The 54,451-nt window shown below is 35.7% G+C and overlaps 3 protein-coding genes across 7 annotated transcripts; 1 reads left to right on the top strand and 2 right to left on the bottom strand.

Moving 5' to 3' along the window:
- Positions 1–17,858: 17,858 nt before the first annotated feature.
- On the bottom strand, positions 17,859–21,562 carry LOC127861418 (uncharacterized). The gene is made up of 2 exons (XM_052399886.1): positions 20,125–21,562; positions 17,859–19,497 (listed from the first exon to the last, which is right to left on the bottom strand). Exons 1-2 carry the CDS (start codon positions 21,411–21,413, stop codon positions 18,432–18,434), a joined length of 2,355 nt encoding a protein of 784 aa, XP_052255846.1. The 5' UTR covers positions 21,414–21,562; the 3' UTR covers positions 17,859–18,431.
- Positions 21,563–21,896: 334 nt separating this feature from the next.
- On the top strand, positions 21,897–26,551 carry LOC127861420 (uncharacterized). 2 transcript variants are annotated; one of them, XM_052399888.1, is made up of 3 exons: positions 22,517–22,682; positions 22,925–23,153; positions 23,869–26,551. In XM_052399888.1, exons 2-3 carry the CDS (start codon positions 23,102–23,104, stop codon positions 25,818–25,820), a joined length of 2,004 nt encoding a protein of 667 aa, XP_052255848.1. In that variant the 5' UTR covers positions 22,517–22,682; positions 22,925–23,101; the 3' UTR covers positions 25,821–26,551. The 2 variants fall into 2 exon arrangements, with proteins under 2 accessions (XP_052255849.1, XP_052255848.1); XM_052399889.1 differs by lacking the exons at positions 22,517–22,682; positions 22,925–23,153 and adding an exon at positions 21,897–22,237.
- A 14,427-nt stretch (positions 26,552–40,978) lies between these two features.
- LOC127861424 (proteasome assembly chaperone 3-like) lies at positions 40,979–54,081 on the bottom strand. 4 transcript variants are annotated; one of them, XM_052399900.1, is made up of 4 exons: positions 53,952–54,081; positions 46,148–46,249; positions 42,756–42,842; positions 41,641–41,923 (listed from the first exon to the last, which is right to left on the bottom strand). In XM_052399900.1, the coding sequence occupies exons 1-4, from the start codon at positions 54,015–54,017 to the stop codon at positions 41,786–41,788; spliced, it is 393 nt and encodes a 130-aa protein (XP_052255860.1). In that variant the 5' UTR covers positions 54,018–54,081; the 3' UTR covers positions 41,641–41,785. The 4 variants fall into 4 exon arrangements, with proteins under 4 accessions (XP_052255858.1, XP_052255860.1, XP_052255859.1 ...); XM_052399899.1 differs by having other exon boundaries at positions 53,937–54,039; XM_052399898.1 differs by lacking the exon at positions 42,756–42,842 and having other exon boundaries at positions 40,979–41,923; positions 53,952–53,998.
- Between the last annotated feature and the right edge of the window lie 370 nt (positions 54,082–54,451).

Genomic DNA, 54,451 nt, shown 5'->3' with positions numbered 1-54,451 from the left:
CTGGAACGGGAAGTCCACTGCATTCCGGACTACCCTCTTTGACACAACTAACATGTTTCTCGATGCACTTGTTATGTTATATAACTGTTCTTTGTTTTCAACTTAATTTTAACTTCTATTATCCGACTAACTAAACTTTCAATATTTCAGAAATTTAAATGACATGTATTAATTGTTATATTTTTATATGTATTAATTGTTATATATACATATATATATATACATTTTATAAGTATTAATTGTTATATTTTATATGTATCAATTGTTATATATACATATATATATATACATTTTCCCAGGGTGTTACGATACAAACATAATGAACCGGTTAATACGCGTTTAACGAATCGTTTAACATCTGAAAGCGTCATGATCGCGATCTAAATAAAAGAAACATCTAAAACATAATTACTATCGTTTTTCTAAAGCTGTAATCATCATATTCGTGTTCGGTGTAATGCATCTATGTCATTAGCCTCGTTATGATCGTAATTATAAGTATCGCCGTCTTAATCATCATCTCAATTTGTGATTTATGTTGTTATGTGTATCTTCCCATTATTTTTTTTAAACCTAAGCAACCCAACCACAAATGTTCAACACATAGATAAACTCGATGCGGAAACCTAAACACACAAAACTTGAGCGGAAAGATAAAACGGATAGAAAAGAAAAAACAATGAGAAGGAAACTCCGTGGCTTTAGTCACGTGAGAGTGTTGTTTTTTTTCTTTTAATTAAAAAACAGATCGACAAAGACCAATTATATTTGAATTTTAATACATATGCTTAATTGTATATGTATAATATCAATTAAAAAACTGTCTTGTAGCGTTTATCTCAGTTTTTAGCCTATTTAAAACGCAAATAGGCTTTTGTTATACCACATTTCGAAATAACATGGGGAAATAATTGTCTTTTTTGAAGCCTACACCGTTTTTAGTGATTTTTTCTTAGACCGTTTTACGCAAAAAAACGTTCTTAGAAACTAAAACAAATTCCGTTCGTAAAACAATTATGTTCTTGTTGATAGTGACCTCACAATTTCCGTTGTTTACTTCTGGGAGAGGTCAAATCTGAACATAACTGAATTCATTAGGCCCTGGTTTATGGATATGTAAAATTTCATTGGTTAATTATAAATAGAAATTTACATATGCTAAACAGGAAGTGGGGCATAAAGCACTTTCATTCTTTGAAAATGTGTAAGAAAAATTGCGGAGTACGATGAATGTTTTCTGATTATTCTGACATGGATTCTAACCTACCATTATATGGAGTTGATGAAGTAGAGTTTGAAAGTAATAGAGATGTGTTAATTGAAATTAAATTGATTTACTTTGAGCCAGAAATTGACCGATTTAAATCAATTTGATGTAGAGAATGGGTGGACATAGTCCTAAGTCCCCCATTAACAGGTCGTACAAAGTTGAACGTTGAAATGGAGAGGCAGGAGCCATTCAACATCTTGAAATAGTTAATTGATGATGCCTTGATTATTACCTTGTGTTATTTTACTATGCTTCGGCAAAGTTAAATGGCCCATTAACACAACACTGAAGAATGAGAAAATGGGAAGAGGTAACATTTGCTGGAAATTGGAAAACTGACAATGGCAATACATATACCGGTATAAAGGGCTGTTATACAGGTCAGATTTTGGAATCTCTGCTTATAGTTAGATTTTAAATGATTACTTTTTGTTTGAAACTAAAATTTGTAACAAAATATAAATTTATTCAATATTAAATTGACTTAAAATGTACTGAAACTAAAGGTTACTGAACATTACTTGTTCTCTTACAAGCTTTATTACTTAATACACATTTTCAGGTTATAAACCAACACAAAATCAAAATTTTTAAACTACCATCATAATTTACAAATACAATCAATGACAAATAAGAAAAATATAGGTTCTATAAACTTATGTCTTATAATAAATGAAATGCATCCTTTTGAAATAGACCACCCATATCAGCCTCAGACTTTCAACGCCATCGGCGCTCTCGTTCATTCAGTCAATTGTCCGATCCCTTAACATTTACTTCAGCAGCAACTTCCCTGTATCTTGCAAATAGGCTTTCAACGCCATCGTCGCTCTCGTTCTTCTGTGATATTGCATGATGGAAAATTTCGTCCAGCACATTAATCTCATATTACTTGTGCATTCTTCTACATGGCTATATTTAATGTGTTGCCATATCTCGGATAAAACATTAAAATTATTAGCAGTCTGTTTATTTAAGTGATAAATTATAATGTGTCTTTTCAAATATATATTTCTCCGTCATTCTCAATTGCAATGTCGTTGCAGCTTTTTTTCATGTTAAGTGGCAAGCAATCAAAATACATAGTACAAAATGCATAGTTATAGGAGTGCGTTGTATTAAAAGAACTGATTTTAATTCGAACAGCTAATTTCAGGCCTGCGAGGGATTAAATTTGAATATTTTGCTTTGACTTGAAACTCGTTATGTATGGCACACAGACAGATAACCCTCAAGGTCATTTTAGATACTTCACTTTTCTGATAATAAACATAATAAAAATCATGAACGTACAGTGTTTTTTAATTTGTTATAATGTATAACTAATTTACTATAAAGCGAAACTGAAACCAAACAAATACAATTATTAAAAGATACAATTTATCACGATTTAATGTATGTACTAATAAAAGAACATCTAGCATGTTGTATATAGTTCTGAAGTTTCAAGTCCACTCATTGCTATATTTTAAATATACATGTACATTACAACTAAAATACAGCCTAAAAGTCGGTGGATCAATTTGAATGGTAGAAATACAAAATGCAGTTTTAATGACAGATATGGATATAATCATTACCATTTCTTTATTACAAACGATTCTCTTTTCTGTTTCTAATTTCACATATGAACAATCAGGTATTTTTCAACATTATGTTTATATTATCCAATCAAATGCATTTCATTTCATTGAACATTTTTAAATGTCCAAACAAGCCTAAATTAATTACATCAAATTCAACGACTCCGTATATTAAAGTTGTACAATGCATTTTTTGTGCGAAGATGAAGTCTCTTTAACAAAAAAATCCATTTAAGGCGAAAAGTCTTTGCTGACTGTAAAGGCTAATCTGTGACATACTTTACGCACATGCATTAAGCCCTTTTTTACTAAAGCGCGTCTCATATTGATACACCGGCATATTGTTTAAGCACTAGTGTGCATGTGGTAACATTTTGTTCCAAACTAAGTTTATAAATAAATACAATTGAATAGTAAATTGGTCAAAAATACATTTAGTGTTATGAGCATACGTCTGTCCTAGTTTCAAATATCATAACAGTCATTTTTAGTTTCATATTTTCTTCGATCAATTTATATCTCAATAAGTAATATTTATATATATATATATATGTTCGCAAAACAATTTATTTAATAACTTTGTGTCTCTTTCTGTAATGTTAAATAAGTTGCTCGTTCGTTAACGACTTAGTAAACTGGATTACGTTTTTTATTAAGCCTTACGTTCGTAACGATCTAATAATCTTAACATCTTCACTAATATTAAAAGAATAATTATATCATTTTTATAATTTATATGTTTGTTTTTGAAATTGCTTTACTAGTCCATTCACATTTGTAACACAAAGAAACGAACATTAAAAAAGGTTAATATTTTAGTAATACAGAACTCGTTGCTTGTTGCAAGGCAACCTAATATTTTGACTAAATAATTAACATATAACATTTTCAGGTCCATGCAGTGTTAACCAAGGTTGACTCAGTGCCGGAAAATGTCATTCCTGGTCCAAGTACTACAATGGCGGGAACGATTGTTCAGAGAAAGCAGCCGATTATGTCTACAAAACTTGACATTTGAGTCATTGACAACGAATTGGACATAGCGATTTTTATTCATATTCAGCGTCCATAAGGTTAATATTGTAACGTAGCGAGTGTTTCTGGTCCTTCTAAATCATTTTGTGAGAAAATGGCTCCTGATATTCGTTATCAATGAATAACTTTGTTTAAAGACAATTCAATGTATGCACGTCTTTGCTAAGAATTCAAAGCGTGTTTGTGTTGCTGAACATCGAATGTTTGTTTTGCTGAACATTGTATATTTGTTTTGATGTGAATTGTATATTTGTTTTAATGTACCTCGTTTGTGTTGATGTACATTGTATGCTTTTCTCTTCTTTTTTATGTTTGATTTGATGTTCATGTATGTTTGTTTTGATGCACTTTGTATGTTTTATATACATTGTATGTTTGTTTCGATGTGAATGGTATGTTTGTTTTGATGCATATGGTATTTTGTTTTGATGTACCTTGTATGTTATTATGGAACTGTTGTATGTTTGTATGTACATGTGTTTGTTTTGAGTCACATGGAGTTTTGTTTCGATGCTAATATTGTATGATTGTGCTGGTGAACATTTAAGTTTGTTGATGTGCATGTACTAGATGAGCAGTTGCACGTCGGGGTACATATCATCAATATTTCCTAAGGAACGTTAGTAAGTTATTAAATTTTACAGATGAGTCAAAAGTATGTGTTTGTTTATAAATAATATAGCAGAAATAACATATGAGAATCTGACACGTTTTACTGCATTTTCAACTTACAACGACTTCGCACAGCAAATCATCATCAGAAAGAGACATAGATAAATAGATTTATTTCAACATAAAATGCATAGATTTACATGGCAGCATGTAATATACACACAATAAGTAATAAAAAACAACCTTCATGTATAAACAAAGCCATGTCAATCAACATTATATGTTAAGGATTGCACAATAAAGGGTTTGCAATTAAACCCTTATTTCCATTGTGGTCCTTTAGTTATCATATTGTAGGACATAGGAGAAAACGTTTTATATCACAGTATATAGTAATATCACAGTAAATAATAATGAAAGACATATGACATATTTAAGTTACACTAACCTAAATGCATAGAATATATTCTGATAAGTTCTAGACTAGACATTATTAAGAAGTGATCACAATTTAAGTGTTCCATGCTAAAGAATAATCATACAGCAACAAGATAAGACACAATAAATCTATCTATATTAACATTCAAATTAAATCAACAGTAAGAAATCTTAAAGAGATGCATATTAAAAAACTATCTGGCTTAAAAAATGCTCCCTAACACTGTGTTTAAAAGATGAAATACTTTTGGCATCTCTGATATGCTGAGGAAGAGAGTTCCAGAGAGTACACCCATTGAAAGCAAATGACTTTTTGCCAGAACCCTTGACCCTCGGAATAGCATACCTATTGCAATCATGCATGTTGATATCGGTATTAGGTGAGTCTGACTGTGTTCTAACTCTGAACATAGTATTTTATTGTGAATATTACTGACTGGAGTAAAATTATCTCCCATATATAGCGGAGCCAACTAAGAGCTAATTTTAAAAACATGACAAAGTGTGATCTGGTTTACTCGACTTTCAATAGGCAACCAGTTAAGTCTAGTAAAGTCTTCTTTACCTATGTGAGATCTAGGATGTAAATTTAATATGAACCTGATAAGTTTATTTTGGGTGACCTGTAACTTGTTTTTTAACATTTGAGTTAAACCATTGTACCACACAGAGCAACTGAAGTCAAAGTGGCACTGACTTAAAGACATGACTAGAAGCCTTCTAGTATCTGTGGATGAAAATTCCTTTTTTCGATATAAAAACTTTAACCTTGCATGGCCTTCTTGATGACTGACTCTGCCATAGAAGTAAAAGACAAATTTTGATCAATTGTAACCCCTAAATACTTGACTGGTGATGTAGATGAAATGGGTATTCCATCACATGAAATATTTAAAAAGGATTGTGACATGAGTTTCTGCCGTGAACCAAACAGAATTGATTCGGTCTTACCTAGGTGCAATGACAGTTTGTTGTCAATTAACCATTCACTGACTTGCTTTAGAACATCACTAAGCATCTTCTCAACCGTAGATATACTTTTATCCGAAACTAAAATGGCAGAATCATCACCATACAAGAGTAATTTATGTTTAACAACAGCTGACATATCATTTACGTAGATTAAAAATAACAAGGGACCAAGAATGGAGCACTGGGAGACACCACAGGAAATGTTTTCTGACGACAAAAAGGTGCCAGACACATCAACAAGCTGTTTCCTGTCAGACAAATATGACTGTAACCACATCGTTATATCATCTCCCAGACCAGAAGCACGGAGTTTCATTAAAAGTATCGAGTGATCCACGGTATCAAAAGCCTTCTGTAAGTCTAAAAGAACCATGCCTACAACATTACCTTTATCATTTTCACCTCTAATGAAGTCAGATAAGTGAATAAGAGATGTGTCGGTGGAATAACCTCTCCTTAACCCAGACTGTTATTTATACAATAAGTCTTGATCTTGAAAATACTTTTCAACTTGGTCATAAACAACACGTTCAAGTATCTTTGAAATGATATTTAAAATAGAGACAGGTCTGTAATTACCAACACAAAGCTTATCATTCTTCTTAAAAAGAGGGACAACTCTTGCAGACTTAAGATCATCAAGAACGACCCCTTGTATGAGTGACAAGTTAATGACATGAGCAAGGGGGGCAGCAATGATAGAAGACCCATCCTTTACAAACCTAGAAGGTATTACATCCAACCCAGTGGCCTTTTTACTAAGTGAATTTAAGTATTTCAAGACTGTACTCTCAGTCACAAATGAAAAGGAATAACTATTTGGATGAACCCCTTTACTACTGTAAAATGAATAAATAAAACTACAACCATATGTGTATACCTTTTTTGGAAGTTTCTTTACAAGTTCAGAAGCAACTGTTGTGTAGTAGCTGTTAAATGTCTCAGCAATACATTTCTTTTCAAAACAAATGCTGTCATTTTTTTAAGCATATATTTCCATTAGGAGTAGAAGAACCTTTCTTTGAAGGCAAGCCAAGGGATTTAAGTATTTTCCATAGAGAATAAGAATTATTTTTGTTTTCTTCTAGGGTACTTTTGTAATAATTTTTCTTAGCACTAAGAACAAGACTTTGAACAGAATTTCTCAATTTCTTAAAAGTGTTATAACTTATTACAGACTTGTCAACTTTATATGTGTGGAAAGCTCTATCTTTTTCATTTATAGCCTGCAAAATATCTGAGTCCATCCAAGGTTCAGTCCATTGCTTTAATCTGACTTGTTTCACAGGAGCTATGCTATCAATAACAGAAATAAACAATTTCTTAAAAATATCCCAAGCTTCACTTGCACTGTCACATGACAAAACAGGAGTCCAATCAGTTGGTAACAAACTAGCTTGAAAATTCTCCTTATTGTATTTTTTCAAAGACCTTAAATTAACAATATTATGAGTACCGATATATGACTTGACAGATTTCCTGGTACAAAATAGTACAAAATGGTCACTAAAAGAAGTATGTATTGCACCAGACTGTGAAATTTTGTCCTTATCAAGATCAGATCAATAATATTAGAATTAGTGTTTCCAAATCTCATTAGATTACAAATAAGCTGTTTAAAATGGAACATATCAACAAAAGATTTTAAACATTGTAAAAGAGGTTAAGACTTTCTACATGATACATCAGTGTTAAAATCACCTAACAAAATTGTTTCATGTTCAAAGAAGTGAATATCTGATGAACATAATTCATCTAATATGGTATAAAAGTTCTGTTGTGTAGGCTCTCTGTACAAGCATCCACATAAAATTGGTTTGGTTTTCGGTAAAAACAGTTCAATAAATATCGCCTCCAGGTCCTCACGTTTTAGGTCCTCACGTTTTAGGTCATCACGGCTGTTGTAGGAGAGGTCTTTTCGTATAAAAATGCACACTCCGCCTCCATGTCGATTGCGATCCCTGCGATCAATACAATAATTTTTTATGGAAATTTCAGAATCTGGAACAGATGAGTCCAGCCATGTTTCAGAAATAGATATGATTGCAGCCCTACTTTTCTTGGCTAGTGAATCAATTTCATGAAGTTTTGGTAAAAGGCTGCGAACATTTATGTGTAAAAAGTGAAGGCCACGTTTCTGGAAGACACTATAATCACTGTAAGTAGTTGATGAGGATATAGGACTTGAAGTATCAGTAGGTCCTGGGCAGGGGTGAATATCTCCACACAATAGTAAACATATTTGCAGGAAGACATTTTCCCTCTCAAATGAGTAGCACGAAGACAAATGACGTCTGGATACTGAGATGTTCAAGTTTATAAAATGATTGTGAAACGTATAATGCCCGTAAGAAATGCTGTTAAACAGAAAACTGCTAATATGTGGAGTTGAAGAAGTTGAAGCGTATCCGAATTTATTTTCATCCGAACGTATGGACAGTTCAAACTCGTCCTGGTTTATGAATATATAGAGTTTAAAAGCAATAGGTAACATACGTGTGACTTGTATTCATTTAACTGAATGTTTTCTTTAGCCTCATGTGGAGTTATATATGATTCATTTTGTGTCTAATTTGTAAGTTGGAAAATATATATTCCAAACTATGAAGTTGTCTTTATAGTTCATATGTTCAACTCATATACAAAGACTGATTCTTATCAAGTCCATGTATTGATTCTATTTAATATGTCACTTTTCCTCCATTGCTTAGTCGTTTGCTTGCGAACAGTTATAGTTATCAGGCAATGCGGCCGTTGCGAGAAATCACAACGATTCACCGAACAAAGTAATAAAATTGAATCATTTATGTCAGCGTTTTTTGTTCTTTAATTTCATTTATTCACAAATTCACATACAATAGGGAGGCGGAAAACTACAACGGGCGAGGCATGGTCAGGGGTGATAACCCCCAAAAAAAGGTTAGGGTAAGGGTTAGGATTAGGGATCGGGTTAGGGTTAGGGTTGGGTTTAGGCTAACCCAAACCCTAACCCGACCCCTAACACTAACCCAAACCCTAACCCTAACCCTCTACCCCCCCCCCCCCCTTGCGCAATACCATACCATGCCTCGCCCGTTGTAGTTTTCCGTCTCCCCATACAATAGGAATAATACGTTATTATACGTTTGAACGGATCCCCAAAATCAAAACAGTCAATAAGCATATTGTAAGTTTTGCTTGTCGCGCAAAAGTAAATAAATACATAATTAAAATAGCACACTGTACTACGTTACAGGCACGTTGTGTTATCAGCAGATGTTCTCATTAACAGTCTATGGCCATTAATAGATAATGTTAAACTTAACTACTTTCAGCAGTTACCTCCCCTAACTGTGAACAACGCGCGCATTATGCTTAACATCAGCCAACTGTATATGCGGAGCTTGGAGGTTTATAAGGAAAGGGAATAGTCTAGAAGAACAGAAGACCGAGGCAAAGGTACATGATTGGAAGGTTTTTTTAATATGCTGATGATGTTCTAAATTGTCTTGGGTAAAACAAAAATGTTTTCCCAATAAATAAATTGTTCCCACGTGATCAAAACCCAAGACGGCCGCCAATATGGTCAACAAAAAACCTAGGAAGTACCGCTTTTTCCCCAAATTGCAAAACAACATATATTCGCATGATTTTGGTAGGATTTTTAATTTAAGCAATTGAGAACATATTATTTTTATTAAACAAATATGTTTTTTGGTGAAATATTAAACATGTTATGAAAAATGACTATATCAATGAAAATTGGTACAAAAACATGTGTTTTATGCTAATGGCATGTTTCAATTTGAACAAGAAAACATATTTAGATACAATTGTCATCCTTAATGCATTTAAACACACCTATGAGGCTAAGGAATATTCATAAATATATAATTTGTCATGTGAATATGATCAATAATTGTGATACTTAAGACAAGACAAGTGGGTGGGGTTAATGAAAAATATGAAGAAATAATGCCTAATTTGCATATTGATATATTTTGAGATATATTAGCCTTGTAACTTGTTATGTTTATGTATTTGGATCTTTTGGATACTTTTAATTGAATACACATTGTTTTTAAACATAAAATACATTTCTTAAAATTATCATTGAAAATGTAAAGATAAAAAATTGCATTTATCAACAAAGGGCGTAAACAATCTCACATTGAACCCTAGTAGAAACAAGGCTTTAAGCTGCACTATTGGAATGTCTTATTTGAATTATATGCTGATCTACATTGTCTGTAGTTAAATATTATTTGTGTTTCTGCATATTTTTTTCGCATCGGGTCTAAATCCAAGATGGCCGCCAAGGTGGCCTCTCATAAATAAAGAAGATACTGTGTTTTCACAAATGTCATTTCCACAGTTTTGTAAGCTTTTTAATTTTAGCAAATGATAACATTTTATTTTTTAATAAATAATTTTTTTTTATGAAATATAATTAAACACAAAATTGATTAAATACACGAATAATCAGTACACAAAATAAGTTATTGTTAACAAAGACATACTTCAATTTGTACCTGAAAAGCGATTTGGATGTTATTAACATTCGTCTTTTTATTAGGACCAGAGTTAGTGTTCGTGTGTCGTATTAATATATGCATGAATTTAAATGAACCGTTAAACCAAATTTAGATTCACATCGTACATGCATGATATATATGCTGGCGAATTCGACTGTACAGACATTTTCGAACTCAGAATTAAATGGCTGGCTTATTTCGCATTTTTCGACACATGTTCTCCTTAACTTTTAATTTAATTTAAATTGAAGTATATCTATAATAAGTTTTTTTACACATTTTATATAAATTTATAAATATTTGGCAAAATCGTATAATCTCGCTTTAACAAACGTTTATCTTAACTCGCCGTTGAAGTTTTAAACATTCGTAGCCTGTCTAGCTGATCAAACACTACAATCCTGTGCATTTACTCATTCAACGAAGACAGCCTTTGATCACAGAGGCGCCGCCTCTTTTTGGCGTTGCATTCAGATGTAACCCAATTATACTTTCAAAAAAAGAAAAAAAAGAAAAAGAAAACAAAGAAAAGAAAAAGAAAACAAAGAAAAGAAAAATAAACTTAGTAAACACGAAATAAATGGTAAATATGCTTTAATATTGGTCTTTTTTGAAAGAATAATGTTTGCACTATATGATACAAATTGTTTTGCAAAGTTGTTTCAACTGTTTTGTACCCGCTACTCAATTATGATTCGTGTAATCGTGCCATTTCGTAAAATAACCGTTTAAGTAAGGGTTTGAAACTCATCGTAACAAAGAGAAGAATCGTTTTATTTTTACTTATTAAAGAAAAGATGCCTACAATATTTTCAAAATATTCGAGATTCACTTATTGGGTGATTAGGGTAGTACACGATTTTGTGATCTATTGAAAAGTCTTTTTTATTCAGGATTCTGACTTGGTTTGACTGAGAGGGTGCATTGTTTTTTTTATTAAAACTCGGTTATTCAAATGGATAGTCTGTTTGTTCTGTATAATTTTTGGATTACTTATTTTTGTTCTCTGTTCTTCTCGCCATCTCCTTGGCGTTGGCTCTCGCTCTTTGGAAAATGCAAACATATCTTGAAGTTTGGTAATTAACAAATATCTAAGTTGATGCTTCAATTTGAATGTCTTAAATGCAACTGCTTGATGGCATTGCTGATATAATTGGGTTGGGTTTTTTCTTCACACAGGCAAAAAAGCGATCCGCTGCTTTGATTTTCAACACAACTGTATAGGTCCGCACGTTTTCAACTGGAATAAACTACACCTGTCATACCTTAAATTTAAAAGCTGCTCACATTTCCAAGTTGAAGGTGATTTATTTTTTAACATTATTGGATAAATAAATATTTGCAGAATTGCATTCAATTGCCCAATTTTAAATTTAAGGCGAGATCTTTTGAAAATTCAAACAACTTATTAAAAAAATCATTTTAAAGAGCTTGCATAGTTTTTAACAACTTCTGTTCCCTCCAACATGGGTCTCACAGGCAGAATTAAACACAATTTTCAAAATATCCAAGTTTGTTGTTTTTTTCGACATATGATTGAAGCATTTGACCGACCATTTAGACCTATGGTCGCGCCTGCAGTAGATAAGCATCTGTGTCACATAGAAAGGTTTCAATGAGCTCGAGTACCGTGCATAGGTGACGATAACAGCATTATTCTGGAATGATGACCGATTTTCACTCACGACGCATACTGATGAAGGGTCTGACAGATTTATGAAAACCAACAACTACTTTTATGTGTCACAACTTTAATTTAATTTTAAATATGTTGTTGCTATGTGTAGCTCGACATTTAAAGATACAGTGTTAACCATTTGCTGACTATTATTATAATGTTCGTTTTAAATTTGAGCGTAAAAGTTGTGTTTGTGCTTAATATTTCTAAATAAGAGATACATAAGCTTCATAATCAACTCCAGCTTTTTATGGCTGTTCACAATTAATCAATAATTTCCTATTTGATTTGCAAAGATGAGTCTAATGAGTTAATGGCGTAGAAGTTATGGAACCGACTCTGAGTCCACACATTCAGCCTTAGGCGCGGAAGGACCTGGTTAACTTCAAAATACACACACACGCACAAACTGGTTTTGTTGCTCAACTAAATTAGATTTAGTTAGTCTACTAACTTGATTGAATGCAATATGCTTCCTATAAATACACCGAAAGGAAAGTATTCGATAGACTAAGAGTTTGTCGCACAATTGTATATTATGCAGTGTATCAGTTTTAGCATTGACACTTTACCATCTCCCCCCGCCCCCTCCCCCGCCTAAAAAATACACACAAACGTTTAGCAGTGTTTTGTTAAGTTATCACTTTTGAGAAAAGCATGTTTACTTGTACAATTTAAATGATATATTACAACAGTGCGTGTTATTTGAGAGAATGGAATGCGTTAGCTTAGTGCATACAATTATATGATCATTGTTTCATATTTAAATAAACAATACTGTTATGAGTTAGTTGGATGTATATTATAATTATATGCACTGTAAATGCTCATCAGTATGAAAACAAATCCGTATATCCGTGAACATAAAAGTTTTAAAAGGCTAAATTATCTGAAAATGTATCAATATGCAAATTAGGCATTTTTTCTTCAGATTTTCATTTGTCCCGCTCTCTTTTCGTTTCTTGTATATCACATTCATGGATGCTATTCATATACAATGATATCTCAGTGTATTCCGAATTATCGTTGAGATTTATATATGTAGTTTACATGTAAATTTCATCGAAATAGCTTTTCGGGTAAAAATTGAAACATGCCATTGGAAAAAAACAACCATTTTTGTACCGATTTAACGTGTACTAAAAAAGATTCATTACATGTATTTTATTTTATAAAAACAGTTATTTGTATTTAAAAATAATATGTTATGAATTGCTTAAATCATAAAGCTAACAATACTGGTCGAAATTAGATGTTGTTTATGCAATTTGTGCAAACACAGTATTTTAAAGGTTTATCGGCAGTCATATCGGCAGAACAAAAAAATGTTACAGCCATGACAATTTAGAATATCATAAGCATTTTCAAATAAAACCTTAAAATAATTTCTACTAGAGCTCAATGTGATAGATTTTGATGCTTATGTTGATAAATGATTTTTCATCTTCATTTTTACAATTATTATTTAAAAAATGTATTTAATGTTTAAAATAATGTGCATGCACTTCAAGCTATCAAAACGCTCCTAATTCATATATTACTTTAAATATTGTATTATTCTTAAACATCTAGACAATGTTATGTATTTTATTATCAAAAGCATACGCCTCGGGAAACGTTTTTTTAAATTTGGATTAGTAAAAAGTATAATTATTATTACAAGTATATAGTATATATAAAGATATAGTATTGTTAGTTATTCATAATATGTTAAATAGTACATGTATGTATAATTGTATTGTGTAAAAAGTATTATTACTGTGTAAAATCGCTATTTACTTTGAATGCACTTGGACTTTTGGCCTTCTGGATGTTTTGTTATTCAAACTATCTCTCTTCTCTTCTCTAGTTGACTGTTTGGCGTCACATGCTGATCCCAAGTGGTGACTATATTATTTGGTGTCAGTAGACTATATGGTGTCAGAATACTATATGGTGTCAGTAGACTATTGTTAATTTGATGAGATGGAAAGTAGTTGGCGTGTTATAATCGTTACAGGGTTAGTTACTGATGCAACACGGGATATACGGTTCTGTGGAAAACCATATCGGAGCTCGACCTTCGGCCTCGCCCTCATATGGATTTCCACAGAACCGTATATCCCGTATCGGATCATTAACTAAACCTGTAACTATTAAAACCCCATACGTGAGTAGCTAAAGTCGTTCTTGTTATGTCCATACAATAACTGCAAAATACATTTGTTAACTTTTGTGTTCTTTGAAACATACTTATATTTTTTACAGACCTGGTGTTAAGTGTTCCAATAGGTAGAAACGTTTATAGCCTGGCCAGCTCTGACTTTTTTAGTTTTACAAAATAAACACGAGCATTTTTTATCTACAATAATCTATGTAATCATACCACATCTACCGTTGAAATTTTGGATATTGCTATAAGGAACACCGATTGTTAAGGTGTTAACTTTATTTTACGAAATACTTAACGAAATTTTCGTTGATTTTGAGCGTTATAGAGACTGTTCACATTATTTTCTTAACTGCGACTATAACTTAACAGTACCAATATTTAATATATTCAGATCCAATATATATATAGTTTCTTTCATATTTACAAAATTCGTTATATACCTGCAACACATTTTTCTTAAGTCTTTGTGCATGGCAGAATACAATCTAATAAACGACCAGTAGTTATGGGACCCTTATGGGCATTCCCATATGGGCTATCCCATATTGGTCCCAAAATATGGGCTTACCCATATGGGTTTGCCCAGAAACAGCCCATATGGGACCCATATGTGCATGTTTGCTGGGCTGTAAGTCTTTCAGAGCTGATAAGGGTACTGATTATCGAGGGGTAGATAAGGCTATTACTGAAAGGGGTTGCCTAGAGATAAGGCTGTAGTATGGAATTCTTAATAAATAATTTAAGTTTTCATGCTATACAATTTAGTATTTAATTGATTACCAGAATGAAATTAATATTAACATAAACGTATATAGATGTATGTCTACTTGTGTACATATTGTAAAGCTTGATACTGTGTGTGATTATGAAATAAATATTCAAATAAAAGTGTATAGATGTATGTCTCCTAGTGTACATACTGCAAAGCTTTAAAAATGTGTGTAAATATTGAAATACATATTAAAATGAAAGCATATAAAACCCGTCCTTGCAGTTGTCTATCCGTATCCATGATCGTTCGTTAGTGGGAGACAGTGGACTGAGAGAGACGTTTAAGAGTGTTGAGTGCTTGAGGCTGTCTGTATAAAAGACTTTGTTGACTAAAGAGATGGGTGAACGTGTGTTATGCGTTAGAGAAGGTTGCGTTTTAAAGAATTGTTCTGTATGTGAGTGTGATCTTTGTCAGTATTGTTCGAGGTGCTGTGCAAAATGCAGATGTGTTGGTGTGTTAGGTGTTTTGGAGAGATTTTTCATTTGACTATTGCCACTGATTAGTGTTCAATTTTTGTATAAACAAAATGGTAAATATGTGTACATATACTAAAAAGTGTATAGACTTAAAATAATTTTATTTCTTCCGTTCTAAAATCAGCTATAAAACAAAATTTTCATTCAAAAAATAAATAAATAATATTCATCTTTCTAATCATCATCAATATCATCATCATCAGAATCAAGTCAATGAAAAAGAACCATTCTCATGATTCATTGTTTACACAATGCGCGTTGTATGGCCTCAATGCACTTAAGATGGGAACAGTTGTGAATCAGTTATGCGTGAATAACTCCCGTGTCACTATCAATCGATAATTTAATTGGTTTATTTATCGCTTTGTAATACCTACCGCACGAATTGACCAGTCGCCAACTCCGCCCACATTTTGTCGATCAGCCAATCAGATATCGATTTTTCACACACACCTCAGCAACGCTTATCTGGCCGCCATTTTGTCCGACAAACAAAGCGTGTTGTACATATGGAATGGACGTAATTTTTAAGAGTTTACACAGATTTTATATCAAATGCATGATCATTACTGTTCGATTATTATTCAAAATTGTAGGTGCTATAATACTTTATAAAAGGTTATTATTTTATCTTTATTTCTTGAACATATGAATGAGTAATGAGAAAACAAACACTATAAATAGTTTAACCACACCAGGTGTGTGTTCTATAAAACGTGTTATACCGTTTGATGCACAATATTATTAAGCAGTTTGGGCAACATAATAATTGCCACACGTGCTTATTAATCTCAGCGTACTTGTCGATGATTAATAAATAACAGTATGTTGCGTGGATCTCAGAATGAAGGAACATTAAGGCATTGTTAGGTACTGTACACAAGAAAAGAAAACTATTTAATTACTTAAATGATTTCCAATTATATATTTATTTTCTGTGGATCATAAACAAGGGAAATCAAAATAAATTGTTAACTTAAATATTGTTTTAACTAAAGTAAAAACAACACAAAGGTGATTTCAACGCGGCTTAGCCAGCTTAAAGCGACTTCAAGTGTAAAATGTACTGGCTTATAATACAACAACAAAATTTCTAATACAACATATTTTGATACGGGGAGAAATGTGAAAATTGCAATTAACATATAAGGGCCATCTTGTTATAAATAAGCAAATGCATAATATGCTAAATGTATTCAATTCGAATGTTCGTGAACAGCACCGTAATACCAACATTTCATTTTTTGATAGTGAAATGTAACAGGTTCGCATTAAACATAAATGAAATAAAATACATATTAGACTATCTGTTAATGAAACCACGAAATTAGGCCTGTATTAAATTATGGTTACAATCAAAATTTAATTTATATCCAAATAAAAAAATCGGTGTCTTTTTAAAAATAACACAATAAAACAAAGATCTTAACAATTTTTAATAAACAAAAAACACATCATGATATGGATATGCCATTTGCATTTAATAAAAATATTTTCATAATTATATATGAATAGCCACCGGGTTCACTGTCAGAAGGTTGAATACAAGTTCAAAATCAATATGAAATAAATGCTCATTTTTACAACGGATTTTTCATCACCTCCCTATATAATATTTATAAGAAACGTGTCTGATAGTCAGTCTGCCGTTAACTCATTTATTTTGATTACGCCATTTCTCTCTAAAGTTTTTATGATTGTATTAACGTTTTACAAAGCAGTTTAGGTTAGTGTGCGGCTTTAATAATTTATTATATAGAAAAGAGCATAATACATCATTACAAATATAGAATTTCCCTCGCGTAATCCGCTATAATTGCGATCTGCTTGTCGGAGTTTTCTAATCACTAGACCACGTGACTATGTGGGCGGAGCGATCGATAATTTGGCGACTGGTCAATTGGTCCCGACAGTGATCTCCTCCACGATAAAATCGTGGCCAGTTACTTAAGAGACTGATAATAGCAACCGGGTGTAATCCTCCTTGCAATCGTGCTTTTCATGCATAAATTATAAAAACATTTTTTTCGCCGCGTAAAGGGTTTAATCAAAATTAATATATTGAAATCATTGAAAATATAAAACAAATATAAATGCTTTGTTTAATTCTCAAATGAGAATACCGTAATAATCTGTAATCCGAAACACTCCCGATTGTTTTATGTTAACGAGACGTTTACAAATTCTAGCATTAAAAAAGTCCTCATGAATTTCCACAGGAGTTTGAAATTTTATCAATATAGCTAATCTAATGGCTAAAAAAAAAAATACCCCTATATAGTATAAAGACTACAGGAGTGCAACGCAGCAGACCCCGGACCCGCCCATTTTCCAGTTTACAAGGGAAATTACTGGAAAAACAGGGTACCCTACATCGATTCATGGTATAATAATCAAAAGGCCGGTGAAAGAAACTAGGAACACTGCTTACCGTGAACTACCTTTCTCATAATTCACAATTATTCAACATATTCCGCTCATCGTCGGATCCATTGCGTGTTGTTGTTGTTTTTATTCACTGCGAATCTGTTTTTCCTAATTCACTTACGGACCCGCACCGTACCCGTACAGAACCGTACTTTAGAGAACAGCGGATGTAAACAATGTCACAAACTGATGCTATATCACTGGCCTTAAAAGGTCATAGCTTTGTAATGACAGGCTCTTGTGGTACAGGAAAAACACACACGTTGAAGTAAGTATAGTGTAATTGTACTTAATAGTTAGTTTCTTTTGTATATTATATATATATGCAAATATTGATATGCAAATAAATCCCGCCAAAATAGAAAACGTAAAATTATTAACTGTAAGAATATGACAGAATATGTTGGATTGGCAGTTTAAAGTCCGATGTGTAACAATATGATAGTTACCTCGCGAAAATACACATGTTCGAACTAAACAGTCATCGGTACACGCGTTCTGTTCATATGCGTATGTTGCGCCTTTTAAGTTTTCTAGTTTTATTTCGTTGAGGATTTAGTGGGAATGGCCTATGCGCGTTATATAACACTGCAGCAGAACCAGAATTTGATTTGTTACTGACACTGTGTTGTCCTAGGATAATTGCCGTCTGAGACGGACCATACTGTGGCAACGTCGGATTGGTGTTGAGACCATTTCTGATCCCCCTTTGCTGGCAGAAGAAGTTTTCCACCAAATCTGAATTTAAGTAACCAGGATTGATAGAATTTCCGTTTTTCACATGAAGATCGCAGAGAGATAAGAAACCTGTTATGGAAGAATTTATATCATCTCTGGTTTGTTGGGTCATCAAATTTTTCTTGTCTGTATAAGTAGTCAATGAAGAAATTTCAGATTCCCAGGAGTTGAAGAAATTAAGAACATCTTTCAAAACAGTTAATCTGTCGTCTGTAAGGGTCGAAATTGGCCTGTTTTTGTCTGAGAAAATTGATGCGACTTGCGATGTTTTCTCTAGTAACAATATAGAAGAAGATAACCTTTCTGGATCTGCGAGTGTCGACTGATACATTTTCATAAGATAAAGCATGTCATTATACAGCACTTGTATCGCTAAGTGGTTTCTCATTTTCGATGCGGGTGTTAGATTGATGTGCTCATCTGTAAGTTTTCTATGAATGGCAAATCCATTCTGAAAATTAAAATTAAAACACTCCCTCCAATGGTCCCAGACAACAGGAACATCCTTGATAATGAGATACCGTCCTTTGTCTTTGCTATGCTCTAAAGTACTTGACTCAATATTGTTTCTAACTTTTTTTAAACAATGCATAATGTCCTGTATTGCACAGATGGAGTGTGTATGATCAAAGACATCATGAAATACATATTTGGCTTTTCTCGGGTCTTTCATGAGCATACTAGTAAAGGACCTGTTTGTGGATGCTCCGTCTAGCATAAGGTAATCCACACAGAAACCATGTTCATCTAATTTATCAACGCAGTCCCAAAATGTAGTATAGAGTTCATGGGCTGTTGCTGTGTTCGACCCAAAATACACCACAGGCCATCTGTGTGATAAAAAATATATTGTATAATAATGTGATAAGAAATACATGATTAAACATTCACTTGTTGTCTGTAAATACATGCGTACTGATCAGCTCCCCAGTGATAACAATTGCTATTGTGTTGTAAAGTAATTAGAGCTTAAACATTAGTAGCAAACGAAGAAAAAAACTAGAAATTCGTACATATATATATTTGTAGTTCTAAATGTAACGTGTGTTTCAACTAGAAACAAGTTTTTTTTGGGTAACCTTTATAAGCAGGGAAATAGATAGAACCCTTAGTTTCGCTCAATTGGTCATTGTCGGCTCGGGTACTACTTACATATACCCCGGGACACTTAAGTATACTTACATGTACCCGAGAATTTTAACGCTAAATCTGTTGTTGACTGCCTTTAAAAAAATAATTATGTTCATATTAATGTCAATTTTATCTTAAATGGCCTTTACCGTATCTGGGGTACATATAAGTATACTTACGTGTACCCGGGGTACATGTAAGAAGTACCCGAGCCGACAATGACCAATCGAGTTAGTTTCGCCTATATTTTCAAAGTACGGCGAGACTTATGTTATGCTTATTTGTTAATTGCATATCACTTTCCCAGAAATCTACAATATATTTACCTAAAACCAGTAAAACCATGGAACACGAACTGTAACGCATGCGTAGCCATCTCGACCTTTTTCTTTCCATCAGTTAGCACTTTTATTGCATTGTTAGTGTCTCCCATATCCACCATACCAACAATATTCCAGGTATCACCGGTTCTACTTATAATCAAGTCATCCTGAACAGTCATTTCATCTATCAAAATTCCACCATGGAGTCCAAATTCAGAGATGTTTTTCCTTTCGGCTTCCTTCTTCATCCAATCCAAATTTTGAGCGTTAAATCCAGGATGTTGTTTAACTATATTTTTATAGTACTGTAATATTCGGCGGGATGGTAATACAAGAAGTCCGGAATCTTTCAAATTTTGATAAGCCTGAGGAGATCTTAAAAGTATACCCAAGCATATGCTAATAACCTTTGGATCCCATCTCCTTTGATGAATGTCTAGTTCATTACTACAGTTCCGTAACTGAGATTCTAGCAATAATTTGAAATGGCCAGCATTACCGTCTTTCAATATGTCTCCTAAAATGGATTTCATATCTGCATGTGATTCCTTATTTAGGACCATAGATGTATTAATGACACTGTTCGATTGGATAGGAGTTGAAATTGGAATTGAAGTTGAAGCAATATTTGTGCTGTCACATAGTGGCACACGTGGTTGCTTTTCAGGTGGCTCCTCTCTTACACTTGTTTCGTCACATATCTCAGCAATGACCAGTTTATCTGCGCGTCTTTTATATTGATTATGTGAGTCTAAGCATGTTTTACAAGTGTCTGTCTTCCCAAAGAGTGGTATAAGCTTTTTACAGGATTTAGAACGTCCAATTGAACAGACTGTGTTCTCATTATGAATAAAGGTAATAGTTTCCTTTTGAAATGTTTTCGGTAGCTTTTCTGCATAAGGTACACCTTTGCAGATTCTTATGGAATGTAGAGCCTGTATGGTCCCATCTAAGGTATTTTGAACAAGTGGTAGGGAATAGCCACATTTTACATGTTGCCCAGCTACGAAGATAGTTGTATCCGTGTCTGTAAATGTAACAGTGCAAGTTTCTACTTTTCCATTGATGACAGTTATCAGGGGACATTGAATTTGCAACTTGCCAGATGTTTGTTCTGTAACTGTACAAAAAGGCGGAAAGCACATATTTGTATTACTGTCGACTCTTGACCTTAAATTGTTGTAAACAACAAAACGTTCGCCATTTTGGAACTGCATCCTCGGTTCTACTTTGAACATCCTTGCAACAATTTTAGATATAACATCCTTTGTTGGAGAAGGTGTCAGGTTCATGCATCGTTCATATAGCTCGTTTATACTAGTGGTTGACCCCTTGCACTCTTCAAAGTTTACGCCCAACCTGCCGTAAATATAAATGATACATTAAAGCCATTTCATTATAAACATGTGCGTGTACATAAATTTAAAGAATCTGGTTTCAAAAAATGTTTGCTCATTGCAAACTACACGTGGTATAAGTTGTTATTAGAATGATTTTCATTAACCCATTTTTGCCCAGTGGACTCTCCCATCCTTGTAAATTGGATCAATTTATTTCCAAAATAAGGGATGTCTAGTATATTTATTTCTATATTTAGAATATTACTTACTGAAATTCCTTTAAGCAAACAGCAGAGACCCAGATGAGACGCCGCATCATGCGGCGTCTCATCTGGGTCTACGCTGTTTGCAATGTCCTTTTTTCAGGACGCTAGGCATGAATGGGTTAAGTCATTCTAGTTTTTACTTTTATTCGAACTTCCAGCAGTGCTTAACTCTATAATTGTCTTTCATATTTTAGAGAAACTATCAAAAGGTTGTCCACATCAAAACAAGTAGCAGTCACAGCTACGACCGGTATGGCCAGTTTACAACTGGGAATGCTTGCTACCACGCTTCATCATTGGGCGGGGATTGGAGATGGTCGTTACAACTTAGAAAAACTATCAGAGCTATTCGATAACGACGATAAGTACGCATCAGCGAAGCAGAGAATTTTATCAGCAGAATGCCTTGTTATTGACGAAATCAGTATGCTGTCAAGGAAGATATTTGAGATGGTCGAGTACGTTTGTCGTCATGTCAAGCGGAATGGTCTCTGTTTTGGTGGAATGCAGGTTCGTACAAACTTATATCTTTTTATCCAGTTTTAACCCGAAAAAATTCACAATCAGTTTGTCATCCTAGTGAACATATGATTTGAGCCTGTAAGGGTGGTTATACATTTTAGTTTTATGCTGTTAATGCATCTTAAACTGACTTTACCCCATATATATGGCAAAAATGTTTTATTCAGATTATAATATAAGCCCCAAAATGAATATAAAAAGACTATGTTAAATAGTATTTGTATCTTATAAATCAATACAAACTGAAAGGATCAGGCATTTCCTATAAAATTCTGACTGATATGCACAATTTATTTCCTTTTAGGTCATTGGCTGTGGCGATTACAAACAGCTTCCCCCGGTCCCAAACAGATTTTTGAACGATGACGGAGACTACTGTTTTAGCAGTCCACTTTTTGAAGTCACGTTTCCTCATCATGTACATCTGACAGAAGTAAGTTATTATTGAATTACTATTGGTAAAAGTGCAAACAACTTACAAACAAGAAACGATTAATATTGCCAGCTATTTTGACGTATTTTCTTTTATAAGTCACCTTTCAATTGCAGATAAAGTAATCTCTATTTTGCAAATTGAACTTAGACCTGTAATTAGCAACGTGTCTGTTTTGATAGCGTTTAACATTTTAATTAGATTAATAAATAGAATAAACTGCGTTCACTGATTTTTTACAGGTTATAAGACAGAAAGAAAAAGAGCTAGCGACGGCGGTGCAAGAGTTGTGTGACGGGTCACCGTCAGAAGCCACCCTTCAACTACTGAGGGGATTAAACGACAATAGCACAGATTTGGCAGAAGATAGGGTGAGGTTGTTTGGGACTAATTTCGATGTGCGGTTTGTCAATGAAGAAATGTTGGATCTTATGGAAGGAGAGGTTCACGTCTTTAAAGCAAAAGATGAAGGTATTACTTATAATAATATTTATAGAACATTTGAGTCGAGTTCTAAGAAAATTGGGCTTAATGCCTGTGCATAAATCGTCGTCCCAGATTAGCCTGTACAGTCCGCACGGGCTAATCAGGGACGACAATTTCCGCTTTTATGTTATTTTTAGTTTCAAAGAAGTCCCTCCTTACCTAAAATCAAGTTAAGGCGGAAAGTGTCATCTCTGATTAGCCTGTGCAGACTGCACAGGCTAATCTGGGATGACACTTTACGCACATGCATTTACTCAGAACAAAGCTCATATTTTAAGCAACGAAGCACATTCATGGCAGACACATATTGAGTGTGCTTGCTTATGAAAGATATTAAGGAATCAACATATTTCATCAGATATCATGTCAATACATGCTTTTTTCAATATCAAACACTTTATCACACTAGATTGGACATCAACAAGCGTTATGTAGCTTGATCAATATCAGCCTGAGAATGAAAGAGCATTCTGATCAGGATCCGAACTGTTCCATATTTAATCAGTACCTCTAAAGATTTTAAGCGAATTGATCCTTATCAGCCTGCGTTTTCAAGGGCATGCCGATCTGGATCCAACCTGGTCGCAATCGCCTTACGGTCCCTTTTCCCGTAACGTGGCGCATTTACAAATCTTTAACATGTGTACCTAGCGTTATATAGCACAAGTTTGCAGACCAGTGTTGCTTTTTTACTTTTCAGGAAACAGAAATATACTGCTGCGGTCTCCGGTTCCAAAAACACTACTTCTTAAAGAGGGTGCTCCGGTCATATTGATAAAGAATTTAGCTGGTAAACTGTATAATGGACAAAGGGGTACTGTTCATAAACTTTTAAATGGACATCCGCCAATCATAAATTTTAATGGTGAATTACATAAAATGATGCCTGAAAAGTTTGAAGTATTTGATGCGAGTCAAAATAAGGTATTGGCATCACGTTCCCAAATACCAGTAATTTTAGCTTTTGCTATGACAGTGCATCGTGCCCAAGGGCAGACAATTCAAAACTTGGAAATTGACAGTGCCTCGTTTTTCGCCCCTGGACAGTTGGGCGTAGCTGTTGGAAGGGCTGTTTGCAAGCAGGGACTTTGTATCAGAAATTTAAATATGACTTCTGCCTTTTTGAAACATCCAAAGTCAGTTTATGAATTCTATGAGAAGCCATTTAAAGCAGTGGAAGCCGACATATCTTGTTGTTCTAAGGTTTTAGATAAATGTATTGAAGATCGACCTAGTGGACCACCTATTGAGACGGACATCTGCTTGTCGGACACAGAAGAAGACGCAGAGGAGGGGGTCGGAATTGAACTACCCCGTGCAACCTGTCCATTTAACATTCAGGAATTCATAGCTGCAAATAAAAGTACTGAATTCATAACTCTTCTTTCACCAGAATTCATTTCATCAGAGCCATTTATTCATCACCTGGAGTATATTCAATTTAAAGTTAGTGCATGTATAGAAAAAGATTCAAGCACACGACCTATGTGGATGGTTTCTTACCAGAACTTGAATGAATTTTTGGTCGGGCAAGAACACTTAAATAGTATAAGAAACGTGTTCAAGGTTAAAAAAATGACAAAACTTCAAAATAAAATGTCTTCAAAACTTGCGTTCTGGGTGATGGACAAAATAATTCAAGTAAAAGTTCAGGAAGTAGTATCCCAACCAGTAGACCAACCGGAACCAACGACCTCCAATGCTCATTCATTTTCTGAAGCTGGAAATGCTAAATTAAGGTATATCGCTGGTGTGTGTGTCCACAAAATCAGAAACCGTTTAAGGGACTCTGTAGAAAGAAATCTTGGAAAAATTAATAAAAATAGCAAGCTTACCAGGCAAATGAATTATAAGAAAGAAAAAATGCTTAAAGCTCTCACAACGTCAGAGGACGGTGTGGATCCAAGAGACTCTTCAATGTCAGAAATAGAATTTAAGCAAAATAAATCTCGCGGTTTAACTGTTGTTAGTGATGAACTTTTTATATTTTTCAAAAATCTTCACTCCGCATTACAGACACAATTAACTTCTGAAAATCTTCACAAGCATATTGACAGAATTCATACCATTTGCAGAAATCATATTGATTATAAAAGTAATTTATTAGGTAGTTGGATTGGTTTATTTAGTTCAGTACAGGATGACAGCATTGAGGACGAAATTTTACTTGTACTGTTAGCAGAGTTGTACCAGGCCATCAGCGAACACTTCATTAAACTTTCAATTGTTGACAGCTTGAAGCACTTTAAACGCTCTATCCCAAGAAAGAAAAAGCAAGCGTTAAGAACAAAGATTCAAGCGTTAGGAGAGAGAGCTGCCGGTGGTAAGAAATCGGATAACATCGAAAGTCGGGATAAAGATTGTAAAACTAGAAAGAGAAAGGTAACTGGAAAGGGGAAAAGTAAGAAAGTAAAAAAAACAGATGCCGTAGAAGACTTATTTATATGTCCAAGCTGTGACAATGTTTGCGAGGAGGAGCCAATAGATCCTGAAGGTGAAAGTATAGGCTGTGATAAATGTAATGAATGGTATCACTATGGGTGTGTTCAGCTAACAGGTGATGAGTCATTTTTACAAAGAAGTAACAGTACCTGGTTCTGTTCGTCTTGCAGCAAGAAAGGGAAAGGGAGGGGTAAAAGTACAAAGAAATGAATGTTTCATTGATATTATTAATTACTTAAGAAATAATAACATTATTTAACATTATTTTTGTGCTGAATTGTAGCAGATACTGCCCATGATAATACAAACAACTAAAAAAAACTGTAGCAGAAAAAACACTTAATATGTATCTATTTATTTATTTTTTGTCAACATACTTGTCTTGTCAAAAGAAAAATACTGTTGTCTAATGTTCAATGATGATTATATGATCGCCATAATATCTATACATATGTCACAGTGTGTCGTCATACATGTATAAACCAACTCCATGTCGTCTGCTAAAATGTCTTAAGCTTTATGTTTTTAGTTTTTTTCCAAGTTCTCAAAATTCAGAAGAATTATTGTAAAATTGTCGAACTGCTTGGAACCTGACCAGATCCCAGTAAAGGCTATATATAATAAAGATCTATTTGACATTGCTCTCTATATGCTGGACATCTATATGCTCGGCATTGTTCTCTATACAAATGGATATCATACCTTGTTCTCTAAATATCAAATTATGTTCTCTACATATTAAACATTGTTCTCTAAGGCATTTACCTTTATCTTTGAATATAAGACATTATGCCTCTTCTACATGTTGGAATTTGATATCTATATATAAGACATTGCTCTCTATACTTGAAGTTGATCTAATATTGTGTTCTCTATACATTGGACGCTTTTCTATAAATATTGAACATGGTTCTGTATACAAAATACATGTTTATATTTTTTCTTAATATTTGACCTCGTTTTCTATAATATGTGTCTTGTTCTGAGAAAACTGGGCTTAATTCATGTGCGTAAAGTGTCGTCCCAGATTAGCCTGTGCAGTCCGCACAGGCTAATCAGGGACGACACTTTCTGCTTAAACTTGATTTTCAGTAAGAAGGGACTTCCTTCAAACTAAAAATACCATAAAGGTGGAAGGTGTCGTCCCTGATTAGCCTGTGCGGACTGCACAGGCTAATCTGGGACGACACTTTACGCACATGAATTAAGCCCAGTTTTCTCAGAACAAGACACAATTTTACATGCTGCTTATTATAACCACAAGTCAATATTGATGTATATTGCTTTGAAAGAATAAAAAGCACATTACTTTTGATTTTAGAAAAATTTAGCACTCTGTATATAAAAAAAGAGAACGATTAAGCGGGCATTACTTTTAGTACCTCAGTAAGTGTATTTGAAAAAAGTAAGAAAAAAGTGACGAAGACATTATTCCTTTGTTTTTGGTTGCATTTTGATATTCCTTGGCTATTTTGTTGTGTTCATAAACATCATGCTTTACATTGTATAATTATAGAATAGTTGTACATCTCTGTGAGCTCATACTGTATAGATGATCATACCTTGATATTAATATTTTCAGGAAACAAGTTACCAGTATAATATATGTTGTCAGAATTTGGCATTTGCTAGTTTTTGTGTTTCCAAACAATGCTTAATTATCAGATGATATTAATATTTTCACGAAAGGTAGCACACTGTTGGTGGACTCTGGCATTTGCAAGTTATGGTGTTCCCAAATAATTGTATATTGTCTGGCGATGTCATTGTTCATATATGTAACATGTTGAAGCTGGTTAACATTAGTCTTTTCTGAACAGTCAAGGGGAAAATTGTTATCACTGATAATAAGCCTATGACTTAAAGCCAAAGTTTTCCATAGTTTTGCTCGTATTTGAGTGGGCATTGTTTCAAGAGAATTCAATAGATTTTAACAATAATTAACCTTTTAGATTATTTTGTAACATTTGTATGTAAACCTTCAAAATACAATGGTATATAAAGGCATTACATGTATATCATATTATTTTATCTTATTGAATGGAATGTAACTACAATGTGTGCATTTCAAAGAATAAAATTTGCAAAAACGGCTTATTTTTTGTTAATCAGATCTTTTATAGAGATTTGTATTTTAGGGAAAAGTGAGCTTATTGTATATGCGTAGATTAGCCTGTGCAGACAATACTTTTCACTTAAATGGATTTTTGCAAAGGAAGTATCCATTAAACCAAAATCAAGTCTAGGCAGACATTGTCATCCCTGATTAGCCTGTGCGGACTGCCAAGGCTAATCTGAGACAACAAAATGAACATGCAGTAGGCCATTTTTCCCAAGATACCTCATTTATATTGAAGTAATATTGTTGTTGTCATTTGCTGGAAGCTTACCATGAGGTGGGAGTTATAAGAAGCTCTTGTGCTTTGAGATGTATAAATGACAGAGATGCATGTACTTTCGGATGTTTATCTTCTGCCAATTATTTACAACCAATGTACATACGTACGTGCTGGAAGAAAATCAGATTAAAAAAAACTGACCTTGACCTTTGACCTTGTGACCTCAAAATCAATAGGGGTCATCTGCAAGTCATGATCAATCTACCAATGAAGTTTCATTATACTAGGTGTGTGCGTTCTTGAGTTATCATCCGGAAACCATTTTACTATTCGGGTCATGATCCTAGCCTCAAGCGTTCTTGAGTTATCATATTACAGACAGACCGAGCGACCGACATGTGCATAGCAATATACCCCCTCTTCTTCAAAGGGGGGCATAAAAATTGCAATATGATACATGTGTATCCTTTAGATGAGGGTCCACGCCCCCCTGAGGTCGATAAGGCCCTGACAGTGTGTCAAGAATATACTTTAGGGATTCAGCTGACAGTTAGCACGAGTCTATGAATTCATTAATGAAAAGAAACATCGGAATTATTTTTGTAAACAATTGTTTTACAATTTACATAACACGTTTGGGCTCTTGTACGGAATCAATTAGTCATAGAGTGTGGTCCAATTATGGCATATCTTTGTGTTTCACATAGAAGTGGTCAGTTTTACACCTAACTTGACATTAAAAACACGGGGAAAACATACCATATCGCTGTGCTTAGATGACTGGCCATGATAAAATAGCACTCGTTAGAAAAATTTCTAATATTCAAATTTCCCGCTACATGATCATTGGGTTACTTGCCCTTTGTTTACGTCGTTAAACAACAACAACAACTTCTTCGAATACAATAAACATTTTAATTAACTGACAAATAAAAACAAACACATAATATTTATTTTTAGGAATATTTATTATAACATATAAAATGAAGAATATATTTCTTGCTATTTTTGTTATCGAAGTAACAGTACATGGCTGATTCGCAGTGAATAAAAACAACAACAACACGCAATGGATCCGACGATGAGCGGAATATGTTGAATAATTGTGAATTATGAGAAAGGTAGTTCACGGTAAGCAGTGTTCCTAGTTTCTTTCACCGGCCTTTTGATTATTATACCATGAATCGATGTAGGGTACCCTGTTTTTCCAGTAATTTCCCTTGTAAACTGGAAAATGGGCGGGTCCGGGGTCTGCTGCGTTGCACTCCTGTAGTCTTTATACTATATAGGGGTATTTTTTTTTTAGCCATTAGATTAGCTATATTGATAAAATTTCAAACTCCTGTGGAATTTCCTTTGTCCCGACAAAAGCGCGCGAAACTTATGCACCAATGTACAATGTCACGTGAAAAGCGTGCGTGTATTGATTTTTGGATAACAACTTTGTAGCACAGAACATGTAGATCAGTTGATTTCGGCTAAAAGTTTCGCTGTTCTTTTTAACTTTTAATTGGCCGATAATTGTCATAATGTGTGATTGAAATAGTATGATTCAACAGCTACAAATAATAAATTATAAATTAATAATCTCTTTTCCAGTAATAATAGGTGATATTCGCACATGTGGAAACAAAAAGATCAAACGGTCGCATATTGCTTTTAAACTGAAAACCCGATAATCCGCCGCTAATTAATTGCAATTTGCAAACTGGCTGTCAAAATGTTTATCACACATCACGCTTCAGTTCTACAGAGCCTAAACCGCAGACTGGAAGTAAGTATCGATTTTATCGCCGTTGCGTCGGTGTTATTTTGCCAATGTACATAACATAACATAACATAAGTTTATTTAGTAATACAAGGCCTCCGGCCCAAAATACAAGCTATGTTTTACGTTCACACAATGTTTCCGTTTACGAAATTAAACTATAAAGATACAAACAGTATATATAGAAATATTATACAATTATGTTTAAAGCTTTTATGATAGTTCAAACGCGCTTTTCAGAAAACGACTTAGTGCATAAATACCTCTCTGAGAAGAGTCTGACATTAAACAAATAAATAATGCTTCTGATGGATCAGAATGAAGCCACTCTTCTAGAAAGTATTTATGTCTAAGCTGTTTAACTTTTTCACATACTAATAGGAAATGTACCCATCGTCTATAACATAAATATTTTTGGTTTGACAGTATTGACAAAATCTGAACTGGCGGTTAATTTTCATGTGACGCCCTTTCTCGATCATTAGGTTGTGGCTAGAACAACGAAAGTTTGATAGCGTTTTCTTCAAAATGTAGGTTAAAGGTATAGAGAGGTATCTTTCTGGATGTAAGTTGCTTTTGTAAAGTTTATAACTAATCGCTTTTGGTGAGGAGTTTATACTAGCCAATATTTTCTGCTTAGCACAGTCTTTTAGTCTGTCTTGGAAAAGTTTCAAGAACGCCACAGTGTTTCCAACGTCTCCGTGTATCCACGCATACCCAAATCCGTATTGGAATAGTAACCTCTTCACTTGCGTAGCCCATGTAGTGCGCCCAGCCTCGTCTAATTGTCGTAGCATATTGTAACACCGTTTCGGGTATCGATTTACTGGCATCTGCGTGAGTTCACACCAGTATTTCACACATCTGTTCATATATGTTACGAAAAGTGGATATCTCCCACATTCACTTAGCGCGAAAAAGTCGGCCACATTTCTATTAAGACAAGCTATGCGTTAACAAAACCTTATTTGCACGTTTTCAATTTGCTCACAATACTGGTATCCCCACACCTCTGCCGAGTGCGTAAGTATAGGTTTCACTACTGAATCGAACAATATAAATGCTTCATGGTGGTGAAATAACCGAAGTGTTTCTGTTGGTTCAGTATGGAGTTGACTGCCTGAAGCGCCTGGAGGCTAAGAATCTCTTTTGTTTTAGTCCATAGTAGTTTTGGCGTAAAGTAAGACCCGAGATATTTATAAAAAGGGACTGTTTCTAATTGCACTCCTTTATACGTCCAAGATTCGTATGCCCGTAGTGGTCCTCCGTTTCGAAACACCATGATTTTCGACTTGTCAATGTTTATTTGCATTCCTGTTGAATCACAAAAGTAGGCCACATGATTAATCGATCGCTGAAGATTGATGACAGTATCTGCTACGCATGCGACATCATCAGCAAAAAGGAATCTTTTCATCGTAACCAGTTATTTTTACCCCGCAATCACTTGCAGATTTCAAGTAATCTATAAGGTCGTTTATATAAAGGGAGAAAACTATTGTTGAACTAACACAGCCTTGTTTAGTTCCCTTTTCACAACAAAATGCATCGGTTAGATAGTTTCCGATTTTAATACGTTTTAGTTGTCTATACATAGATCGAAATACACGTAGGAATTTACCGTCTGCATTTATACCCTTCCTTATTAGACTATCCCACAGTTTTGGATGTGCACAGTTATCGAATGCCTTAAAAAAGTCGATATAAAATACATATATTCTGCCGCCTTTCTTGGATAAGTACTTTTGTATGACGGATTGCAAATTGAAAATATTGTCCACGGTCGAATAGCCTTGCCTGAAACCAGCTTGGGATTCGTCGATCAAGTTCGTTTCTTCTGCCCATTTGGTCAATCGCGTACTTAAAACTTTCATGTAGATCTTGCTTATACTGTTCACAAGCGAAATGGCTCTATACTTGTTAGGGGAGTTTGTGTCACCATTTTTATGCACTGGAGTTATGATACTTTCGCACCACTCTACCGGAAATTCGCCCGAATTAAGAATTTGGTTGAATAGTTTGTTGAGATAAGGCAGAGTTTTTTCTATGGTAAACTTGAAAATTCCAATGCAAATACCGTCTATTCCAGATGCCCACCCAGAGCCCAGAGATTTTACACTGTTGGTTATTTCGTCGTCACTGATTTCTAAATCTAATAATGTGTCGTCTGCATTGTACTGAATGTTCTCAAAAATGTTCGTTTCCGGTTCCGTAGTAGTACTTGTCGAAAACAAGCCTTGAAAATAGTCGAACCAATCCGATCCCGAAATATTAGTGTCTATTATAGTAGCTTTTTGTTTCATATCTTTTATACATTTCCAGAACTTATTCGGATTATTGCGACAACTTATCAGTTCGTTTCTGCGTTCTCGTTCTAAGAAGAGGCGTTTTGCACAAGTCATGTTTTTAAATATTTTCCTACTGATTAAATACTGGCGGTAGTCACAATCGAAGTTTGTAGACCTGACCTTACGTAATTTTGAGTACTTGTCGCGTTTAGCAATTTCACATTCTCTATCCCACCATATCGGCTGACTTTGACTTTCTTTTTTAATATAGTGCATTGAATTTCTTACTCTCATACATTCACCAGCATCATGGAATAACTTAATAAAGTCAGTACGTTTTTCTATTACATTCGTTTCATTTACTGTATCGTTAAACTTCTGAAGTCTAGTGCAGAACTCGTCGAGAAATATGGACTGCATAGAGTCTTTCCATTTGTAACGTATGTGCTGTTGTGATAAGTTGTGTTGTTGTTTTCGTCCCTGTAAGCTGTTGATTGGAGCATTACGAAAGGGGTCTATCTCTAGAGTACAACATATGGGAAAATGGTCCGAAAAGTCTTGGACGTCAACGTACATATCGATCACTTGTGAAAATAGAGATGTAGACATAAGAAAATAGTCCACAACACTATTCCCTTGATGGCGGAACACGTATAATCTCCGGATCACTTTTAGTACGGCCGTTTACTATATGAACGTCGTGAGTACAGCAAAGTTCAATTAAAGACTGGCAAAAACTGTTAAGCACTGTGTCTCGGCTTTTTCTCGGAATTCGAAAAGTATCACTGGGATAATCAATGGAATCGTTAAAAATTAAGTCTAAATCATCAGAGGGAATATAGTCCTGTAAATCCTTCACGCGCGCATTTAAGTCTCCCGCGATAACAAACGACGTATTTGGCAAGTCAGATGTAATAGCTGTCAATTTCTCTTGTAATATGTTTATACCGTTTCCATTCCGGAAGTCATACATCGGCGATCCTTCAGGAGCAATGTATGTGGCGTATAGTACGATATCCGTTTTGTTATTGTTAAGGGTTTTGTCTATAAGTAATACAACACATTCTTTGAATTCGCTGTATATTTGTTTTATAAGTTTATTTTCAACTAGCCACGATTTAACGAACACGCATATTCCTCCAGAACCACGGCATCCTTTACCAGCCGGTCTAATACTTTCGAAGTTAACGAACCCCGGTAACATGTCTTTGAATTTGTTGCGTTCGATTTGCCAAGTTTCATTTAATGTGATAATATCAAAGCCTTCACAATATGATACAAAGGTGTAACTATTTACAAATTTATTTAATCCTCTTATGTTCAAGGAGCACAGTTCGAGCTTGTATTTTGGACGTACATGACTGACTTACTCGCGCGAGACCACTCATATGGGGGAAATTTAACATTTGGGATGCTCAATTGCTGGCCGCTGGCCGGAGAAACGGGGTTACCGCTTAAGAGGGATGCATTATATAGTGTTTATCGACGGTTGCGGCACAGACCGGCCGCCTACACGGGGCGACCGGCGATGAGGGGTGACCGGAAGTAGGGGTTGGACTGTACTTTCTAAATGTTATAAATCAAAATCCACACTACTTTGGAGCTACCAAATCACAACATTTCTATTAATATTTATGTATTTGTTCAGAGTTCAGTTCATTCAAGTCATATATTATAATATTAAATAACAACCAAAATAAACAGAAAGCAAACAAAATATTGAAAAACATTCTGTGACCCATGGACAATCTTGCTTCCAACTACTGGTCGTTTATAAGATTGTATTCTGTCATGCACAAAGACTAATGTGTTGCAGGTATATAGCGAATTTTGTAAATATGAAAAAAACTATATATATATGTGGAAACAAAAAGATCAAACAAGCAGAAGAGGGCTGTCTGGAAGATGAAGGACCGCGAGGTGGGGATCCATGTGGAGCACCTAGAGCAGTGGTGGAAAGGACTAAATGACTGGTATGTGAGGCTATCGAAGAAGACCATTGGCCAGGCGACCAAGATGCTAACAAAGAGGTTAACCTGGGTCCTCCAACACTGCCGGCAGATGGAGTGATGGCCGAAGGATTAAGTAAACTGCCGCCTAAATGGCTGGGGAATAGGCTGAAAGGATGTGCAGGCTATTCGAGCTGACACGGCATGAATTGTTCTGGCCCATAAGGTGGATGGCTGTTCACTGTCCCTAGGCTTGCGGCGCCTGCCTGGCACACTATGTCAAAGATCAACTCCTTCCTCTCGTTGTATTGCTGCTGGGGAGCTGTCCTCAGGATGTCAGCAACAAACCGTACGAAGGGCTCACGGTCAGTGTGGGGCATCTTCTCTAGAAGCCTCTCCTTAGGGCTTGGTTTGCCTTCATAATGTTGCTGAGGTTTCGTATTCAGATGCCTTCCTCCTGGCTCTCTTCCACCCTTCTCCCCTTGTCATGCCTGCGGCCGGCTGAACGTGATACTAGGATGAGATGTATAGGCCTCGGCAACAGCTGCGGAATCCATGTCCTCGAGGACGTTAACCTGACATTCATCGCTAAGGTCCACTAAGAGTGGTGGACGCGAGATCGTGGACGGGGCAGCGGTAGAGGCAGTTTCGTCCCGGGCCATAGTGACGAGGGGATCCCCGTTGTAATTTGCGATGGAACCTGAAAGATTAAACACGTTTATTTAAGAAATGACCGACGCATACTGCACTTGTATCTAGATATGAACAACATTAAGGCTGTTCATTTAAAGTGGGACCCGATGAGTGGTTTCACTAAAAGGTAAACTGTTCAAACCTCGATAAAAGCATTAAATGCGGCCGTTTTTATACGCCTGTTTTGAAAAAAACGGGACGTATTATAGTTTCACCATTGGCGGGCGGCGGCGTCGTCCACAGCAGTGTCCGCTCTCTAATTCAAATAGTTTTTCACGTTGCATGAAGTATAACAGTATAAATGAATGCAGTACAAATAGATTTTTTAACAAGAAAACATGCTTATAAATAAAGTAATTCTGGTGTATTTCACATTGCCATAAGCAGCATAAAAAACTGTCTTTTATGCACTAGTTGAAATAATAAAGAAACATTGTTTTAAAAAGTTATTCGATAAAAAAAGCACTACTCACGGTTCCCACAAAGTCACGTGCTCCTGCACCCTGATAATTAGTCTTATATCGCCTACATTGTTCACAACAAAAAAAAGGCATAATCAGGGTCTAGGATCAAAGGGGTTTGCAGGAGTTTACACACGGGCACGAAAGAATGTAGACACACCGTTAAAATATTTATTTTTGCAAATATCTCAAGTTATTAAAGAACATGTGCACAAATCTTTAGAGCATAAGAGACATTGTTTCTTGTAGTTTGTGACAATATCTTAAGATTAAAGAATAAATCCTAGAATACTTCTAAAATCGGTGGCAAAAGTCCACGTTGCGTGCTGCATAGCCGTTTAAATGGATTACTAGTATGCAGATATCGAAATTTTGTCCAAGAACACAGGCTTATTAAATAAAGTAATTGTGATGTATTTCACATTGCCATAAGCACAACATAAAAACTGTCTTTTATGCTCTTGTTGAAATTCTTCAGAAAAATTGTTTAAACAAGTTATTTGAAAAAAGGAACCACTTACGGTTGTGTTTACATACATTGAAGTTAAAGGTAGGAACTCCACAAAGTAACGTGACCCTGCACCCCGATAATGCCCATGGTAATTTGAACATTCATGCTGGACCGGTAAGTCGAGATCACTATTACAGGGACCGTCAACCACGAATGACGAAAAAATAAAAGTTCTAAAATACCACATTTTTTTACAATTATTAGTTTATATTGGTTTAAATATCACGACTGATATATTACATTACTTAAAAAGTTCATATTTTCAGTATATTCGGTAATAAAATTTCGCGATGTGAAATCGAAAGAACATCGCGAAAATAGGTGACATAATGATATACACACTATAAATAACGCAAGTAGATCGATCATTTTATTTATGTTATATATAGAATTCACTACGCATGCACAATTTGCGTGACGATGATGATCAATCTACTTGCGTTATTTATAATTTACTGGCAGTTACCTGGTACACATACCCAGTAACATTTTATCACCGAAGATATGAAATTTGAAAACTTTACGACTTTTTTCAAGTAATGTTATATACCAGTCGTGATATTTTAATCAATATAAACTAATCATAGTAAAAATTACGGTATTTTAGAACTTTTCATTTTTCGTCATTCGTGGTTGACGGTCACTTTAAAGTATGAATATACCACTATATGTTGCAGCCTAATATAGATTAACAATGCAACCAGATTGAGTGAGACCTATTTCAAAATATAAGCGTCACTTATGTTGTTTATCAAAACATGTATTCTAATTATAAAGAAAATATGTGTCGATGCCTTATGGTGGGTATCGAACCTATAACCTCCGAGTTACGAGACGAGCACTACCACTGAGCTATGATGTCTAAAACATATTATTTGATGAGTTAACCTATTAATACGACTGACTAAAAACACACATAAAATGTATTAAAAAACACATCTGATAATATTTAACAGTTTCTTCCGAATTTCTTTATTTATTCTGTTTTTGAAAACCCTTAATGTTTTCATTTTGGCTTTATACATCTTAGTGGAAATTCAAAGCATTTTCAATTTATTGTTTAAAATTATACATGTAAACAACCTTGACCTTAAGTTACCGGTCCAGCTAGTAAATGTAATACATCCAAAATTTATTTATTCCGATTCACAATTGAATACTTCTATAATATCGAGTTCTAATTTTGTTCCAGTCTACTATTTAAAGCCAAAACTGCCAAACACAGGTTACATTTCAATGTATTACTTTAATACATGTATAGTGCATACAGCAAACATTATAATTACATCAACATTTGCATATAAGCGTTTCAGCTGCCCTAACTAACATGAACCATAAACATTGCTAATGGTGGAGGATCATGTCATCTTGCCACGGCACCCTTCCAGCGGGCGAGTTACATAACTGCATGATGAGGTTCCTCTGGGCATTCGCTAGCCTGACATCTCTGTTGGGTCCTGGTGCTCTATCAGGCATTGTGTCTTCAATGTTCTTGCCTTCTCGCCAAGCACCCAGTCAAACAGCCTGGTCTGCATCTTCGGGTAACGTGTTCTCAGCAGGTTGTGAAGGAGTACGCACGCCTTGACCAGCACTTTGATGATATCAGATGTGTGCATCATAATAGTCAGAAAAACTTGAAATCCGTTGGCGCGGAACTAGAGCGTATTGTCAACTACCCGCCAGGTCCGAAACAGTCTATAGTTAAATATCCTTTGCCCCCTGGTCATGCCCCTGTTAGCGTAGGGCTTCATGATGTATGTCCGTAGTCCGAACGCCGCCACCTGCTAGGTAGTAGGGTACATCCTGCGTGGCACCTAGCTGCGGATCCGGCTCTGGAAAGCCCGCAATGTCATTGTTCTGCAGGCACTCCTTTAACTCTTACTCACTTTCCTTATAGATATGGGCATCAGAGGAGTACCCCTTGCCGCTTACTTCTATCCAAAGGAACGTGTAGTCACAAGAAACGACTGATATGAGAATAACACTGAAGAAGCCTTTATAGGTAGTAGTCGGACCCAGTGTTGACAGGAGCTCTACACGCAATATACTTCCCATCTATAACACCAATCACACGCGAAAAATTCAATATGTGGTACCAAGCATCAGCTAATTGGCGCTGAGGTCTCGCATACAAGTGCCTTCCTCCTGGCACTTTTCCACCCCCCTCCTCTTGTCACACTTGCGGCTGGCTTTGGTACCTGGTGTCAGTCTCGGTTCAATTTCATGGAAAATCGCAGGCGGCCTCATAAAGTTCTGAAAAGCTCGTGGGTCTTCGTTACGCAGCTGAGACAGTCGTAAAGCCTGAATGAGATCTCCCCGCAATCCAGTCACACACCCAGATATTCCGTTCGACCCATCTCCTCCTCCTCCTTCTACGTCTCCTAGTAAGGCTATGTTTGGCATGTATCAGTTGAATCTGCTGGTGCTTGAGCATAAAGATGAGAATAGCATAGCGTTGAAGGTTCATGTTCACACCTTGACGTCTAGACTGAGGGTGCAAAAGTCTAAGAAAATTGCTGTATTTATATGCCGCAAATCAGAAGTGATACAGGCGTGATTAGGCAGTAAGCATTCGTATTAAGCACTTGTCCGAAACGTAGTTTTAACGGTCTTAGTTATTGCTCTGATAAGCCGCAAAACACACGCCATTTCCCTTGATACCAACGCGCAACACCGTCCGATGACAGTGCTCTGCCCGCAAAACTTTAGCGTCTTCCAAAGTTTTAATCACTTTAAGAACACGAACTTGCACGTGTGTTTCACGCGAATTGCACGTATTTACCACTTTTAACACCCTTGGTATTCAGCGGCATAAACTTTTTAGCAGTTCGAAACTTGCTTCCGCGTACAACGACTTTGGCTCTTCTTAAACTCGATATCAACGCGAACAACATGTCTGCTTCACGGGAGATCAATTTTTGACGAGTTGTGGACGTGATTCAGTCGTAAATCGCTGATCCCGGGCCTTTAGCGCATCCTGTACGGCTCTACTACGACCTTCGAGTGCACTACGGCAGTTCATCGTGTGATTTAAGGGCATACACAACTTATTTTATTGATTATTTGATCTTTTTGATTTATATCAATTCAATAGCTTAGCGTTATGCCTAAGTCAATTGCTCCGAGGCGGGTATGTCAAGATATGGAGGCGGAAAACGACAACGGGCGAGGCATGGTATGGTATTGCGCAAGGGGGGGGGGGGGGTTAGAGGGTTAGGGTTAGTGTTAGGGGTCGGGTTAGGGTTTGGGTTAGCCTTAACCCAACCCTAACCCTAACCCGACCCCAAACCCTTACCCTTTTTTGTGGTTATCACCCCTGACCATGCCTCGGCCGTTGTAGTTTTCCGCCTCCCTGTCAAGATATCGACGCCATCTCATGTGATTTAAAGCTAAATGTATACAATTTCAATAAACGAAAGCCGTTTGAAAGCTGTTTTATGCGTTCTTACGATGACCCACGGTATCCTTGGCGATCCTGTCACGTAGTGGGTCATGGTTGTAATAACTCCAGCTCGATGTGAAAGTGGTTTAAACTTAGTTTCTGGTAAGATTATTTTATGCGCCCGTTTTCAAAACGGGACGTATTATAAAATCACCCTTGGCGGCGGCGTCCACGGCAGTGTCCGCTCTCTAATTCAACAGTTTTCCTCCGATCTTCACCAATTTTGGTCAGAAGTTATATCTAGACAATATCTATGTCAATATCGAATATGGGTCGTGCCGGGTCAAAAACTAGGGCACGGGGTCACTTAATGCATTTCAAGGATTTAGCATGGTGTCCGCCCTCTAATTGAAGTAGTTTTCATCCGATCTTTACCAAATTTGGTCAGAAGTTGTGTCTAAATGATATCTAGGTCAATTTCAAATATGGGTCATGACGGGTCAAAAACTAGGTCACGAGGTCACTTAGTGCATTTCAAGCAATAAGCATGGTGTCCGCTCTATAATTGAAGTAGTTTTCATCCGATTTTTACCAAATTTGGTCAGTTGTGTCTAGATGATATGTAGGTCAAATTCAAATATGGGTCATGCCGGGTAAAAAAACTAGGTCACGAGGTCACTTCGTGCATTTTTATGCATTTAGCATATTGTCCACTCTCTAATTGAAGTAGTTTTCATCCGATCTTCACCAATTGGTCAGAAGTTGATATATAGGTCAAGATCAAATATGAGTGATGCAGGGTCAAAAAATAGGTCACATGGTCACTTAGTGCGTTTAATACAATAACCATTGTGTCCTTATCATTTTGCCACTCAAATGGTTAAGTTATCCAGTTGTCCAAAACCTTCAAACGGGCGTATCTTGTGACAGTTTGGCACTTTTGTTTTATCTATATTGCTCATTTGTATCAGTAAAAAGATCTTTGTGTAAAGAACTTTTATCACATTAAAGGAACTTGTTCAGTTAGGCAAAAACTTTACACTTTTTGTTCATAATTGGATAATCATCATTCAAAATCAGAATAAAAATAAAGCGTTTGTAACGACTTTTTTCGATAATTTAGAAATACATGCATTACTTACATGGCCTTTAAAATTCGTACATAATAATATTGAGATCGAACTTAATAAGTGTTGATTTTAAAGTTGATATATCTTATAGTTATGAAGAAATGCTCTAGATAAAATAGATAAAGGGGTTAAATTACAGAATGTCTAAGTTGAAAAAGGGCCACAAAATATTGTGTTTTTTAACTTACAATGATAAAATAATTATGAACATGCATAAGGTAATATCATGGAGAGAAATGCTCGCATGTTCGAATGAAGTATACTTTAATGTGTATGAGATTGGTTCCAGGCAGTTTTGGTCTATGAACAGACAGATAGACTTCTAGCGCAATTACAGTGTATCCCTCTTAAGTACCGGAGGGTTTAATGAGATGTCTCATTGCATAATATTCATTACTACGAAATCTTGCTAGCATTTCTCCAGATGTCAAAAAAAAAATTGCATTTTTGAACAAACATTATGTTCAAACGATGGGCAAAAGCATGGTAATATTATAAAACAAGAGCACCGGATCATGGGTGCCAACGCTCGGCGGCGGGTAGAGTTTTGAATAAATGAAAGCTTGTCAGATTATTTTTTTACTGGTCACAGTGACCTTGACCTTTGACCTAATGACCCCAACATGGGTGTGGCATGTAGAACTAATCAAGGTGCATCTACATATGAAGTTTCAAAGTTGTAGGTGGAAGCACTTTGATTTAAGAGCAATTGTAAAGGTTTTAGCACGACGTGGACAGCAGACAACAAGCTGGCTATGACAATACCTCGGGTTTTTTCAAAAAACAACCCAGCTAAAAATACAACTGTATATAATAGTTTTGCTGATTTACATATATTATATAACTCTGATGGTTTAATATTTTAATTACTTTCTTCTCAGAACATATATCTTTATAACTCAAGACTGTCCATAACTCTAGCATTTTATCAATCCTGGTTTAACCTCAAATAAGAGACTTTTCACTGACAAACTGTACATGCACATTTTATAAGAATATAAAAGGGAACATGCATGAAACATATCGCATGTTACAACGTATCAACTATCACAAAATCAGGTGTCAAAGTGATGAATTTCCAATGCTCTCTCATCCATCTTTCTTGCTGAGAAATTCCCTCTGAAGCTGCAGTGCTTTCCTGTACAATGCCAGGTCCATCCCATCCACACACCGCACCACACGGGCTTTCAAAACGACACAGTTACCCACCTTGGTCCTGAAATCTCCACTTCCACTGGTCCTGAAATCCCCGCTTCCACTGGTCTCCAGCTCTCCAATCATTTGAAACAGAGAACCTAACCTTGCTCCAAATGGCTCAATAAGGGATGTGTTAATGGTCAGCTCCTTCTTGGTTTGAGGGTCTACAAGTTTAGCGATGCAATCATCAATATCATGTTCGGACAATCTACCGGTCACATTCACCGACTTTCCACCAACATCTGCATTAATAGCAAGTCCTTCCACAATTTCATCAATAAATGTTTGAACACCAAATGACACACCAATTTCGTCCATGTTTGCACTTTTAACTAATGCCTTTTAATATGCTTAGAATTAGTGAACACAAATATTAATTCCCTACGATAGGAAACGCAAAAGCCTTATTTGTAGAATGTCACAGATTGATTCTTGTACAGTTTGTTTCTTGTAAGAACTACAAAAGTGATGGGAGAATCTTGGCAAGGGTTTTCACGGTTTTGGGTGATGAATCCTTCAGTGCAACAGACAGAAGAATGGGTTTGGTTAACGGCACTTCAGTCACAAGGTTCCTGGCAATCACATGGGTAATTGGCTGAAAGAAAAAGGAAATTAACATAAACATAGAGCTGGTCTCTGTGAAAACAAGGCTTAATATGCATGAAGTATCGTCCCAGATAAGCCTGTGCATTCTGCACAGGCTTATGAGGCAGGACAATTTTTGCCTAGACTAGATTTTTATATAGAAGATTTCATAAAGTAACACATTTAACTTTTTATTTGCATTGACAAAAACAATCTGTTAACATTTATAGAACAAGACTATTTTCAAGCAATACGGTCCCCTACCGATAACTCCACCATTGTCAGATTTGTTTTTGATTTTTTTTATATATTTGTTGCCATAGCAACCAGAATTTTTGACGTAGGAACAAAATGAAATGATGTGCATAATCTTCATATTGCCATCTATCCATGTTTCAAGTTTCATGAAAAAATATTAAGAACTTTTAAAGTTACCAGAAAAGTGTGACAGACTGACTGACTGACTGACGGACACACAGAGCGCAAACCATAAGTCCCCTCTGGTTTCACCTATATCTGAATGTTTATTAGCCTGATTTTAACATACTATGACACTCATAAGAAATTTAAATGATTAGTTTGTCTTAAAATGACATAAAATGTTATAATGACCATGTACAAAGGGAAAAATAAATTTTGGAATAAGGTCTGTTTGCTTTGGGATCTGATCTGTTTTTTCAGATTTTTTAAGAGCCGGAAAACTCCTATGTTATTTGTGTTAAGTTTAGTTTAATCTGCTCAGCAGTTTAAGAAGAGACATCAAATAAAAGGTGGTATGAAAACAACACCATGTGTATTGTACAGATTAAAACCCAGACCAATCATGTAGACCAGTACTTCACCTCATCAGCTCCCATGAGGACATTAGTACTGGCCATAGACAGGGCTGCCCCAGAGGTGTCGGTCAGCCGATCGTTGGTCACTGATACCTGTACATGTGATACACACAAAATCAAGGCAAAACATTTTCATCATATGCAAGTTATATTCATTCACACAGTACTAAGTTCTCTTTCATTAGACAACTGCAAATGAATCTAAGTGATAGTAACAAAGATAATTTAGAAAATGTAAATAAAATAAGTTACATGAAAATAAGATTTGACATTACATGCATAAAGCTATTGAAAAATGATCAAACACTAAAGTGATGCACACAATAATAAATCCTTTTTTTTTAATATAATGATTTGCAAAGTTACTGAGTGTGTTTTATATACCTCCTATGACTAAATACAAACAACAAGAAAATTTAAAAATTCACCAATGGTTGCACTAATGTTTAAAACATCCATTAATAGTAACCAGGGTGCAGAATCAACAGGGTTTTCAGGGGTTTCCACACAGGCTGGACAGAATGTAAACACACCTTTAAGAACTTGATTTTTGCAAATTTCTCGAGTTTTTATAATAAATTTGCAAAAATCTTAAATGCATTAAAGACAGTTTTTCTTGCAGTTTTTGCCGATGTCTTATGGTATAAGAATTAATCATTGATTACGTCTGAAATTGATAACCACATTTCATCTTTCGGGCAGTACACATGGCATTTTGAACAATAGCAATGGCTTATAAAACAAGAAACCCGCGTAGACGGGTGATGCTCCCCAAAGGTGTTTTTTTGTCACAATATTGCACTATATATTCAGATAAAAGGAAACGTCTTGAGGGGCATAACTTTGGACAAAATAATACAATGGATGGTTTAGCAACTTAAAAATTTCAAAGGGCCATAACACTATAAATAAATCATCTAACAGGGCTCAACATTAACCTAAAAACCAACTTGCCCTGCCGGGCAAGTACATAGAAAATCTACTTGCCCTGAACATAAAGCCACTTGCCCAAACATGAAATATCACATTAACTGTAAACCTCATATTTTTAAATAAAGATCAAAATGATACACCACAAAACCTTTTTTTATTTTTGAACATTAAACAAAATGATTACATCAATTAAATTCTTATTAAAGTCAAGTCTAAATTAAATGCTCTTTGTTCTTTTTTGCACTTGCCCTGGGCGGACAACTAGATTATAAAATAACTTGCCCGGACCCAACTTTTACTTGCCAGGGGCAATAGGACAACCGTTAATGTTGAGCCCTGTCTAACCAGAACCCACAAATAACATGCGCATCTCCTCAAGGTAGTTAAGCTTACCATAAAGCTTCATTGAATTCCAGTCAGTAGTTGGGGAGAAATAGCCCTGACAAGAATTGCACTATATGTACAGTTTATAGAAAATTTCAAAGGGCCATAACTCTGTGAAAAATCATCCGACCATAACGGCTGATAATATGCACATCTCGTTGGTAGTGAAGCTTCCCATAAAGTTTCATTGAATTCTGGTCATAAGTTGATGAGAAATAGCCCAGACAAGAATTGCGCTATATGTACAGTTAATTGAAAATTTCAAAGGGTCATAACTCTGTGAAAAATCATCTGACTAGAACACGATGATAATATGCAGAAGTCCTCTTGGTAGTGATGCTTCCCATAAAGTTTCATTGACTTTCGTTCATTAGTTGCTGAGAAATAGCCCGGACAAGAATTGAAATATATGTTCAGTTAATGGAAAATTTCAAAGGGCCATAACTCTGTGAACAAGAGCACCACCTTGCGGGTGCAGACAACTCATCTATTTTTCTTTTTAAAGGTGTAGAAACCTATCTAAATTTCAATCACAAAGGAGGGAGGGGTGGAGTGGAGAGGGGTGTATAGTGTGGGGTGTGGTCATTTATTACATTATCTTCCAAAAATGCAAAAAAAATTAATTTTTTTTTGGGGGGGGGGGGGGTTCTTAGGTGGGATAGTTGGACTGTATTTAAAAAATAAGATAATACAAATAAATATTTGTGTTTTTTAACCATGTATAAAAAAAACAAGAGATGTGTTCGTCACCACTCAAAATGCGCAGCTTTATGAGAACGCCGCTTTGAAATATTTTTTATGACCTTTGACCTTGAAGGATGACCGTGACCTTGAATTTCCACCACTCAAAATGTGCAGCTTCATGATATGCCGCTTTGAAATTATTATTTTTTACATTTGACCTTGAAGGATGACCTTGACCTTGAAGAATAACCTTGACCTTGAACTCTTAACTACTCAAAATGTGCAGCTTCATGAGAACGCCGCTTTGAAATTTTGTTTAAAAAAAATTCCTTTGACCTTGAAGGATGACCTTGACCTTGAAGGATGACCTTGACCTTGAACTTTCACCACTCAAAATGTGCAGCTTCATAAAAACAACACTTTGAAATTTGTTAATTTTTGTTTTTGACCTTGAAGGATTACCTTGACCTTGAACTTCCACCACTCAAAATGTGCAGCTTCATGAAAACGCCACTTTAAATTAAAAAAAAAATTACCTTTGACCTTCAAGGATGACCTTGACCTTGAAGAATGACCTTGACCATGAACTTCCACCACTCAAAATGTGCAGCTTCATAAGAATGCCGATTTGAAATTATTATTTTTTTGACCTTGAAGGATGACCTTGACCTTGAACTTCCACCACTCAAAATGTGCAACTTCATGAGCTACACATGCATGCCAAATATCAAGTTGATATCTTCAATATTGAAAAAGTTATGGCAAATTTTAAAGTTTTCGGACGAACAGACGCCATATATTTGACATTTGACCTTGAAGGATGACCTTGACCTTCACCTTTCACCACTCAAAATGTTCAGTTCCATGAGATACACATGCTATCTTCAATAGTGAAAAAGTTAACCAATGCTAAAGTTTTTTGACGGACGGACAGACGCAATATATTAGACTTTGACCTTGAAGGATGACCTTGACCTTCACCTTTCACCACTCAAAATGTGCAGCTCCGTGAGATGCACATGCATGCCAAATATCAAGTTGCTATCTTCAATATTGAAAAAGTTATGGCCAATGTTAAATGTTTTAGGACGGACAGACGCCATATATTTGACATTTGACCTGTCACCTTGAAGGATGATTTGGTAATTTTAATGCGCAAATAACACAAAACGCACATGAAAAATTATCACTGAGGTACATGCATTTATCATACAACATCAAATCAAGCTTAAAAATATGTTTAGTGCTTTAACTGCAATGTATTCTTATTCCACTATTTTAAGATTTTTATCTTAATCTTGATATGGCCATTCTTTGATCTTTCTATCTAAGAATTTTCTAACATTGTTGAAACAATGTCAATCAATGTATTATTAAAATAAATGTCGGATATTTACCAGTGTGCCAATCTTGCTGAATTGGGTGACAATAATAAAGATTCTGTCTTGAAATGTCTGGACAATAAGCTCAGTTCTTGTTGTGTTAATTTCCACTGCACACTGAAATCAAATATCTGGAGCTAGGGACAGATTAAGAATCACTAAAGGTGTAAGATGCTGCTCTAAAGTTTATATTGACGAGAAAACAAGCAAATTCGTTAAATTGATATCCCCCGCAATTATACTTCTGGACACAAAAGTTTTCTGGACGGATGGACAACACCAATGTGCATCATCCTCTTATCCATTTATATACTCATACCAAGTTTCAATGAAATCCGTCAAAGCACTTCCTAGATATGGCTCCCGACACACACAAAAAGCATTTTTTCAAAATACAAAGGGACATAATTCCGTTATTATTCAATGGGGTACAATGCCATTTGGCGTGCATCATCCTCTTATTCATATATATACTTATACCAAGTTTCAATGAAATCCGCCAAAGCACTTCCAAGATATGGCTGCAGACACAAAAGTGCCGGACGGATGGAAGGACGGAAAGATGGACGGATGGACAGACAACACCAAAACAATATCCCTCCGCCTATGGCGGGGATAATTAGGTAGCACCTTCAGTTTGTATTATAAAATTTATCAGTGATTAGCTGTGAGGACAACTTAGGCAATATCTTCCCCCATGACATAACTGCTCACTTTAATAACATGAAGGAGAAATTACTTCTACTCCGTTTAATGATTAACTTTGTGACCGAATGATTAAAATTGATTAGATGTGCAGAATGGTTGGACAATCACATAGAAGTCCCTGCAATTAGTTGCCCATTTACAGGTTGCGCAAAGTTGAACATTAATATGTACAGCCAGGGGCTTGAAATTGTTCATAGATGCAGTCTTAATTAATTGCATTCTACTATTATACCATGCTTCTGCAAGTTGGCCCATCAAAACAGCGCTCAAGAAAAGACAAGAGATGTGTTCGTCAGAAACACAATGCCCCCTATTGAGCCGCTTTGAAAAACAAGAGGGCCAAGATGGCCCTAGTTCGCTCACCTGAGAGGAGTCGGTTCATTCAATCTTTACCAAACGTCAAACTTGACCTGGATATTGTCCAGACAAACATCCTGGTCAAGTTTCATCATTATTGAACCAAAACTCTGACATATGGAGTGTTTTCGTTTTTGTAAGATTTGACCTGGTGACCTATATTTTGAGTTGACCCCCCCCCCCCTTACCAAACATCAAACTTTGCTTACAAAAATAAATATTATGACCAAGATTCATAAAATCTGAAACAAAATTGTGACCTCTAGAGTGTTTACAAGGACAGGGCTATAGATAATTTTTTGGGTAATTGGGTTTTTCACCCTCTGTTTTGACAACAATAGGGTTTTTGTAAATTCAATAGAGTTTTAGCAAAATGTTTTACCCCCTACTTTTGAGCTTAATTGGGTTTTTCACCCAAGGTTTTTTAACTCAATTGGGTAATTTAGGGAATGACATATATAATATAATAAAAATCTACTAAGATTACTATATTATTTTGTGCATGTGAAAAATAAATCAACATTTGTAGCAACATTAGTCAGTTTTAAGTTACTTTTCATGTTTGTGCATAATGTACATTTCATAACTCCACTTTCCATATCCGTCACCAGCCACAGGTGTTTGTTTCGCCACTATTAAAGTTTTTTCACGTACACTACCCATAACGTGTTTTTTGTGTTTAACAACCTCGTTCAAAATCTCCGATAATAACGGGCGAACTAAATTCTCGGGAGAAATGATCACATCTTACAACAGATCGTTCAGCAAAGCAGCACAAAAGCTTTCGGTTTCCCCAATATTCTGGCTAAATAACGTAAATTTTGATGATTATAGTCCTGTCTAAAGTGTTTGTTTGTGTCAGGATTCTCTTTCTACGGCCACGAGTGGCCATTTTTATATTTTAAGAAAATGAAAGTAGGAATCGGATGGGTGTACAAATAATTACAGTAATTTACCCCAAAGATTGATAACCGCTGGAAAGACTGCCTTCTTTTCTTCATAGGACGGCATATAAGGAAAAAAATGTTCTGACCAAATTTCATGAAAATTGGGCCAAAAATGGGACTTCAAGAGTGTTCACATGTTTTCACTATATACATATAGAGAAAAATGACCCGCCCACTGGCGGCCATGTTTTTTCACCAATCTGGACCATTTTCGAACTCGTCCGAGATATCAATAAAACCAATGTTTTGACCAACTTTCATGGTGATTGGGCAAAAATTGTCACTTCTAGAGTGTTTACAAGGTTTCTATATAGCCAAATAAGGAAAACTGCCCCCTCCATCCGGCAGCCATGTTTTTATAACTGACCGGAACCATTTTGTAACTCAACTCTCATATCAAGGACACAAGTGTTGTAACCAAATTTCATGAAAATTGGTCCAAAAATTGGTCCAAAAATGTGACTTCTAGAGTGTTCACATGTTTTCACTATATACATAAAGAGAAAAATGACCCGCCCACTGGCGCTCATGTTTTTTCACCAATCTGGACCAATTTCGAACTCGTCTGAGATATCAATAAAACCAATGTTTTGAACAACTTTCATGATGATTGGGCAAAAATGGTGACTTCTAGAGTGTTTACAAGGTTTCTCTATAGCAAATAAGAAATCTGCCCCGCCCACTGGCGACCATGTTTTTCAACGGACCGGAACCACTTTTGAACTTGACTAACATATCATTAAGGCAAACATTTTGACAAAGTTACATGAGGATTGGGCATGAAATGTGATATCTACAGGGTAATTACCAAGGTTTTTCTTTTTTTTTGACCTAGTGACCTAATTTTGACACAGCATGACCCAGTTTCGAACTTGATTGAGATATCATTGGGACAAATCTTCTGACCAAGTTTCATGAAGATCGGACATGAAATGTGGCCTCTAGAGTGTTTACAAACCAAATGTGGACAACGGACGGACGGCTGGAAGACGGACAAAGACCGGTCACAAAAGCTCACTTGAGCAATCAGGTGAGTTAAAAAAAAAAAAAATTACCTTTGACCTTGAAGGATGACCTTGACCTTGAACTTCCACCACTCAAAATGTGCAGCTTCATGAGAACACCGCGTTGAAAAAATTATATTTTTTTTGACCTTTGACCTTGAAGGATAACTTTGACCTTGAACTTCCACCACTCAAATTGTGCAGCTTCATGAGAATGCCGCTTTAAAAAAAAAATTGACCTTTGACCTTGAAGGATGACCTTGACCTTGAACTTCCACCACTCAAAAATGTGCCGCTTCATGAGAATGCCGCTTGATTTTTTAATTTTTTTTACCTTCGACTTTGAAGGATGACCTTGACCTTCCACCACTCAAAATGTGCAGCTTCATGAGATACACATGCATTATAAAGAAGTGAAACTCCAGCTGCTGTATTGAATTATTATTAACAATTAGTAGGTCCTTTATTTAAGGCAAGTGACCGATTGCCAAAACAGTACAAAACAGGACAATACAGCACAATACAAAACAACATAAACACAAATAAGAATAAAGCTGGTGTCAACGCCTTGGAACGGTCAATGCAAAGCATTGGAGGTTTAAACCGGTTTTGGAGCGCTCAACCTCACACTTGGCCCAGCAATATTCATAATACATGTACGTGTAAATAAAATTTAACCTCATGCATGCCAAATATCTAGTTGCTATCTTCAATATTAAAAAAGTTATGGCCAATGTTAAAGTTTTCGGACGGACAGACGCCATATATTTGACATTTGACCTTGAAGGATGACCTTCACCTTCACCTTTTACCACTCAAAATGTTTAGCTCCATGAGATACACATGCATGCCAAATATCAAGTTGCTTTCTCAGGGTTCTCAATAAGAGCCGGCCGCCGGCCAAATCGGCAGTTTGAATTCAGATTTTGGCCGGTTGAAAATCGCTCAGATTCGGAAAATCGGCAACTGACTTTTCGAAATGTGCGTGTCTTTTCAGAAATTTTGCTCCTTTTTGCTATTAAGCAAAGACGTCGCTTGATCATCTCCCTTAACACACTACAACAACTAACAACCATGAAAAGGCGCAAATTGGAATCGGTCAAAAAGCAGTCAAATATTTTGACGTTTTTTTTATCAAATGCGGAGTTTTTGTTCCTGATTGCTTGCGTTTTTTTGGGTTAATGCACAGTTTTTGTTGTTGTGAAAGTTTGTTTCAATTCAGTTAGGTTTTCAAACTATAAGTATCACGCAAAATGTGCATGGTAGACGGACGATCAGGCCTTTTCCGCCTATTCCTGTTGGGCTGAATTTTGGCCCTATTCCCAATCCAAAATTGAAGTTTTTTCCTTATCAGCATAGTCTCCTCAATTTGTTTCGAACGACTTCTGTTTAGTTATGCGCACAAAATCTGTGCGCAGATCTGCTCTTGTCTTTATGAACGAGTGAATATGGACTCCCAGAACTGCCATGGCAAAAATGATCAAAGGCTCTGGGAGTCAGTTTATATTGACTAAACACAGGCAGTGCTCCAGCTAGGCCTAATTTTTTATATTATTTTACATAAGATGATTAAAAAAATCTCTTAGTAAAATACATTTTAATTAATTTATTTCTCATTGTAGACATTGTATTTGAATTGTTTATGGGAACAAGGGCTGTTTGAAAAACATGCATGCCCCCCATATGGGCTCTCAGTTGTAGTGACAGCCATTTTGTAAATATGTTGTTTTGTCACTGTGACCTTGACCTTTGACCTAGTGACCTGAAAATCAATAGGGGTCATCTGCCAGTCATGATCAATATACCTATGAAGTTTCATGATCCTAGGCATAAGCGTTCTTGAGTATCATCCGGAAACCATTTAATATTTCGGGTCACTGTGACCATGACCTTTGACCTTGTGACCTGAAAATCAATAGGGGTCATCTGCGAGTCATGATCAACCTACCTATCAAGTTTCATGATCCTAGGCATAAGCGTTCTAGAGTTATCATCCGGAAACCATTTTAATATTTCGGGTCACCGTGACCTTGACCTTTGACCTAGTGACCTCAAAATCAATAGGGGTCATCTGCGAGTCATGATCAATCTACCTATCAAGTTTCATGATCCTAGGCACGAGCGTTCTTGAGTTATTATCCGGAAACCATTTTACTATTTCGTGTCACCGTGACCTTGACCTTTAACCTAGTGACCTGAAAATCAATAGGGGTCATCTGCGAGTCATGATCAATCTACCTATCAAGTTTCATGATCCTAGGCATAAGCGTTCTTGAATTATCATCTGGAAACCATTTTACTATTTCGGGTCACAGTGACCTTGACCTTTGACCTAGTGACCTCAAAATCTATAGGGGTCATCTGCAAGTCATGATCAATGTACCTATGAAGTTTCATGATCCTAGGCCAAAGCGTTCTTGAGTTATCATCCGGAAACCACCTGGTGGAAGGACCGACCGACAGACGGACATGTGCAAAGCAATATACCCCCTCTTCTTCGAAGGGGGGCATAATAATATATTCTAACAATTATATATAACATATCAATTAACATGCAATAGGAAGCATTCCAGAAACGCCTGCGCGCTCGAAAGTGCCCTTTTGACAAAATACTGCGTGTCCTAAGTGCCCATTTTCAAATCCTAGCTGGAGCACTGCCAGGGTTACTCTAGTTGTGGCCACAATTATCTATCTATCTATATATACTGTCTACCTCCCATTTCGGGTATTATCGACAGGTGCGCAGTCAGTGCAGGTAAAAGTGTTAAAAGTGAAGTTATAAAGTTAAGTCCTCAACATTTCATATAATTTTAATCTCATTTTGAGCTCATCAATGCTTTAAAATGTACATCATTGAAATATTCTATAAGGAAAAGTTTTCGTCTCGTCAATTTACCTTAAAAATACATGGCTATATTGATAGGTGAATATATTTATTAGCGCGCAAAATACCGAAGTTAAAATTTTTCAGCTTCGTCATTTTGACTTTAACCGGCCGGGGGTCAATAGATCAGGGCCCTCAATCTATCAAATCTGCCACCGAATTACTGAAAAGTATTTTTTTTTCCCCCAAAATCTGATTTTTTCCCCCTCAGAAAATATTCAAAAAAAATTAAAAAAAATCGCTGATTTATAGTTGCAAATTGACTCCAATATATCACAGTCCGTTATATTGCTTTGTCCAATATAGGCTAACAAAAAAGAAGTCTTGTTTCCGGCATACATGCCATACATCCCGGATTGTCCAGGACAGTCCTGGAAATGAAGAACTTGTCCCGCTCTCCCGGAAATCTGTCAAATGTCCCGGAATTTACAAAATCCATATGTGCATGTACCTTATCTTAGGCTTAACTGCACCTCGAATCTGTGTATATCTGCAGCGTCTCCATGACAATGCCTACCCGAATAGGCAGACTACGCTACGTGTCAAAATCGATCAATTAACAGGGGTCCTGTTATCATATCAATTGTCTCACGTTCGCGGTCAAACCGAAAAGGCGGCATTGTTTAATGTGGTTGTTAATTGACTTTAATCTACTACGTCATTATTTCCCGCTGCATAAGGGCAAAGGATAGTTGTTCACACATCTGAAGTCCAACATCGCTGAGTAAAAAATTAAAAGCAGTTTATGTTCGCACGTTTAACTGACAAAGAAGTTGAGTAAAAAAGTAAGCATATAAAAACGTCATCCTCACTAGGTTTATTATTGTCTTGTTCTAAACCCCCAGTGAATGAATGAATAAAGGCGTTTCAACAACTACACACCGGTTTTAATAACAATTAACGCAGTGACGTCACCATCTATGTTTATAACGCTTACACTGAAAACACGTGGCTTGTATCTAGTAACGGAAGTAGTAATGTTTAATTTGACGTTAATAGATTAATAGATCAAGTGTATTTCGGATAGGCTTTCGAACGTTTGCAATAAATGATGCGAAACAAAAAAAACGTACCAAAAATGCATATGTCTATAAATATCGCTACATTTTATACATGTCCCGGAAAATCGGCAAAAGTCCCGGACAATTTAACTCAATGTCCCGGAATTGGTCTGAAAAATTATGGCATGTATGTTTCAGGTTACTTACCCAACCGAACCTGTTTTTTAACCGCCGACTCAAAAGTTTTTTCTGTTATGAAATCCGCATCCAAATTTAATGTCCGAAATTTAAGCAACTGCGGAAAGCGTCTGAATCGTTCAGAACTGTTATTTTTGTTAATGTTTTGTTTCATTTACATTTATTCTAGTCAAATGCTTTATTAAAAATGCAGTCTTTAGTTTTCAAAGAATATTTATTTGTAAAATAATTTACAGATAAAGACAATCTGGATCAAACATCTTCTTGTTATTAAAGAACTATATCTGAAAGTTAGTACTATGTAGTCATGCATTTCACACTGCTGATACCTGAAAATAATGACATTCTCGTTGAGTTAAATATTCAATTAAGTGTTGTGGTAAGAGAAAAAAAAGCCTACCTACTGACCCACATTTAAATTAGATTACTGTTATATAGATTGAGTTAAAGTCCACTCTTTTGTCCTATAGATAGTCCCATATATAGAAATATATGTTTATAACAGTTAAACACAGTTGTAAAACTTGTTGTTTTTTATATAAAAATTCCCCCATTTACAAAAAATTCCATCTCCTATGCCATAGGCTATGGGCTGCGGACCCCTTCCGCCAAAGTAGTGTGAGGGCGCTGTAGATAGTTGAATTATTGCAACTAAGTCTTCAAAACAGAGCACATGTCGGAAGATTTTGACAAAGTTGCGATTACTATCAAGATATTAACCTGTTTCGTAAGGACAGGAAAGTTTTCAGGTCCGCATAAAATTTGCGGTTTCATGGGGGCCGCCATTGAATTGGTAGGTATGCTTGATTGTTCGGGCTACACCACAGTATAATGGCATATTATCCCTTCATAACGAACGCTATAAACATTTAAAGCTATCTGTTAAAACAAAACCCTAAAACAATCACTCCATATTAACATAACTGCATCCAAGACCGTACTTACATAATAAACGTGTGAACAAATTTTAAGGAATGCATTTCTAATTGTTTAAATTGGTGCTTATAAACATTTGGTGGAGGAAAAGATACATTCGACGTAACGAGTTTTCTTGACGGGTCTCCTATACTGGTGGGGAAGTCATAGTGATAACAAGATATAAATCGACGTTTCGTGCCACTACCGTTGCGATAGTATAGTACTATACTAAACTCAACGCAGCGGTTATCTCATCACGGCTACTGGCGATAACCACTGCCATCGCAAGAAATCATCACAGA

The sequence above is a fragment of the Dreissena polymorpha genome, chromosome 16, assembly GCF_020536995.1.
Source record: "Dreissena polymorpha isolate Duluth1 chromosome 16, UMN_Dpol_1.0, whole genome shotgun sequence".
NCBI classification, from domain to species: Eukaryota; Metazoa; Mollusca; class Bivalvia; order Myida; family Dreissenidae; genus Dreissena; species Dreissena polymorpha.
This window is presented reverse-complemented; position numbering and strand designations above follow the sequence as displayed.

What these genes read in the sequence shown, in the direction of transcription:
- LOC127861424 (XM_052399898.1), bottom strand. Translation starts at nt 41,646, where the DNA reads ATGGACGAAATTGGTGTGTCATTTGGTGTTCAAACATTTATTGATGAA.
- LOC127861418 (XM_052399886.1), bottom strand. Translation starts at nt 21,413, where the DNA reads ATGAACCTGACACCTTCTCCAACAAAGGATGTTATATCTAAAATTGTT. An exon ending in CATGGTTTTACTGGTTTTAG is followed by an intron (nt 19,498 to 20,124) that starts GTAAATATATTG and finishes TTTATCACACAG; the next exon opens with ATGGCCTGTGGTGTATTTTG.
- LOC127861420 (XM_052399888.1), top strand. Translation starts at nt 23,102, where the DNA reads ATGTTGGATCTTATGGAAGGAGAGGTTCACGTCTTTAAAGCAAAAGAT. An exon ending in CTTTAAAGCAAAAGATGAAG is followed by an intron (nt 23,154 to 23,868) that starts GTATTACTTATA and finishes TTTACTTTTCAG; the next exon opens with GAAACAGAAATATACTGCTG.